We start from the raw sequence: 72,089 nt of genomic DNA, 5'->3' as shown, positions 1-72,089 counted from the left end.
ACACACAAGGCCTGTGGCCACTGGAACACTCGTGATTGCTAGTGGCACTCATAAATTGGTGCAACGATCCGGACCATCCAATGTTTGCTGTAATATTTTAATGTGACATTTCTAACAGCGCGGGCGACACAAACGGACACTAACAATCCTAATAATTATGACTGTCAGGCCACACGCTTTCGATAAGCACTAAACATGTTGATGCGACAGCTCGCAATAATTCGTAGGTAAAAGCACCTTTAGTTATACATTTGTATCGATAGACTCAAACTGTAAAGTGTCTGGGTATCGGGAATGTACCGAAAAGTGCCAGAGTCCACGGTAGAAGCGACAAGATGCGTTAAGTAGTAGACGAAGTAAATGGGAAAGTCGGTGGCATCAGCTAGATTTTGTTAACTTCGACCCCTAAAATCAATGATAAATTAGTATCGATATTTTTACGAAATGGCCCCCCTAAACCATTTTTCTGCGTGCGCCTAATTAAATGTTATTAAATGTACATTCGTCAGTAAGTATAACAAAGCACGTTCGGAGAGTTAAGAACGAAAGAAGGTCCAAACGACCATAAAAATAAATATGTATCTAAGTCCCTTCTTGGTCGTACACTCATGGCTGAGAATCGTGACCACATTTGAATTTCGTCATCTTTTTGAGCGACCAAGACTTTACATCCTTCTCAATCTTCCGCTTCTCTCAGGGCAGAATGGATGGTGCCCCCAGTCAGCTCTTTCACTTGGTCGCTCCAATACGCAAATGCTCTTCCTCTGCTTCGCCTTCCCTGGAGCCCACCCAAAACCACCAGTCTCTCCAGGTCGTCCGGTCCGCGCCTGACAATATGTCCAAAAACTGCAGAATTCGTCTCAGACATATTGTCGAGAGCCGTTCCTTTATTTGCAGTCTCTGGATGATCGTCTGGTTCTATGCCCCGTCCAAGAAATACGAAGCATTCGGCGCCAACACCACATCTTAAAGGCATCAATTGCCTTCCGTTCCCTTGCCTTCAGGGTCCACATTAATGTTTTCACAACCATCATTTTTGTGGCAATCAAAATTCCTTGATCCTTCCATATAGTGGTAAGACGTGTCATCGCATTTTTTGCAATCTGTGTGCGCCTTCTTATTTCCGCTTCACATCCGCCCTTTCCACTGATGGTCGATATAGTTATAAATAGGCTTACCATACGTGCCGGTTTAACACACTGGTGCCGGCGTCCCGGCCAGTTTGTCATTTTGTCCCGGCTGTTGTTCCACGTATGAATGATTGACAATTATAAATAGTCAATGTTGTGAAAATATATAAATATTTTCATATCCCAAATCGTCTATGTTGACAAGTGTGTCCAATTTTATTCAAACATTTTCAAGAGCAACACATCGATGTACCCAATCTAGTAAAAAATATTCAATATTATTATGCTGTGTCTATCAGGAAGTCCGCAGCTTTGGAGCGTGTTTTCTCGATCATTAAACACATTTTGGTCGGATGACCGAGGCCATATGCAGGACTCTACGGTACGGGCGCTACTATACTGCAAATTGAACTTATTTTAGCATTACATGCATAGATTAAAAATATAACTACATATCACATGCAAATTTTTTATGAGAAAATTTAAATAAAAAAATGATATGGTGCTGAACAAAGTTCATTCCAGCGATAAATACGACTGGTACAATAAATAAATTTGCAAAAATGCATTCATCTTTTGTACATACTTTTAATAATAAACAATGTTTGTTGTTTAAATTTGTTTCTTTGCCCTATCTCCCGTTCCTGTCCCGGCTTAGAGTTTCATAATAATTATGGTAAGCCTAGTTATAAATTATATCACCGAACGATTAATCGTAATGAAATCTAAGTAAAAAATATTTTTTTGAATAGGAAATCAATATCAATGTTTAGTATGTAATTGAATTGTAATTAAATATTAAACATTTATAGGTATCTAATATTTTTATTAAAAAATAACACCATCCGTCAAATTCATTATTTTTTATAATATATATAATAAGGGTCCGACTCCTAATATTGTTTATGGAGGAGACAGAATTCAAGGTTCCTCAACTGAAATAAGCCTGTGTAGGCAGTGGAGCACCCAGGGGGGGCAAGGTGCCCTGGCACCCCCCAAAATATGAAAATCATCAGAATGATTTTACACGTTGAAATTGAAAGCCAATAAACTATACCTTGGGCTTAGACAAATACGGCAAAAAAAATATTTGTAATTCTCCAGCACCCTTTTTAAAAAAAAATCTTAGATTTTAATTTCTAACACAAAAATTTCGAAACACTAATGTCGGGTTTTTTTAGAAACCCGTTCCCTAATGAACTGTCAAAAAATTCTCGGTGTCCACCCGAATTCCACAGTGATGTAGACCATGGCTAGGGAAGGCTGACAGGACTCTAGCCTGCGGGCCCGGGCTGTGGGGGGCCCGGCGTGTCGGGTTGACCAGATAAGTGAGATAAACACACATAATAAATTAACTTTAATAGTAAAAAAGTCGCCTGCTGCGCTATTATACTTCGTGACCATGAAAATTTTAAATTATATAATTGTCCAATATATTTTCTGATTATTATGTGTCGATACTCGACAGCTCCAATATTAAAGTAGACGTATTGAAAATTGCCAATAATTCACAGTATAAGTACCCTCAATTTGAACTTAAACACAATTTGAAAAACGTTAATATAGTATTTCACACTGCCTTTAATCTAAGCGGTGGATAGGGGGCCCATTAAATACCCTAGCCTGAGGGCCCGTTTCAGGATGTGGGGGCCATGGTGTAGGTACACCGAGTGCAATAGACAAAATACCGATAAACGAGATATTAGGCTGTGTTGTGTTGAGTAGGTTGTGTATAAGTTAAATGCAATAATACTTTTTTTGTCCATTTTCAATTAATATTTTGGAACCTCAATATTAAAAAACCAAAAATCTACGATAAACATTCGGCTAAAAGAACGACTACACCCACTCCAGTCGGTGGTGGTGTAAATCAAAAGAACATTTTTTTTCGGTGGAATTCGGCATAAATATTGTAGCTCTCTAGACCAACAATTTTCGTAACACTGAGTACCCCTCGTCAAAGAAAAATGCATATACCTAAGTACTTTAATAACAATCAAAATATATTTATATTTTACTTTTGTAGTACATAAACAAAATAATAATAAACGAAAAATAAAATTCTTTCATAATAAAATATAAATAAAAGTTATATTATAAAAAATAACATTCATTTTAATCAATGAAAAGGATGAAATTGTTTATGTTGAAACGACAGATGATCGTAATTTGGTTCCCTGGTTATTAATTTTAATCTGAGATGCGGTTCCACACCCAAAAGGCTGTTCCTTTTTTTGATTTAATGTCTACAAATGCTGAAAAAGCAACTTCACATAGATAATATGAAGTTGGAAAAGGCAAGATGTATTTCAGGAATTTCTCTGTGCAAACTGGATACACATGTTGCATTTGCAACCTAAATGATGTTTAAGTACACTACTTATATTTATTTTGCAAGAATCCGTCTGAAGCTAATAATTCCAACAATTGCTCTTCTTGTTGTATTAATGCTTGTTGCACCAGGCGCAGCCATATCCCGGTGCAGCGCGTACCCCCACCAAACTCTTCCCGTACCCCAGGGGGTACGCGTACCTCACTTTGGGAAACACTGCTCTAGACCAAGCGGGTAGCACAGCCAATATTATTTGAGTAATATTTTAGCATACTCGGTGCACATGTCCAGCATGGTCGCTGTTGGTCACTTCCAATCCGCCAGTCTCTGATGACATGCTCAACGGTTACCGCCACTAAAACTTGGAGAAACTGTACAAATATATCTCTGTGTATTGTGAAAATATGTAAAAATAATTATATGAAGAAGAAAAAGACCCTATGGGAATAATTAACATTCTCCTCCTTGAATTCTCTCCCAATATGAAATCCTGGGTGCGCCACTGTGGGTAGGTACCTACGTATTGAAAAAAATGTTCACACATTGTCACAAGGTCTCATAATTGTATATTGGGCGTAACACCAGATATCAATCTTGGCCGTCTTGTTGATAACTTGTTACAAACTACGTCATTACAAAAACAATATAATATTGCTTTCCATCGTTATATCCCAATGTAGGACTAAAATGGCGTTGACTTTAAGTTGCAAGGTCAAATTCAAAGGGCATGAAACTTTCGCTGGTAGCCTTGCCGTAACAGCCATTAATTTCCCTCAAACACTGCCGCAACAAAGGCCTTATTCTACATTGTTACATTATAATCGTAAGTGCTTTTAAGTCCCTATGACGGCATTAATAATTACACCCTTTTTCCATTTATCATCAGATTTCAAATTATTGTAAAATGTAATTGCAAAAATCTGGATACAGTAAAAGGGTAAACTATTAGATACCTATCTACCATTTTCATTCAAAGACGTAGCATAATATGGGCTTTCTTCAAGTACGGTGATGCCTCCATTCTGGGCCCCTGCAATAAAAATGTGGACCTCCCACTTTATATTATAAAAAAACTAAAGTAATTTTCTTCTTTTGGTACCGTCTTCTGTTGAAGGTTGGCTACCAATTAGCAGTACACCTCACTACCGTAGACCAGTCGTATGAGCAACTTATGTTTTATTATTGCAAACAGTTACATACTGTATTACTTTGAAAATTATATCGAGAATTAGTGAATTACATTATATCAAGGGGCTACCTACTGTCCGGATATGTGTTTATATATTAATATGTATGCTAGAAAACGTATTCAAGGTCATCCTACGTACAGAACATGCACATAAAGCACAAAGAAATTAGCATTATCCTGACTTTGAGGGCATTTCAAACTTTCAAATTGCAAATATATTCGAACAACATCTTCTTGGCTACGTATTAAAACTGTGAACTAACAAGCTCCTCCCATTTAGTCGACAACAGCGCCTTCCGGCTTTTGTCTTAATCTTCTTGTTGGAGAGTAGGTACTCCACAACATGATTTCGAGATTTACCAACTTTTAGCAGTCACCCCACGATATATATACAAACAATAATAATAACAATAAAAGAGTAAAACAAAATAAGTGACTGGGTGTATAATTAAACTTACTTACTTGCTGACGATACACTTGAAGCAGGAGAAAAAGTATTGGAAGCAATATCTGAGGCACGAAAGGAAAAATGGTGCAATCTGGTAGAGAACCTCGACATGAAACAAAACAGTAGGAAAGCGTGGAAAGTAATAAAAAACGTCAGTAACGACCCGACAAGTCCACCTCAAATCACTACGGTAGTCACGCCAAATCAAATCGCCCACCAACTATTGATCAATGGAAAAACGGCTAGGAAAAAAGACAAAAACGTTGCGAAGGAAAAAGTTAGAATACGAAACGAAATAAGTGAAAACAACTTTCTTCAAAACCCCCTCACATTGTTAGAGCTAGAAAGCGTCATAAAAGATATGAAGAATCACAAAGCAGCCGGATTGGATGAAGTGAGAGGAGAACAGAATTAAACATTTCGGACCCAAAGCTCTGCAATGGCTACTACAAATGTTCAATACATGCGTAAAAACTTTTCAGGTTCCCAAAATCTGGAGGAAAGCACGGGTAGTTGCTCTTCTTACACCAGGTAAAGAAGCAAATGATCCAAAGCACTTCCGACCGGTTTCGCTACTATGCCATCTTTTTAAACTGTTTGAAAGACTGGTCCTTAATCGCATCTCAAATTTCTTGGTTGAAAAAATAATCAAAGAGCAGGCTGGTTTCAGGCCTGGAAAATCGTGCTGTGGACAAATTCTAAATCTAACACAGCATATCGAAGACGGATATAAACGAAAAAAATAACTGGCGTAGTATTCATTGACCTTACCGCTGCATATGATAAGGTAAATAATAAAAAGTTATTGAGAAAACTTTATGAACTTACCGGCGATCTCAACTTAACGACGCTCATAGGGACATTTCTGCAAAATAGACGTTTTTTCGTAACATTACATGGTAAAAATAGCCGATGGCGATCCCAAAAAAACGGCCTGCCTCAAGGAAGTGTGCTGGCTCCAGCCCTATATAATATTTATACAAACGACCAGCCAACACCATCGAGTACAAGGCAGTTTATTTACGCGGATGACACGGCCGTAGCAGCTCAAGGCAAGACTTTCGAAGATGTTGAAAATGAACTATCCGTCACGCTGGAGAAACTCTCAGTGTACTACGAGAGCAACCACCTCAAACCGAACCCACAAAAAACACAAGTATGTGCATTTCATCTTCGGAACAAAGAGGCCAAAAGAGAACTACGCGTTACGTGGAGAGGCGATAAACTCGACCACTGCCCAACGCCGAGATACCTGGGTGTACTCCTCGACCGCACACTGACGTTCAAGCAACACTGCATTACTACAAAACTCAAAGTGTGCGCGAGGAACAATATTATAAAGAAACTAACCCGGTCATCTTGGGGAGCGCAACCACATACCCTGCGCACGTCTGCCTTAAGCCTATGCTTCTCAGCCGCAGAATATGCGGCACCAGTATGGAGCGTATCTGTGCATGCCAAACATGTGGATGTCAAACAATCAATCGTCGATCAATCAACGAGACAGGTCGCATCATATCGGGATGCCTGCGACCGACCCTCGTTGATAAAATATACCCCATCATAGGCATAGCTCCTCCCGATATACGAAGAGAAGTAGCGGCGAATGTCGAAAGAAGGAAGCAGACGCATGATCCCAGACACCCTCTCCATGGACATCAAGCAGATACCTCAAGGCTCAAGTCCAGAAAAAGCTTCCTTAAAAGGACAACGGAAGTGGATTGCCTCCCAGAAGAGAGTCGTATCCAGAAATGAAAAGAAAGACTCTGGAAAATCCTTGGATAGAGCCAACAGAGGAACCCTCGCCGGAACACGAACTTACCTTCGATGTCTGGAAGGCACTGAACAGACTAAGAGTCGGTGTCACAAGGTGCAAGACAAACCTCAAGAAGTGGGGTGTCTTAACCGGCGAGGATATCTCATGCGAGTGTGGGGAGGTGCAGGATGCGAAGCATATGTTGGTTTGCCCTCGAATTGGGATTGAGTGTGTTGAGGAGGACCTGTTGAAGGCTAATGACAGGGCGGTCTCCGCTGCAACGTTTTGGAAAGGAGCGGTGTGATCCCAGACACGATAAGTAAGGAAGTAAGTATATAAACTGATAAAATAATACTTATAAAACTATTAATATACTAGGTTTACCTTATAAAATACCTCTTCCAGTTCCCTGAATACATCAAGAGTACCTAAAACAGCCACTCCATTACCTCTTTGCATTTATTTACTTATTCGCTGTCTCATGTACTCAGTTGAACGGCACTCACCTGTTTTATTTTAGAATAGTTTTATTTTCTGAAACACTAGAGACCGCTTAAAAACTTAAATACTTATATGTTTTCAAATCTCTAATTTTTATCGTAGGCGCGTAAGTACAAGTACATGGAATAAATTTATACGAAAAGTATAAGAAATTATGACTTTGTGAAGAAGGTCCGTTTTTCCAAAATTAGTTAGGCAGGCGCTCATGTGCAGAGGCATAGTTCGAAATATCTAACGAATTGTGCATTTTTTTAAAAACAACTACCTATAAACTTTCGCATGATAAATAGACAGATACCTACCCTTAGAGTAATTTTTTTATATTGAACCACTTCAAAAATAACCCAAGATCCCCTAAATTCCAAGATGTCAGATAATACTATTCCATATTATTTTGCATACCAGAAGCTTTCAAACATACATCCTACCTATGTTTCTAAGGTTCCACAAAAAAAGCATTTTTTGTGTTTAAGGGGGGACATGCTCGTCGAAGGTCAAAATTGAGTTTTTATTGTATTTTCAAACCATGATCCTGGACACTCCTTAAACGTTGTAGATAATCTATTTATATAATTTTGAAGCCTTATTATTCTTTATAGTTATTTTAAACATTTGATGACTGCATGAAGTATTTTTGTTACATAAAATAGTATTCTTTTAAACCTCTCGCTCTAATGTTTTAGAATATAGTCATATTTCGGTACAGAACTGTGCAGCGGTGTTAAGATTTTTTACATTTATTAATTTTTAAACGCATTTATAAAATTATTAGTATAATTTATTACGAGATAATTTTTGTAAAATATTCACGATAAAAAATTATATTGATAATCTCTGTGATCCCAAATTTGACAAGAATTAGGCATTTTATTATTCAAAAAATCGGCAAGATTAACACATTTGAAGATGATTCTAAAGATATTTATTATAAGCTATGTCCTTGACCATTCAAGTGTGATAAAAATCTTATGAATAATGATTGCTTTATAATAATTATTGACCTAAGAAGAAGGTGGTGTTTTTTTGAAATACGCCATTTCTTTTGTCATTCCCTAGTGGTTAAACTACAACATACGGCCGTAGCCATAGAATGACAAACTATAATTAAAGTAGGGAGTAAAATTATGTTAACGCGCGTGTTTGAACATGTACCTAACCGAATTTTTTTTTATTTTTTTTTAAACGGTACATGTTCAAACACGCGCGTCAATATCATTTTACTCCCTACTTCAATTAAAGTTTGTCAATTTATGGCTACGGCCGTATGTTGTAGCTTAATCACTAGGGAATGACAAAAGAAATGGCGTATTTCAAAAAAACACTACCTTATTCTTAGGTCAATAATTATTATAAAGCAATCATTATTCATAAGATGTTTATCACACTTAAATGGTCAAAGACATAGCTTATAATAAATATCTTTAGAATCATCTTGATATGTGTTAATCTTGCCGATTTTTTGAATAATAAAATGCCTAATTCTTGTCAAATTTGGGATCACAGAGATTATCAATATAATTTTTTATCGTGAATATTTTACAAAAATTATCTCGTAATAAATTATGCTAATGGTTTTATAAATGCGTTTAAAAATTAATAAATGTAAAAAATCTTAACACCGCTGCACAGTTATGTACCGAAATATGACTATATTCTAAAACATTAGAGCGAGAGGTTTAAAAGAATACTATTTTATGTAACAAAAATACTTCATGCAGTTATCAAATGTTTAAAATAAGTATAAAGAATAATAAGGCTTCAAAATTATATAAATAGATCATCTACAACGTTTAAGGAGTGTCCAGGATCATGGTTTGAATATACAATAAAAACTCAATTTTGACCTTCGACGAGCATGTCCCCCCTTAAGTATATATTTCTACAATAAAATAGATTTTACGATAGTCTCGATTTGTGCTTCATGATATGTGATTTTGGTTAAATTATTTATATCCAATCAAATTAGGTAGCTACTGCCTACATTTTGATAGCTACGTACGGACCTTTGGCGCGAAACATTGTATAGGTATCTGGTTCATTAATTCATAAAAGTGGCCTTGTTTATACGCAAGGTCAAAACCAACAAAATACCCCATTATTATCAGTTTAGTAAAGTTAGTAAAATTGAAAATGTTTAAAATTATCTCTAATGTCTAATTATTGATACTATTTTCAAATACCAATAATATATAAAAGAACAGCGTAGGTACATCAACATGAAGTAATTTGGTAGGTACCGAATCATAGTTATATTCCTTTTAGGTTTTAGCTAATCTTTCTGGAAAACATACATATTATATACTCACCTATATATATTTACATAAAAACATAATTAGACATGTATATTATTTACAAAATTGTGCTTTTATAACATTGCACTTTTTTGCACTTTTTACTACACTGATTCGCCTCTTTGTCTAATTACTTCGCATACAATTAAATAAAATAATGATATTCACTTGTATTAATAAAAAAATGTAATATTAAGAAAGTAAATTATATGTAAAAAAAATTTTTTAGAATATAAATTACCTATATCATTTTCATCCAGAGCCGGGAGTGCAAAGTTATGAAGAACCAACTGTACATACCTCTATTATTCTTCGGCCATGTTCGCCCCTTAGCTAGATCATATGAACACCACAAGACGCCTCCAAAGATTCGTCACTCGCCTATCTTCTTGCGTCATTCCAAGTTATAGGTACTAGCTCTATAGATAGTATTAAGCAGTCTTCCAGGATACCGGAATCCGGTTGGCTTGAAGAACAGGCAATACCGCTTAAAGTGGCATTCGCAGCATGTGGCCGAGCCAGGTCTAACGTCGTATTTTCAGCGCGATGATAGACTGCTTGGTTCGCTCTCCTATCTCCTCGTTACTCCTAAAGTCTTACCATCCGCACACCCAGTATCCGTCGCAGACATCTGTTCTCGAAGCTTAAGTAGTATAATACTGTTGCTCTGAACCTTACTTGAAGCTGTTGACACTCTCGATGTTTTTCCCATCCCTAACCAGAAGGAAATCTGGTTCAGGACAGGTGCTATCGAGCAAAACGTTGGTTTTCTTTGCATTGATTAACAAACCAACGCGAGACGAATAATAACAATTACCAACAGAGCCAGCTGGCAGTCGCCAGTCTATCTCGCTAGGTCTTGCAGACGGCTTGGCGGTGTTGGATAGTAATATAATTGTGAAGTATGCATAAACGGCGCCATAGTTTTCCCTTCAGGATGAATTTTCATTTACCTCAGACAGTTTGTCATTTTGCTGATTTGTTAGTTTTACGATTTGCAAGTCGTCACTGCCAATATAAATTTGGAGTCATATGCGTAGTCTATTCTGGAGTTTGGCCTTCACAATATCATCTAACACCACCTCAGGCTGCTTGACCTAGCAGAACAGTTAGCAATCGCCGATTGCTACCATTGACATTTTAATTTTAATACAATATAGGTATGTGTAGGTGCATTTAAATATGAAAAATAATTAAACATCTCAATCATTCGAATATACAGCAATATATGTGAACAATGTAAATAGCGATCCAATATAACGTAAATATTAATCTCTTTCGGGTCCCATTTAGATAATAGAAAAAGGTTAGCAGCGTAAAAAATAAATTTAAACATTTTGTTTCATTGTCTATTAAAAATAAATGCTTTTGCAGCCACAGAATAATATTTAAAAATCAAATTTTGAATTAAAAATTAATCTTATGCCAGCGCTCCATTGGCGAGCCAAAAGTCCGACGACAATAAGTCTTCAGATTTTTCTACGTTCTGCTACTGGCCAACAGACGTTCAACGAAACGAGTAGGTATATAATTAATTTGACGAGTAAAACAGTCGACTTTGACAGCATAGATAATATACGTATATCTGACAGTTAAATCGTGATGGCGTTAAATGATACCGACGTTTTATGTTTTTTGGGTTATTGGGTGGCAGATAATGTAATAACGAAGCAAAGGGTACACAAATACTGGGTGAAACATTGGATAAGGAAACGAACGACATTATCCCACACAAATTTAATACGAGAATTGCGTTTGCAACCGAGCGATTTCCGCAATTATTTGCGAATGTCGGAGGATGTATACACAGAACTGTATAATTTGGTCTCCCCATTTATTAAAAAAAAAAATACTATGATGAGGGAAGCTATTTCTCCTCATGATAGATTATGTGCAACCCTGCGATTTTTGGCTGCCGGCGGAACATTCACTGACTTGCATTATAGAACTGCGATTGGAAGACAAACTCTGGGCAAGATAATTCCCGAAACTTGCCAAGTCATCATTGACGTTTTGAAAGGAGAATATTTCAAGGTGTGTATTATATTATACGTCATCTAATAAAGTTGGGCAAATTTACAAATATATCATTAACAAGTAGACATTGGTTGGTCTTATAAAGTGAACGTTTAGTGGATTGTTTTACCTATATAAATCATAGACGGCAACATCATAAGAATGGCAGACAAGATGCATTTGAGATAGGTATATATATAGTCACAAATAAGGCCATCGTTGACATGCTAAATACTCAATAGACCATTAGAATGCTGTACCTAGCCAGGACTCTCCATATAGGCTGTAAGCAAGCTGCTTAATTATTCCTGTTGAATGTATTGTAATACTAGTCATATTCTTCGAAAAGCAAGCATGGAATTTGATTTCTAAATGAGGCCACATAATAATATAGGTTTGCTAACATAGCTCAAATACTTACCATTTGTTGTATCGCTTAAGCTAAGGTTTATAGGCATAAAAACAAACAAAAAAACAAATATTTTTACAAGATATTTATTCATACAAAAAACATTAATTTATTATACCGGCTTTTGTACATTTTTGCTTAATATACGATAAACTGGTTGAGTATGAACAGTAGTTGCTGGCATTATTTTGTCACTTTGTCCCATAAAGGCAACTTCATGCATCAGCTTCTCGGCCAGCAATCTTTGTCCCTGTGACATCGATCGTAGTTTCATGGCCATCATTTTGCCAAAAACATCAAATTCATCTTCAGTCTTGCTTAGTTTGTCGGTGATTAATTCTAACACTTTGTTGGCGCTATCATTCGATTTTTTTCGTTTGAACGATGGGGGTCTGGTGCTCTATTGAGATTCGACCTTGGAGTAGTCGACAACGTGGATGTTGAAGGCGAATATTCTATCTGTAAATAAAATGTTGATTATTTTTTGTTGCAGTTCCCTGATACGCACGAAGAAATGGAGACGATTGCAGAAGAATTTAATAGTAAATGGCAATTTCCAAATTGCCTGGGCGCAGTTGATGGGAAACACATTGCAATCGTGCCACCTGCAGGCGCCGGCTCCCACTTTTATAATTACAAACATTTCCACAGCATTGTTTTGATGGCGATTGCAAATGCTAATTATGAATTTATTTATGTTGATGTTGGAACAAATGGACGTATTTCTGATGGAGGCGTACTGAGAAAATCTGATTTTTTCAAACGTTTAGACGAAGGCAGATTAAAAATACCTGCACCAAAAAAACCTACTGCTAATTCTGATGCACTGCCATTTGTTTATATTGGCGATGAAGCCTTTGCATTACGTAACGATTTCATAAAGCCGTATTCACAAAGGCAATTAAATCACAGTAAAAGAATATATAATTATCGGACATGCAGAGCCAGGCGAATTATAGAAAATGTTTTTGGCATTTTAGCTGCTAGATTCCGCATTTTTCAAGCTCCAATAAACATGAAAATTGAAAATATCAATACAGTTGTATTAACTTGCTGTGTGCTGCACAACTTTCTTCGTCGCAAATCAACACATACTTATACTCCTTCTCATGACCTTGATAGGGAAAATCCTGAGACAGGTTTAATAGAGCTCGGACTGAGGTCACAGGACACCTTAGCGCCTTTGGAAGCAACGACTAATCGGAACTCGACTGCCAATGCTAAGAAAGCGCGAGGAGATTTCGAAAAATATTTTAATACTACTGGGGCTGTCACATGGCAAGAAAGTATGATAAGCAATAGATAAATTAAACCAATGTAACAATTTAGTTAAAATGTTTTACCTCAATACAATCTTCGTTGTTTAACGAGTTGGAGTAACTCTCATCAGGAGACATGTTTTCCAAATCGTCCACCATGCTGGATATTGAGCTCGATTCTATAAAACAAAATGTAAATTGTTAAAATACAACATAATACTCAAACTTGTTTTTTATTATCTCTCCCCTAAGTACCCATTCCTTCATACGGTTAATATTGATATTGGTATAATTGGTGTAATCCAGTATATCGGGTATTTTCAAAATGTGTTTTCCGCTGTATTCCTCATAACCAAACTGTACCATTAATTTTGATTGATGATTGACGATTTATTGATTGTCTCTGAAGGAACCTAACTCGAGCGATTTTTGATTTTATGATCATTTCTTTTCTTCTTCTTTCGACCATGTCCGATCATAATATGGACCTCCACGGAATGGAGGTTTGTATTGACAGATTTTGTTTTTACGAGAAATGGATGTCAGCCACTTGCTCAACATATTAGGTCCATACTCTGACTCATACACAAATTGAAATTCAATGTGTACTTGTCAGACCCAGGATTTGAACCTGGGACCCGACCACGACTCAATAAGCCGCGCTTCCACCGCCATGATCGTACCTATATATTATTATTTCTTACCTACCTCAGCAAAGAATAAATAATTTTATTGTGACTAGAAATGATTCATAGCTGTATGTTTTAATTGCTTAATAGTAGCTAATCTAATGCGATGTCACTTTCAGAGATACGACAATGTCATAGTCTGCACGTGTATAATAAATAGCTTTAAAGCATTCCCTCGTACCTATATATTATTATTATTTATTACCTACCTCGGCAAAGAATAAGAAATTTTATTGTGACTAGAAATGATTCATAGCTGTATGTTTTAATTGCTTAATAGTAGCTAATCTAATGTGATGTCACTTTCAGAGCTAGGTACGACAATTTCATAATCTGCACGTGTATAATAAATAGCTTTAAAGCATTCCTACGTACCTTCCATTTGGTCGTTCAAGAACTCCAAATTTTTATAGTACCACAGTTTGGGTAGATAAACTGCGTCTGTGCCGGCTCCGCTTCGATATGATGTCCTTACTTTATTTCTCTCCTTTCTGTAACCCGACCTCAATGTCTGTATTTTCTTTTTAACATCGTCGACCCTTGCCTGCGGCTCCACCTTGATTAAAATCTCCAAAAGTTCCGCATACGCCAAGGACTTGGCATCACGATTCTTGTATAGTGGGCTGGTCGTCTTCCACAACGATGGGTTGTCTTTAAAACAACTAATAAAATCTTCCAAGAAACTTTTCGAATGCACTCGTAGATCTACCATTGTTGTTATCGATGTGAGATGTCCGAACACTTTGAATGACAGTAAAATAATGATGGCGCTGTCGTCCGTCGGCATAGATATAAATAATGTGACGGTAAAGCGTGGTGAACGTACGAATTTCAGCGGCTCGGCGAGTAAAATATCAAACATGTTTGAAATCCAACGAGCCTGGTCTGCGGATTAAAAAGTCCGCAGACCTGGGGTGCTCCACGCGAAAAAAAAGTCCGAAGACTGTAAATCGTCTGACTTGCGTGCCAATGGAGCGCCGGCATTAAACAATATAGTTTCCCGGTGCGGCACATTCATATCGAAACAAATGTTGATAAATAATAAAGCAAAACATAATATTATATCTGAGAGGAATAGATCAATTCTGATAAGAATAGGAATTTATAAGGCCTAAAGATGTGGAATCAGCTTAAAGAGGCCTTCGTCCAGCAGTGGATTGATACAGGTTGATGACGATAGTGACGATATAAATGGGTAGGTATATAAAATCACAAATTTAAAAAAACAGCAGTTTATATGACCAAGAAGAGTAGAATTAGATTGAGATAATCTTCATCCACCAGTAGATTGGATCTTGGTTGATGATGATAATGACGATATTATGAATGGTTAAATATAATATCAGCATTTTTTATAAATATAGCAATTCATATGACCGACAGAAATACATACAACTTAGAGAGGCCTTTATCCACAAGTGGATTGATTCAGGCTCATGATGATAATGGAATTATAAATAAATATAATATAATATCACCAATTTTGACAAATACAGCAATTCAAATGACAGAAAGGAGTATAATCAGGCTATGGGAGGCCTTTATCCAGCAGTGGATTGGTTCTGGTCGATGATAAGGATGATAGAAATAGGTATAATATCACAAATTCGTTAAGCCGATAGTAGTAGAATCACGTTACGGAACCCTTCATCCAGCAGTGGATTGATCCTTGTTGTTGATGATGATGATGATGATGACGACGATATGAATATGTAGATAAATAACATTAGTATTTTTAATAAATATAGAAATTCATTTAAGACTGTCAAGAATACAATCAACGTAGAGAGGCCTTCATCCAGCAGTGGATTAATTGAGGCTCGTGATAATAATGGCATTATATATAGATAGGTAAATAATATTATAATATCACCAATTTTGATAAATATAACAATTCATGTGTAAGTAAGTAAGGAGTAGAATAAGGTTGAGGAGGCCTTCATCCAGCAGTGGATAGATCCAGATTGATGATGATAAGGATGATGAAAATAGTAGATAATAATATTATACAAAATCACAAATTTTGATAAATTACTATAACAATATTCGTATACCTAACAGGAGTAGCATCAGGTTGCGGAGCCCGTAGTGGATTGGTATAAATATGTAGATATTATAATAATTATATCACCTGTAATTATGCTGTCTTTCACGTAGTAATATCAGATTGATTAATAAAATTTAAAAAATATAATTTCTTTCATTCCTTCGGTAGATTCAAAGAGATGGAGTCCAATCTCTTTCCAAGAGCCACAAAGAAGTATTTAAAAATCAAATTTCGAATACAATTAGGTACGTTATCTATGGAATTAAACCAGTGACAGCGCTGGCAGACAAAATTATAGTTTTTTCACCAAAAAAAAGGGCGCCAATGTGTATATAGTAACATTTGAATAAAATAATTAGTTCTATCTGACAATAAAGGATTAGAAGATATTAAGCGACGAAGATGTAATTTTGTTAGGCGTGAACAGTAAATATGGCGATCGTGTACGGTACCTATGTAAGAAAATATCGGATATAAACGTCACGTACCTGTAAAATCATGGAAAATTTCTGAAATGTGTTCAATTCAAACAGTAGATAATTCGGTAGCGCACATATCGAAGTGAAGATGTAAAAATAACAATAAAATGTCGCTTAAATGAGCAGTTGGTGCGTTTTACAAAATCTCTTAGTGCTCGGCCGTAGTGATTTGGCGGGCGCTGCGCAGCCCACGTCTTGCGAAACTCAAACGTATAACCGTGTGTATTATGCCCCAAAAAAGACACTGTCTACGAACATTTTACAAACGGTTATACGTTTGAGTTTCGCAAAACGCCGCCGCGCCGCCCCTGCGCGACCACTACGTTCTTGCACTTAGGATAATAATATACTTATAGGAGATAGGAGATTATCATGCAGGCTTGCAACGATTATCTCTTGAATGCCCTCGATTGAATTGTCGAATATGATAGCGTCTTCGGTGTATTCCAGGTAGCACAGTTTTACTCTGGGGGTGACAGGTGCCTATACCTTGGTCAAGACCAGTGACGTCCCGTGGGGGTAGGCAGATTGAGCGTCGCTTGGGGGCGGCACTTACTTGAAGGGCGGCAAATCGAGGAGAATCATTCAGTATAATATATAGAAATAGGTACCTACCTAAACTTAGTAATAACAGAAATATCTTTCCATTAAAAATTGAGCTCACTTGTTGGAAACAAAATGTATTAATTAACATAAAAGGTTTAACAGGTCTGATTTTTTTTGTCGGGTTCGCGATGTCTAGTCTCGTACACGATGACCAGCAATGACACGTGCATATTTGCGAATTAATGGCATTTAAATTAGATTTAGTGGTATATATTTTGTTAGTAGTGTATCCATACAATACATTTCTTAGATATTATTGTCATGAAAGGATGATAAAAAATACTATATTATAAAAATGGGGCGGCATTTAGGCGCTGCTTAGGGGCGGCATTTTGTCTAGGGACGTCACTGGTCAAGACGTGGTATTAACTTTCGTAGCATTAAGTCAAAGAGGATGATGAGAGAAACGGAGCAAGGACACAACCCTGTCTGACTCCGGTCGTGACCCCGAACCAATTCTGAGACAGCATTTCGTTATTCTCATGCAGGCATTGATTATGACAATGATCTTAAGAGGGATCCCGTCCGCTCTCAATATTCTCCAGAGGGGCGGACGGTGCAGACTGTTGAAAGCCTTCTCATAATCCACAAAGCAGCAGGCCAACGGACTGTTCAACTCGTGGTTCTGCTGAAGAAGTGATATCGAAATATGTGGATTTGGTCAGTGCGCCCTCGTCCAAGTAGAATCCCGCCTTAGTTTTTCCTGAGGACATGCATTATCGGGTCCCTTATTCTCATCAAGAGGATGGTTGCCTCTAATATAAATATACTATAAATATAAAATATTACTAAAATATAGGTACTTTATCCTGCTCCGATCATTTTTATTAGCACATGATTAGCACTCTGGCAATATAATAATTAGATTTTGTTTTTGAATTCTGAATTCTGATGTTTGTGTCTTTGGTCTTGTTAAAAGTATATTAGTCTATGGTCTTGTTTACGTTTACAAATTAAATAATAGAGCTGTCAGTCGAATGATGTGATATTGTTTTTAAGATGGATATAAAACACGAAACTGAAGAAATAGATGATTTTATGAATTTACAAGGCATGAATAATATTGCAAATAAGCGACCGTACAGTCCTGGAATACTTACACCATCAGCCGAACAGGATTTGAGTTCTCATTTTGAGGTTATATTTCCTTATTATCTTTATATTCAAAATTAAAATTTCTGTTTACGACTGCTTTAAATTCATTAACAATTTTTAAACATGCACTTAAGTTTTTCCCGCGTTACATCTACATAGTGTTCCCATATTATTAATTTTGACGATGTTAAGAGAGGACACATTTTTCATAATCGCAGCTGCCCCTCATCTCACACCCATACAGGACGGAGTACAAATAGAATGCATGGTTTTGGTCCTCACAGTGTTGGCCTCCATTGGCTAATTACGGCCCTGCCATGCCCATGAGAATTGTTTAGAAAGACTGCTATCATCAGCAAATGTGGTTATTATATTTAGACTCGATCACTAGCTCAAGAGGCAGACCAAAAAGCTACAATGGAGTGCAAGTTTCAATGCATACAGCACTCACTGGACATGGCATTGGTCTTTGCTGCGAAGCAGGGCATCGATGACTGTTTAATATTATTAATCTCTATTAGAAATAAGACACTTCAGAATGTTTATTTATTAATTAGGTACTTATTAGTAGTTATTCCACAATACACATACATGGTTTTACTGGGGGCAATAGTGTGCATTTTAAACTATCGTGACCATAACTGTTTACACGTAAAAGTGCTGACTGTCTCTCCAATCTAATTCTTTAAGAGTAAGCGAGACGCGATGTTGTCATTTTTTGGTACTATTTGACAAGTCGTTAAAAATCAGTTAACCTCAAAATGAGTCTCTCCGCGGTGTAGTTCGTTTTTTTGCCACTATCGTTCTTCTGCGCAGGCGCATATCGAAAAAATCTCAACTGTCTTGCAACTGCCGGAGAATGCATGTTTACACATACATTTTCTTGTTATGGCCGCGATGATATGTAAATATCAGCAGTAAATCCATGCACGTGTAAACGGCAGTGGCGAAGGGTGGAGGTAAGCTGTTAAGATCCGCCATAAATAGTGCACCTTAAACATGGTCAGTCAAACGTGTATGTTTTTATTGAAATAAGACTACAATTTACAGATGGTATTGGTTAGTTTTTAAAAATAAATTAAACCCTGCCTAAAACAAACCATAATAGTATTTGTATATTTTAGGCGATACGATAAAATTGTGCACACTTTTTCATACATACTTATTTGTTTTCGTTGGATTAAGAATACATATTACACATATTATTGGTTCATTTTTTTAAATTCCATAAGCCCTGCCTACGCCAAACTATAATAGATAAGAATTATTATTCTATCTATAAAATATCCAAAGTTATGTTTGATTTAATTGCATAATTTTAGATATTTTATAGATAGATGAGTATTTTTTTACTATTATCTATTATTGCTTGGTTTTCGCAGGGTTTAATTGAATTTTGAAAACTAACCAATACCATCTGTAAATTGTAGTCTTATTTCAATAAAAACATATACATTTGACTGACAAAGTTTAGTGTGCACTATTTATGGCGGATTTTAACAGCCTACCTCCACCCTTCGCCACTGGTAAACGGGGTACTTATATCAGATTATTTTCTATTGGTCTAATTAATAATTGTGGAATATGCTCTAATAAAATATTATAACCAAACATTTCGTGTTTCATTATTTCCAATAACATGTCATTTTATCAAAAATAAATTAACAATGGAAAAAATAATAATAACAATTATTAATTTATACATTTTAGGTTGAAGCTAAACTGAAAATAAAAACTGAAGCTGAACTTTTGGGATACAGTCAAAATGGCGAGAATTCGCCTGAAAATGGACCCAGATCGACCATAAAGCGTGAAGTAGACTCTAGTAGTGGAAAATTTCCTGTTGATAATCAGGTAATATTATCTTTCCGTATGACGTATTTCTGTTCAGGCGATGCTTTCGAGTAATTATTGATGTTTTGTAAAATTAAACTATTTTTATATTCGTTATTGAACATACACAATCCGGAACATCTCAGAAACATACCTCTTCCAGGGTTCTACACCACGAGCACCAGCCAGACCACTAATTATATACACAAAATAACTCTGTATAATTCGCCCAATAAAATACGAGTATACTGTGTCAGATATCCGTGGCTCTTCTTGGCTCTTGTCAATGTCATGGCCCGCATAATTCTGTCACAGCGAAAGGCTGGTGACAACATAAAATCTCTGTTTACGGCTGCTTTAAATTCATTAACAGTTTTAAAACATGCATTCTAGTTTTTCCCGCGGAATGTTCTTGGTTCTGGTTGAAGTCCAGTTACATCTACATAGGGTTCCCATATTATTTGACGATGTTAAGAGAGGACACATTTTTAGTAATCGCAGCTACCCCATAGCGCAATGCCGTACGGGCGATTCGGAATACGGATTCCCGGTGATACCCACAATACATACATGTGATTTTCTCAATTCTGAGTGTTTCTTTGATGTATTTTGCCACTGTACTTAATTGAAGCCATGGTATTCCGATGATTGCTAGATCTCTTTAATTTACCCCGAAATGTAATAATTTTACAATCATATTGTATTCTCATATTGAAATTGAAAAAGCAAATGATTTATTCATTTATGACGTCAAATAAGATATTTTAAAATTCAAATAATTATCGAGTAACATCTCACCTCAAAAAAGAGGACTTGTCCGGGTAAAAGAGGACATCGGGAACCCTATCTACTACCATGTACGATCTTAAGCAAAGCATATGGACCTCCACGAAATGGAGTTTGTATTTACATATTGTTGTTTTTATGGGAAATGGATGTTAGCCACTAATTGTTCAATCTAGTTGATTCCCTTTGGACACCATACGGCAGTAATAACCAACCTTATTTGCTTGAAGGAACAATAATTATTCACATTCAATTCATAAAATTTTCGTTATTTTTAATAACATGTCATTTTATCAAAAATAAATTAACAATGCAAAAAATAATAATAACAATTATTAATTTATACATTTTAGGTTGAAGTTAAACTGAAAATAAAAACCGAAGCTGAACTTTTGGGATACAGTCAAAATGGTGAGAATTTGCCTGAAAATGGACCCCGATCGACCATAAAGCGTGAAGTAGACTCTTGTAGTGGAAAATTTCCTGTTGATGATTGGGTAATTATTATCTTTCTATATGACGTATTTCTATTCAGGCGATGCTTTCGAGTAATTATTGATGTTTTGTAAAATTAAACTATTTTTATATTCGTTATTGAACATACACAATCCGGAACATCTCAGAAACATACCTATTCCTGGGTTCTACACCCCGCGCGCCAGCCAGACCACTAATTGTATACACAAAATCATCATCATCAGCCTGGGTCAATCCACTGCTGGATGAAGGCCTCCCCAAGCTTTCTCCAACTCTCTCGGTCCTGTGTCGTTCGCTGCCACGTATTTCCGCCGAACTTTACCAGTTCGTCAATCCAGCGGCTTTTAGGGCGACCCTGTGGCCGTTTCGTACCCCTTGGGTACCACTGGATGACGGCATTTGTCCAGCGGCCGTCCTTTCGGCGAGCAATGTGCCCCGCCCATCTCCATTTCAGCTGTTTGGCAACGTCTATTACATTGCGTACTCTTGTCTGCTTAACTCTGTATAATTCGCCTAATAAAATACGAGTATACTGTGTCAGACATCCGTGTTTCTGTACCACCCTTCACTTTTTGGTTCTTGTCAATGTCATGGCCCGCATAATTCTGTCACAGCGAAATGCTGGTGACAACATACATAATCCGGAACATCTCAGAAACATACCTATTAGAAAAAATATTGATGCGGAACGGGACTGGAAGCAGCATCCATCGAATTCTGGTGAATATACTTTACCAATATAGCCACATGCTGTCACTAATCATGATAATATTCATGTACGTTCAATAACTTCTTGTTCTTCTGAGCCCCTTCGAGTCCTCTCAGTCCCCAGTTCTTCGCTACTACGGACGTCCGCTGAACACAATGAATCTTTCGATAGCAGTGTGGTTATTTAGTGCCCATTGACTACCTCAGTATGACTGCATTTGTCCAGTTGTCCACTTACTGAGTGGTTAGCCGATTGGGATGTCATCAGCTCAGTGACCTCTATTTGTGTATTTGGTATCCATCCATTTTGTGGTCTTTCCTCATTATGCCTGAAATGCTTTTTACCATACTATGTTATGTTGTGCTACTCATTGCGTTTTGGATTTCCCTCATATCAGTCATGTCCAACTTCAAGCGGGCTGTGATCTACAATCCATTATCAAAACTGGCAGTGGTCTTCAGTTTCTTAACCGGTGGTCCGCGGACCACTGGTAGTCCGCGAAGATTTTTTGCAGTTCAAAAATAGTTAGTATCCATTTTTAAAAGGTTATATTTAATTTAAATTTCGATAAACAATCGAATTTTTAAATTATATTTTTTTGTAACTCTGTTTTAATATACTTAAATGTTGTTATATCAGCATACTGTGTTGCAAAATTAATTGTTTTGAATAAAAAATCAATTATATAAATATTATTTATTATTTTATTCCAATGTTGCTGGTCCGTAAAACATTTTTTGATTTTTTTGTGGTCCGCGGATGTAAAAAGGGTAATTATTGTGCCGCAGAGGTGGCCATGAGCATTTATAATTTTTTTTTGGCGAAAACAGTTTATTTCATGTAAATATTCCATGAAAATTTGAAATTTTCATACATTTTGATGCAACATTATCACAAACTAAAATTATATGAGGTAATATTAGGTTGGGGTAGTTTAGATTAGGTTAGGTTAGGTTTGGTTTGTTCTAAAAAGAAAGTTGTAAAATCTCATGGCCACCTTTGCAGCACATTTACCGTTAAGGTTAAGAAACATTGGTCTACGACACTCTTTCATTATCATTCTTCAACTTAATTCAATTACATGTGGCTGAGGACAATAAGGCGTCACAAATTGAACAACACACTCATGTCTTTCAACGATACAAAGAATTACACAATTTCCCATTCATTGTAAAATGATATTTAGTCTTCTTTTGGGCACTCATTGCATTCATCGTCAAATTATACTTCTACTATGCAAAGAGTCTACTGCATGGCTGTAAGGGAAACTGGATCTCTATCTCTCACTCCTGCAGTAGGCCATGAGTGATGTAATTAATAGGAATCAAGTGATACGACGAGGTCAAGCAGGTTTCTTCTTGGTTAATTTACATGCCTGCCATATATTAATGGACCATGTTTCCCATGGTCACGTGAGGACTGGTATCACACATTTTTTGCACACTTTATTAATGTCGTTATTATTATATTGTTTAAGCAGGAACGAATGGACGGTGAAGCGGCAGCGAAAAGAATCAAGATAGCAGAATGCATAATTGACACAGAAGAAACATCAACTGGAGACGAAAATGACAATTTCAATATAACGGTGTGTGATCTAAAAATTGTGTATCCGCCAATAACGCTAATTGACAATCCTATAACCAGTATAACCGAAGAGACTCTCGAAAGCATTGAATCAGAAGACGAAACACCTGAGAACCATCCTATAAAGTTCTTCGATAGGCTTGCCGACTCCGCTTTTTACAGTCTGATCACTGGCCATACCAACGACTACTCTGTGGAGTTGCTATCCCAGTCCAGCAGCGAGAAATGTAGGATTGCCCAGTGGAAAGACGTCACGGAACGCGAGTTCAGAATATGGTTGGGAATTGTGTTTCACATGGGTGTAATAAAAATTCACAAATTATCTGAATATTGGAGGAAGCATAATTTGTTTAACTTGCGTATATTTTCACGCTACATGAGCTACAGTAGATTTACATTGATTTTGAAAGCGCTGCGTTTCGACGGCAGTGTTGACAAACGGTTAAGCATATCTAAAATCGCGCCGTTGGTGGAATATTTTAATTTAAAAATGGATGAAGTTTTTAATAGAGACACTGAATTGACTGGTCAAGAATCCATTGTTTTATGGCGAAGCAGTGTCGATTATACGAATGCCGGATTTAAATTATATATGTTAGGCGATTCAAATGGAATAGCTTTGAAAATTATGAGGCATCAAGAAACAAACGGTAAATATCATAAAAATAAAACAATAACTAATGAAAAATCGATTAATGAAGCAAAGAAACAATTATCAGATGTTATAAAGACGCGAACCGGTATAAAGAATGTAGAAACAGACAGTAAATATAATGTACGTGTGTTAAAACAACAAATCATAAATGAAAAATTGATTGAAAAGGGCAGTTCTGTCGTTAGTGATGGAGTAGATGCTTTGGATATAAATGAGGCAAGAGAACAATCAGAGAAATGTATTGTCACATCGCAGGAAATAGTTGATTTACCGCTCGGTATCAACGAATCAAAAAGAATGGTGTCAAGTCCACGATTGATAATTGAATACAACAAGTGCAATGGCACAATAGTTGATTATCACAGTATAATGATGAAATACTATCCATGCCAAACCAGATCGATGTGCTGGTATATAAAACTAGGCATTCATTTGTTTGAAACAATTCTTTTAAATTCATTCTATTTGTATAAGAGACAGTGCGATGCCGGCATGGATTTGTATGATTTTAGGTTATGTGTTATCGAGAAACTGTTAGGACCCGTCTCCAAGGATACCAGAGAAGTGAATGAAGGCGATCGACACTATCTGGACTACCGTCCGGAAGGCTCCAACGGTCACAAGAAAAGGAAGCGATGCAAATACTGCTGGACTATGAACAAGAAGAGAAAGGACAGCATCTTCTACTGTCCCGATTGCGAGGGTAGTCCAGGGTTTTGTATTAGTCCGTGCTTTAAATTGTACCACGAAGGCCGAAAATGATTTACTTCCGTTCTGCACACCTTGGTGACAGAGTAATTCTCTCTCATACTGGCTGTTACAGAAAACCTTCTGTAGAAGGCAGGGCACACACATAAAAGTGGGTAAAATGACAACTATGGCTAACATTTAAATTATCTGCAAATCATTTCACATTGCAGATTCATTTGTTTAAAAAACTTCATAGTATTATCACCCGCATCTGTCAAAAATCACAAGCATATATACACAATAATTTTAAATTCACTCAGTCGAGTCCACAATTTATTAAACGTAGAGATATTGCCAAGAAAAACTATGACATTTTATTATGATATTGTTTTCTTATTTGGTCCGACATAAATAGTGCACACTAAACTTTGTCCATAGTAGATAATCGACAAAAAATATTTGTTTTATCAATGAAATATGTAGGTACTCCTCTTCGGCAGTGGATAGGTGTTGCAGATGAATGACGGTAGTAGTTGTTCGTGATGATGGAGGAGGCGAGAATTTATTTATCGTTTCAATAATTATACAATTTAATAAATATAATGACAATTCGGTGCAATGTGTTTTTAACGGGAACATATAATCGAATGACATGTGCAATCGATTATGACCTGCTAATTATTAACAGGCGCCTATTGAATAATATGTTGAAAAGATTATGCAATAAATTGCGAATCCGCTATGTCAGTGGCGGCTCGACGAATTTCTAGGTGGTGGGGTTTAGCCATTAATTATTAAATATACATACCTACCTACTTTCTCATAATATACATTATGTACCAAGCTACTTATAAAAATATGATTTTGAAATGAGTAAATTTTCATAATAAATAATATGATTATCTGAGTTGTTACTTAATCACATCTAAAAAGCGTGCTTAAAAATATTAACTTAATTAATAATTATTATAGACTTACCATTATCAGTTTTGAACAACGACGTACAGCAAGTGTTTTTACTCACCTAGGGGTTATTTGATACGCTCCCCAGTGTGCGTATACTAACGCTAATGCATTCGCATACTTTGTAGATGAGATTTTTTACCACGACGACGGGATGGGACTGAGTGACCCCACCCCGGTCATCGAAAAATAGACGCCATAGTTTTCTTAATTTGTACATAGGTGTAACGTGAAATTGGGCGTATTTAATTAAATTAATTACTTTAATACCGTGTAATCATCATTCTGTCATTACATAATTTACAATCATTGCTTTATTTATTTGTATAATAATAATAAATATCTCTATACAATTGTGACGTTTCGATGGATAAAATAAATTTAATAGTTCATTTAATCATGTAATTAAGTAGGTATATTATGACAACGATATAAATATCGGACGTGTATTTTTGACATGATGACTATGTGGGGATGGTCCCTACGAATCCTTAAGGTAGAGCCACCCCTGCGCTATCTCATAATATTACGAAAACATATATTATATACTGACAGATTCTACGTGAAAATGAATATTTAATAAATAATATTATAATTGAGATCTGGGTCACAGGAATCCGATGTCAGCCACAAATATCTAAAATTATGTCATTAAACCATACATAATTAATTTAGATATTTTATGGATAGAAGAATATTTATTATCCATTATGGTTTGGTTAGTTTAGTTGCTGTTAGTAGTTAGTGCTGGTTAGTTTAATACTTTGGACGCGAAAGACGAACACGGCGCGTAATGACCAGGCGGCCGATCGATGTAATTAACGTGCATTTTAAAGAGGGCAATTAAAATCTCATTATCTATTCAGCAGCGAATGCGTTAACTAACCAGCACCATCTGTAAATTGTATTTTTAGTTCAATGAAAACAAATATGTAAGACTGACAAAGTTTAATGTGCACTACTTATATCGAATCTTAACAGCCTACTTCCACCCCTAGCCAGTGGCATACGCCGACCGTTTCAAATATGAAGCATGTTTGATTTCTACCAGAACTAAAACTTCATATTTTAATGTAGCTTCTATCTGTGAAAGGACTGACCCTGACAATAATATTATTGTATACGCACCGAAATACACTGAACCATCGTTATTTAGTGTTTATATTACATATTACGGCCCACGATGGCCAAGCGGGGACCATATCAGCCTATAATGTCGTGGGTCTCAGGTTCTAATCCTGGGTCTGGCAAAAAAAACACATGTTATTTTTAAATGTGTGTTTGAAACCAATGACATTAATATGGACGAAGCATCTGAAAAAAAAAATGACACTTTTTTGTCAGGTCTGCCGAATGGCATAATCTGTTCTAACGCCATTACAATAAAGGTGATATTACTATAAATTCCGGATGCTTTTTGTCGGGTCTGCCAAATGATTTGGTTCAAACAGATTCGCTCAATTGAACATTGACACTAGAAACACTATTCTAGCGCCATTACAATAAAGGTGATATTGCTATAAATTCTCAATGCGTGATATCGCATAATGGAAATTGCGTGGTGTCTACCTATACATGTGCGAATGTCGCTATGCGCGAATTCACTTGCTAGCTACTGTATTGAGTGCGTTGTCCATTAATAATGTCATTGGTTTGGACATAATAGGTTGTGTAAGTGGTAAATCCATTTCTCATAAATAAAAATCTGTTAATACAACCTCCACTCTATGTAGGCCCATTCGTCCATATGATCTTAGGATCGGACATGGTATTAAAGGATTTCTTTATTTTATTGTTAAATCTCAATATAAGGCTTCTATTTTGAAAACTTGTTTAAGACTTTAGTATATAAATAAATCTAATGAAAAAAAAAGATTTTTATTGTCTCCCTATGTCCTTACATCATCACAAACATATGACTGGATCCACCCATTGCTATATTAACCCCTTTGCATAGTTATTTGTATTTCACTTAGTTCTAAGCTTTTTGCTGCCTGTTTATTAAAGCCTATCTCTCTGGAAACTAAAGAATTTTGACTATGAACAGAAGGATCCTTATACATTATTTCTATTATGACATTTAAAAGTATTTAGCAAGTGTGTCAATCATGGTTATGTTGGTAAACTCTAGAAATATTGACATCGCTCAGTTGCCATTCTGATTTCCTTATTCACACAATATGGCAGCCATTTTGTAAGTTCATTTTGGTCACTTGAGTCCAGTTATAATTAGTTTTACACAAATTCAATAGTTTTTTTCAACTAAGTAATAATACCAAAGTGTAAGAGTACTGACTCCTTATCTACTCATCATGACGGATTGTCTTTTTATTCACACTGCAAATTGGAGAATAAATGTCAATAGTAGTGAGAAGTTATCTGCAAATTAATATCTAATGGTAAGTGTTAGAGCCGAGCCACACAGGGCGACTCTGGTCTCGGGACCAGTCGCGCGACTGGCCTCTTCGGGCGACTTGCCGGCGACCAGAGAGGCAGCCAATAATAATAATGAATGTACACGCAAGTATGCAAAAATACGTTCTATCCGCGGCGTGGCTGCCGGCGGCGACCAAGTGTGGCAGCGCTCAATACATAGTTATATGTTTTCATACATCGCTACCGATCGCCCGACCAGAGAGACTGGGAGACCAGACCGAGCGCACGAACGAGATTTTACTGGTCTCCCGACTTTATTGCATGCGCGACTACTGGGCGACCAGGTGTGGCATGCATCGGTCTGGTCTCGAGACCAGAGTCGCCCGGTGTGGCTCGGCTCTTAACCAGTTCAGAAGTGGTCCTTTTTTTGCTTAAAATTCATATATTTAGGCTCTATAAAAGGAGGTTTTCAACATTATCTAATTTAATTTAAGATTAAGATTTAAGATAATAATTTAAGATAAAAACCTTATCTATTTACATTAAAACTTACATATTATCTTTTCCTTGTTTTGATATTTATTATAGCTCAATATCAGTGGCGCACCCAGGATTTAATATTGGGGGGGGCCCAAGGAGGATAATGTAAATTAGTCCCATAGGATCTTTTTCTTCTTCACACCCTAATTTCTCGTTTATCGCCCTTTTGTCTATTGCACTCGGTGTACCTATACCATGGTCCCCACATCCTGAAACGGGCCCTCAGGATAGGATATTTGGCGGGCCCCCTACCTACCGCGAACATTAAAGGCAGTGTGAAACACTACATTAACGTTTTTCAAATTGTGTTTTAGTTCAAATTAAGGGTACTCATACAGTGAAATATTGGCGATTTTTAATACATTTACTTTAATAATGGAGCAATCGAGTATCGACACATAATAATCAAAAAATATATTGCACAATTACATAATTGAACATGTTCATGGTTATGAAGTATAATAGCGCCGCAGGCGACTTTTTTATTATTAAAGCTAATGCATGATGTGTGTTTATCTCACTTATCTGGTCAACCCGACACGCCGGGCCCCCAGGCTAGAGCCCTGTCAGCCATTACCTACACCACTCCGGAATTCGGATGGACACCGAGAATTTTTTCACAGTTCCATTAGGGATTGGGTGTCTAAAATCATTCTGATAATTTTGGGGGGTGTCAGGGCCCCTTGGCCCCCCCTGGGTGCGCCACTGACAACGAGAGGGGCGGAAAAAGTAGGACCAGTCGTTGTGAATGTATCGGCTTTCTACTTTAGTCGCAAATGTCCACACTCAGAGTTCCCTGATAGAGTATATGCTTCATAACTTTGCACTCCAGCTCTAGGATGAAAATGATTTAACATATTCTAAAAACTTTTTTTTACATGTATTGTTTGTGTATTTATTTATTAGTAAATAATATATTAAGTATATTAATACAAGTAAATATCATTTGATCTAATTTTATGCGAGGTAATTACGCAAAGAGGCTTATCAGTATAGTAAAGAGTGCAAAAAAGTGCAAAGTTATAAAACGTTTACTCTGGCAACCCTTCGATATGCAGTATTAACTAAATTAGCCGTACAATTTTAGAATATTAATGGAAGGGGTTGCATTATTTTATTCTGCTTTAGGGCGGCACTTTACCTAAAGACGTCACTGTGTCTATGTGCTTGGTCAAACGGAATCTTTGATGGAATCTACTATTGTTATTGAATATATATACAATTATAGTTACAGTGATTACAGTGAATTACAGTTGATTACAGATTACCCAGGATTTATTATTGGGGGGGGGGGGGGCGAAGGAGGAGAATGGAAATTAGTCCCATAGGCTCCTTTTCTTCTTCATATAATTATTTTTAAATAATTTCACAATACACGGCGATATATTTGTACAGTTTCTCCTAGTTTTTATTAAATTGGAGGCATAGTGGCGGTAACCGTTGAGCGTGTCATCAGCGACTGGTGGATTGGAAGTGAACAGCGACCATGCTGGACATGTGTACCTAGTATGCTGAAACATTGCTTAAATAATATCGGCTGTGCTACCCGCTTGGTCTAGAGCAGTGTTTCCCAAAGTGTGGTACGCATACCCCCTGGGGTACGGGAAGAGTTTGGTGGGGGTACGTGCTGCACCGGGTTATGGCTACGCCTGGTGCAACAAGCATTAATACAACATCCATGCTAGGTTTATCGCATGCGGAAGAAGAGCAATTGTTGGAATTACTAGCTTCAGACGGATTCTTGCAAAATAAATATAAGGAGTGTACTTAAACATCATTTAGGTTGCAAATGCAACATGTGTATCCAGTTTTAACAGAGAAATTCCTGAAATACATTGCCTTTTTAAACTTCATATCTATGTGAAGTTGCTTTTTCAGCATTTGTAGACATTAAGTTAAAAAAAGGAACAGCCTTTGGGTGTGGAACCGCATCTCAGATTAAAATTAATAACCAGGGAACCAAATTATGATGATCTGTCGTTTCAACATAAATAATTTCATCCTTCTCATGGTTTATAATGAATGTTATTTTTTTATAATATAACTTTGATTTATATTTTATTATGAATGAATTTAATTTTTCGTTTATTATTATTTTGTTTATGTACTACAAAAGGAATATATTTTGATTGTTATTAAAGTACTTATATGCATTTTTCTTTGACGAGGAGTACTCAGTGTTACGAAAATTATAGAAGGGGTACACAGATGTCGAAAGTTTGGGGAACACTGGTCTAGAGAGCTACAATATTTATGCCGAATTCCACCGAAAAAAATGTTCTTTTGATTTACACCACCACCGTAGTGGGTGTAGTCGTTCTTTTCGCCGAATGTTTATCGCAGATTTTTGGTTTTTTAATATTGAGGTTTCAACATATTAATTGAAAATGGACAAAAAAGTATTATTGCTTTTAAATTATACACAACCTACTCAATACAACACAGCCTAATATCTCGTTTATCGGTCTTTTGTCTATTGCACTCGGTGTACCTACACCATGGCCCCCACATCCTGAAACGGGCCCTCAGGCTAGGGCAGTGGTCGGCAAACTGCGGCTCTTTGGCCCCTTGAGCGCGGCTCTGCCGCAGATGCTCTCTGCCATATTTGATATGGCTACAAAGAAGAAGCAAAGAAAATGGAAGAGGATAACCGTAAATGTAATGTTGAATAGACCGAGACTTTGCGTTTATTCAAAACTTAAATGGCTTACCAACCTTTATTTATGTGTCGGGAAAAATTAGCGCATTCAAATTTAGAGAGATACTACAACTAAAAACTCGTAATTTTGCGCTAAATATTCTGTCGATTATGCAAGGAAGAAAGCAGCTGAGGAGAAGAGTCAAGAAAAATAAAGTTCTGTATTTAATTAGGTACTGAATAACATCTTTCAACAATGTTAATATTGCAAGTTTTGTGATTAGTAAAAAGATTTCCAAGAGAGGAAATCAAGAGTAAATTGAGAAATCGATTTATTGATGAGAACCTGGAATCGTGCTTAAAATTAAATCAACAACATACGAACCTGACTTACCCAAACTTTACAAGGAGATGCAAGGCCATTATTTACATTGAGTTTGTCAGTCATTGTCATGATTCAATTTTATGGATACCTGACTTACAATTTAATTTGTATTAATAAATAAGATCATTATTACGTATGATATTCAGTTTTATTCAGTGTACCTACCTATAATTTAATTATGACTTAAAACTTTAACTAAAGTTTATTAAGTAAATTAGCAGTGTACCTACTTACTACCTACGCATATAATTTCAGTTTAAGAAATTTGGCTCTCAAAAGAAATCTCAATCGTTGTACTGTTGATATTTGGCTCTATTGACTAATGAGTTTGCCGACCACTGGGCTAGGATATTTGACGGGCCCCCTATCCACCGCTTAGATTAAAGACAGTGTAAAACACTACATTAACGTTTTTTAAATTGTGTTTTACTTCAAATTGAGGGTACTTATACAATGAATTATTGGCGATTTTCAATACATCTACTTTAATAATGGAGCTGTCGAGTATCGACACATAATAATCTGAAAATATATTGGACAATTATATAATTTAAAATGTTGTGATGATGTGTGTTTATCTCACTTATCTGGTCAACCCGACACGCCGGCCCCCCACAGCCCGGGCCCCCAGGCTAGAGCCCTGTCAACCCTCCCCAGCCATCACCTATACCACTCCAGAATTCGGGTGGACACCGAGAATTTCATTAGGGAACGGGTTTCTAAAAAAACCTGACATCAGTGTTTCGAAATTTTTGTGTTAGAAATTAAAATCTAAGAAATTTTACTAAAAAGGGTTCTGGAGAATTACAAATCATTTTTTGCCATGTTGTTTGTCTAAGCCCAAGGTATAGTTTATTGGCTTTCGATTTCAATGTGTAAAATCATTCTGATGATTTTCATATTTTGGGGGGGGCCAAGGCCCCCTGGCCCCCCCCCTGGGTGCGCTACTGCTCAATATAGAGAATTCTCAAAATATTGAATTTAAAAAAGTGCAACTTCAAATCTTTTTGTTAATACAACAAGTGTTATAGCTACAGCATATCTGTGCTACATGCTGGAGCCACTTTATGGAAGACCGGCCCCCGTAAAATTGGCATGGGGCAGAGCCCCATTAATTATAGTATGCATCCCTTGCATACACTGTAAAAATGGCAATCCTAAATTCACACTGTCATATCCTTGTTATATGAGCCTCACTGTCTCCTGCATCAAGCCATTGAATCATATCCCTGAAGATGAACAAATGTCATCAACCAATCTACTGACTCATCAATTTCAGAGCAATTTTCTTTTCTGTGGTTGATTTGTCACCTAGACTACTTTCCATGTGTATGATTATAAGGAAAATGTACAATAAAAAAATGAATTTTTCCAAAAAAAATCCTAAAAATATATTATATTCTGGATGTTTTATTGCTTTTCCAATTATCCGGACTATCTTCATTTCCAATCAGTTCAGATAATCGAGGTTTTACCGTGCTTTATTAGTATAACCGTACTGGAAGCACTAGGTATAGGTATAGAACAGGGGGGGGCAAACTTTTTGGATGGAGGGCCAGATTCAACAATTCAAAATGAGCGGCGGGCCGCAAGTAAAATACCATTTTTAGATATACACTATTTATTATCACGAAAAATAAACATTACAAAAAAATTAATGAGAAGAATGAAACTGTTGTACATTTTTTTTAAATTCAGGTCTTAATTTTGTAGTTGATATTCTCAAAACTGCTTCTAAATGGGCATCGGAGATATTTGATCGTAAAGAATTTTTATTGAGGTTCATGATCGAAAATGTTTGTTCACATATATTATAGGTTGATCCAAAAATAACGAACATTTTTCTTGCATAATCTTTAAGTTGGTCGAATTTGTCTGAATTAAGGGCATTGTAAAATTTGGAGATTTCTTCACGACGCGTCGCGATGATGCAATTTTCTTAAATCAGTGTCACACTGCAGATCAATAATCTCAAGTTGTAGCTCTGTCGGTATACTATCAATATGTATTGATCTACACACAATATCTACATCCAGAGCGAGATTACAATCCGAAATTTCTTTCCATTCATTCCCAATCGATGTTCAACGCAGAAAATAATGGTTACATAATGTGAGACGAGACGCAAGGAAGACGTACTGAGATAATACATTTACGAAACAACAAATTCTTCAAATTTTAATCTATTGTCAATATTTTTTAAAAAATTATAAAAAAATTATTCGTAATCAGAAGTACAATTAATGATGGCGGGCCGCAAAAAAATACTCGGCGGGCCGCAGTTTGCCCCCCCCTGGTATAGAATGAAATTCAGTTTTTTTTCAATAAAATGGTTTATTTTTTTTGATTTGTGAAAAAATATAGATAAGTAGTAAATACATAAAACACAAATAGCATACATGAAAATGAAAAAAAATAGCAAATGAAAAGTTCACATGAGAATCAGAGGCCATCCATAGAATCCATCTGTTCATGAAAATATATTTTCACCAAGTTTGTAATTGTGTGGTATAAACGGACACAATCAGATGCTTATAATAATACTTTGTGAAAATATATTTCCATGAACAGAAATCATAAGTTTAGTATGGCACCCGGTTCTAAACCGCATACGGTTTCAGTCTACGGATGGCCTCTTACTTGATTACATTAATTTAGTGTAAAATATAGTTTTGTAGCTTGAGATGTTGATTTATATGGTTTCAAAAATATTCAACTTTTTCTATATTCATGATATTAAGAAATTTATGACTCTATTTTTTAAATACTCTCTGGTAACAATTTGGTGAGACAAGATTTAAAAAAAGAATATGTAGTATATAGATTGATAAGACAGTTTTTTGTTTTTCCTGTAAAAGCGCGTTGACACGGTCCAAGTACGATCCAAGTACACTTGGACCGAGAGCCATCCAAGTGCACTCGTATGAGACATCTTACTCATCCAAGTTAGCTTGGATAGGAATAATTAGTATGAAGCTGTCACTTGGATGGCACTCGGTCCAAGTGTACTTGGACCGTGTCAACACGTCTTAAAAAAAGATGGTAAATGTGCCGCAGAAGTGGACATGAGATTTTACAACTTTATTTTTAGACCAATTTAGACAATTACCAAAAAGATATTTATTCCATATCTATGACAGAACGTGTCAATTTGCGTTCACTTGTGTGTAACGTTCGCCCCTTTTTGTAAATGTTTTTATATTCCCCGCACTGATTCAATAGAAATATGACATACGTGTCCGTAGAAATCAAATCATGTTCCTGGAGCAAAAACCTTAATCCCTCTATCAAACAATTTAAAGTGATAACTGTCTAACTTGGTCCACTGATTTGATTCAACTGCGCAATCACTGTAAGTACTCGGCCTTGTGATTTTCATGGAGCCGGAAACATCTTTACTCCTTCCAGTTTTCAGCCCGGACATTTCACAGATAACATCGGCCATGTGCGATATGAGACCCGCCATCATAAAGCTAGGATCGTCTTCCGTGATCACATGAACTCCACAGACGAGACTGCACTCTTTATTATCAATAATTAAACTCCTACAATGCTGTATAAACATATTCAAATCGTTGATCGATACTCCAATATTGAAAAAATGTGTCAAGTCATCGATAAGTATACAAACAGACTTATATTTTTCAAGCAAATTTAAAACGGTCTCTTTCACCAATTCAAACAGCCTAAATATTGCATTTTTATCTGATATTAAATCAATTACCGATGTTTCGTTTGTGTTGTCAAAAGACTCTACTATAAGATTCAAACAATCTACGTTTTTAACAGAACCTGTTTCTTTTAAATGGTTTAAATTATATCCCATTTTTAGGCCGACGTTGTGATAGTGTATGAAAGGATTGTGAAGAGTTATAAGGCAAACGGCTCCGTTGTCTTTTATCTGCTTCGCTATTAGACAACTGTGTACAAAGTTAGATTCGCATCCTGATAACTCTTTGACTAGAAGTAATTTCCCATTCATATTCTCCTTGTCCAACTCCAGGGCTGATAATACTTCAGTCGCCATTATTCTGAAAAATAAAGGAGAATCATATGAATACGTGTATTAATTAAGGCGCTAAGTGCCTCAAGCAAGTCAAAAAAATAGAGCAAAATATTTAAACCTGTCGACGTTGTAAGTCCGTTGGCCTGTTTTATTTATAATGGTGTAAATAGCACTACAGTGTTCAACCTCATTCAATATAAAATGGCTGACGATGGTGTGTTGACACTTGCGAGTTCTTAATACCTAAAATTATAGAAGCTGCCGTGATTGCTTCACACTGTAAAACCACATTTTTCAAAAGGTCTGCTTCATGAAATTTTACTGCAATGACTCGGTATTTTGTAACTACAGGCAATACTACTTTTTGGTACTTAGAGCCTTAATTAATACACGTATTCATATGTTAATGATAAATAATATACCAAATCGTGTATTCCGCTTAGTAAAAAATTTCTGTTTGTTCAATTACTATATTCTTAAACCTTATAGCCCATTTACACAGACGTGGATTTACTGCTGACAGTACGTAATATCGTGGCCATAACAAGAAAATGCACGTGTAAACACGTATTATCGTGCAAGTTGCAAGCATGAATTAAAAAAGTTCAGCAGTTTTTGAATTTTCATGTGATAGTTGGATCTTTTAGGATACCTGCACCTGCGCAGTAAAACGATAGTGGCAAACCTGCCGGAAAAAATATGAACTAAGCCGCGCAGAACATTTTGACATTAACCAATTTTCACAACCTATCAAATAGCACCATACAATGACAACACCGCGTCTCGCTTACGCTTGAAGAATGAGATTGGTGAGACAGTCAGCACTTTTGCATGTAAACAGTTATAATCGTGATAGTGTGATTTACATACTATTGGTGCCAGTAAATCCATGCACGTGTACAGGCGCTATTATGTATTAATTATTCATTGAATAAAAAATAGTTTGACTAAAAACAATTAGAATATGTTCAGAGTAAAATTTGGACAGACCCATCACTAAACTTTGTCAAACATATTATGTATTTATTTTCATTGAATTAAGAATACAAAATTGCAGATGGTGCTGGTTAGTTTTTAAAATACAATTAAACCCTGCCTAAACCATAAGACACAAAAAAAATACATATTGCAAAATCAAATAATTTAATTATGCCGCTACACACAGCCTAAGAATGCAACAAAAAAAAAACAACTTGAATAAACACAATGGTACAAGCCTCGGTATGAAATAAGTAAGTAACCTATGATCAGAAAACATGTGAGCATTATTTAGATGGCATGTTATTACCGATCTAAAAATATTCAACATGTGTATTCTTTCACTTAGCAATAGCAGCCGAACAGGCATTAAACATTGTTGTCTACAGTGTGCTCTGAAAATGCATTTTAAATATTATATCCATTACGATTCTTATAAAGAAAAGATCTCTAAAATGTTTGTAACAACATTACTTAAAAACATACGAGGATTGCAGGTGCGCCCAGTAAAAACACTATATACCAACAAGTAAAATGTTCAGGAAATGCAAATGTGATTTCTATATCTATTTTTATAAACAAAACTAGGTTTATAGTTGACATAGAAGTTAAAATTTACAAGTCATTCGTCAATAACGGTTGATTCTGTTAATCAAAATTAAAATATGACAGTAATTAACTTGAATGCTCGTATTGGAATCTATTATTATCAATAATTATAATTTAATAAGTAGAAACGTCTCAAGACATATTTCACAGATAATGCTCATACAACTATTAAAAGGTAAAAAACAGCACAAGTGACTGTTTACGGCGTTTCACATAATTTTATTTACTCTTCCTGTCCGTCAAGTCTACACATTGACTCTACTGGAAAGCTAACAATAGTCACTTGAGTGGTTGGTTATGCCTTTAACAACCTGAATTATAATCACAATTTGATCAATTTGTATGATTGTCTTATTACTTTATGTTCACATTGATTGTAAGGTATAATAGTGAGATAATTTTCAGAGTAAGAGAAATTAAACGCAGTGTAAAACAAACTGCATTATTGCGTAAACAAAATCTTGGCAATGAAAATGACATTTTTATCAGCACCAATTTATTTATTCTGGGCTTATAATGTGACGTTAGAGACTAACATTTAAAACATGAGCCATTATACAAAAAACTATGGAACTGCTACAAGTATTCGCGTAAAAATTATTTTAGTTGCTAAACTTCAATTCTCGAGACATCTTCAGTCTCATATTGAAGCAGTGAGAGTTCCACAACTATGAGGTGAGTGTGATGTACATATTATATCGATGGATTAGTGCACAGATATCATAATATGTCTAATTTTAACCAATGTTTAATTATATACAAAATGCTTGTTTGCCGTAAAAACATTATAGGTATATCTAAATACAGTAATTATGAAGATAGTATTCTCTTATTGAAATACACTATAACTGTAACTAATTCTCCTTTAAATTCGATTTTCTCAAAACATACATACAGCAAAAACTACTAAACATTATAGCGCCTGTACACATGCATGGATTTACTGGCACCAATAGTGTGTATTTTAAACTATCGCGATAGGTGTTTACACGTAAAAGAGCCGACTGTCTCGCTAATCTCTTAATCCTCAAGCGTAAGCAAGACGTGATGTTGTCATTGCATGGTGCTATTTGATCGGTAAACATCGAAAATATTTTGTGCGGTGTAGTTCATTTTTTTTGGCAGGTTTGCCACTGTCGTTCTACTGCACAGGCGCAGATATCTCACAAATTTCAACTGTCGCATAAAAATTCATAAGCTTCTGAACTTTTTCGATCCATGCAATCTTACAACTCGCACCAATCCATGCACGTGTAAACAGGGTCGTCAAACCAATATATTGTCTGGAACCGACATTAAACATGCACAGGTAAAGCCATATATTTTTGAAACTACCCCGTGCGTTGGACAAGTGATTAAGTGTCCGCTTATGAAGTTGTGGGTCTCGGTTTCGTATCCTGCGAATAGCAAATTCACATATTGTTTTCAATGTTCGTTCTGACCCTATAGGTTGAGCTAGTGACTAAATCCACTTCTCAAAAAAATAACAATTGTTAAGAAACCTCTTTGTGAGACGATCAAAATATGATACTGACAATGATTGCGATTTTCTTAAATTAGTACGTATCGATGCATTGTCCGGAGTCGACATTAGAAGTGGAGAGGAAAACAATTTGAGGCAAATTACCAAGGGCCTCAACAAAACAGAGGTCTTTTTCAAGAATGGTTGACTATTCACTCAACCCATTGGGTCCTTTGCTCTGGATCAATGAACATGCAAGTTTTGCCAGACGCTGGATTCAAACCTGCACCCATGGCTTTATAAGCGAGTGGTCTACCACTACTGTACTGTGGGATATATACAATATAATAGCAGTTAATTAATCAACTCTAGCAATATAGTTAATGCTCTAGTAGCGTTTGAGAAGCATAATGGAATGTAATTATGAATACGTTGCGTGAAGTTTATTTTATGTCAATACTTGTAACATTGGATTGAATCTAATAATTAATTTAAACTAATTCAATGTTTACAACTATATACCTCGTTAAAATGCTAAATACTAATGACTACAGTACAAAACACAATCACTGAGTGAGTTAGTTATAATGTTTTTTCCATTTTCCATAATTATTCGTAATTTAAATGTTTTAATAATTATAAATAACATTAAAGTGTTTGTTTTTATATATTATGTGTCTTTCCATTACATATCGACAATAAAAAAATATATAACAACTAGTTAAATCTACACCTCTGACACCCACTCTGGCCCTACAGTAATTTGTCGGCTTATGATATTGTGGGTCCCGAATTTGAATCTTGTTTCAAATTCAATGTTCTTTTTCAATGTGTATTTTTGAACCCAATAGGTTAAGCAAGTGGCTAACATCTATTTCTTGTAAACATAAAATCTGTTAATACAACCTTCACACTAATAGACTGATACTTACATCATTTGCGAACATACTGATAATGGCACGAACGCATTACCATTTAGATATAGAGAGTGAATCACTATCTCTATATCAACGTTTCTATTTCTATCTCAGTGTGACAGCATGTGACGTGATGGTAATGTGTTCAGGTCATAAGGGGTACCAGGACATAGTCCAGGTGTGCTTTACATTACAAATACCACAAGCAAAAAGAAGATTTTCTTTAACATCTTTGTTCCGAAGTATTCAACTGTCCTGCGCTTGGTGATAACAATATTTACGATGTATAGATAATAAATGATGAAAATAATGCATGACTACCTAATATCCATTTATCAAACATCTGTCAATATTTAAATGTTTATTAAGCAGTTTGTGGTAACCTTGTAGGCCACTGTGTTAATAGTTAAACATCGTTTCATTGCAAAGATTTTTATACATTTCTTACGCTACCTGGGACAAATTTAATGTGTATATTGCACGCTCCGTCTTACGTTTCGAGTTAAAAAGCTAAATAAAGTAAGGTCGTTTAAAATAACGAATGTCGCCCGCCACACGATCGGATCAATTGCGAAAATATCTAAATTCTAACTCACAACACATTGATTCCACCGCATAGATAAGAGACGTCTAATAAACCTACGTAAAATTTGATATCAATTACAATTTTTGCCGAGTGATAACCCGGAATAACGATTTGAAGGTTAAACAATCAACGATCATCAGGCGACATTGATAAGTTCAATATCGTGCGGATATTATTTCACATTTTAGTTACCTCGTATCGCATGCTGTCTCCAGGGATAAATTCCGTAAGTATTTTCACAGTCCAAACGTATTATTTTGTTTATAATTTATTAATCGAAGGGACATCTGTCATTTTCCGGTTTGACACAAGTCATATCCACGTGACCTTCGTTCGGCGCTCTTGTTCTTATGTCAGAATTTGACATTTTAAAAAAGAACCAAAAGTCATCGACCGTGCACCGCCTACTATACCTTGTTCAATTTTTGTAGTTTTTAGAAATATTCGAAAGATTTGAATGACACAGTTTATAAAATTAAAATCGTTTTCGTATTAAAGTGTGGTTCTTAAATGATGACTGCGGTTTATGCTAATAATCATTCGATAACTTCTAAATAAGTCGATAATTTACTACTCAACATCGTCCTGTAAGTTGAATCCCAGTGTTTTGTGAGTGTTGTACAAAATTAACTTCGAAGGTCTTTGCTTATTTTTAAGAATTGAGTCGCTTCTGCATTTTTATTGTGTGTCGATAATTGCATGTGGTCGTTAAAAAGTATTTGTATTAGCTATTAGAACCTGTAAAAAGGGTAGTCATCTTACATAGAGTTAATAAAAATTGTTTATCACTTCTCTCACGATTCTGTGGTAAAAGAAAACACCACGGAAAGTCTCATTTATGGCTATTAAATTGACATAATATTTATTATACTGACATTAAATAACATTCGGTAGGTATTTATTATTCTGTATACCTGTTTAAGTATACCTAATCTTAGTACTTATGTACCTACCTAATTATTTCATAGGTATTTATGGCACAATTTTAATGTGATATGAAATCAAAAGAATCATTTTTCGAACTCTTCACAAGTAGGTATATTTAAACAATATGGTACCCAACAGCTATGCATCTATCTACTCTTTTATTTATTTTGTCACTAGGTACTTATTATCTGGTATAAAGCTGCGCTGTCACGATACAAGTACATTTGGACCGAGCGCCATCCAAGCGTACTCGTACGGGGACATCTTCATACAAATTACTCCTATCCAAGCTACTTGGACCGCGTCCTACTCATCCAAGCTAGCTTGGATAGGAATAATTAGTATGAAGTCCAAGTCAACTTGGATCGTGTCAACGCGGCTTAATTTACCTGAAAACCATTTCATGCTATTCGGGAGTATCATCATTACAGACTGCTGAAGGTCTCGGTTGCCTTCAGAAAATATTCTCGTTGAGTAATATTTATTTAATATTATGGAAAACAATCTAGAATTTACCTGTGTAATCTTGTGATATTATAAAATAGTATTTTTCATACTTACAATCAAAACATTGTAAAACCATAACGCTCAAACAAAAAGTATTGCATGTCTGATTTATTCTTTTCAGAATTTCAGCTCAACCACTTTCACAAGTTAATCAAAGATGACGGTAGACGCAACCCGGATATCTCGATGGTACTTTGGTGGGGTGGCGTCAGCCGGAGCCGCTTGCTGCACCCATCCTCTGGATCTACTCAAGGTCCAACTGCAAACGCAGCAAGGAACCAAAGTCCCCCTCGCTACCTTAACAATGAACATTGTCAGGACACAAGGTTGGCAAACCTTCTCTCTTTTCTACATTCATTCTATTTTCAAAAATATCTAGTTAAATCTCACACTTTTTATTCCTATATGTTATTTGCATTGCTCCAATGTGTTTTGGGATCCAGATCATGTACATGAGTCGAGCAAATAGCTATCAACCGTTGTCCATGACTTGAGAGCTTGGAATGAAAATAGTAATTTACCAACCTTCTACATATTTCCAAGCCGCATATTATTATTACCTACATGAGTAAAATAATAGTATTCTACGTGATTCTGTTATGAATTGACATGTTCATCGCTTTAAACAAAGCATAGTATTTTTGTTTCTCAAACAATCATTACTGTGACATGAACATTGTATTGTTGGTACAATAAATACCAAGGTTAAAAGGAGAAAGGCTGAATATTATAATGTAATGCGCATCTTAAAATCAGCCAACTCCAATAAAATTATGTTTATTGAATTTTTTAAATCTCATTTTTTAACATTTCTTTAATTATCTTTAAAATTATTATAAGAATCAAAAGCCAGCAGTGGAATAGTGGCTAGGCATTTGTCTCTAAACCTGCGGGCCGCAGATTCAAATCGCACGTATGGAAAAATCACATACTACAATCTACAGCAAGGGCGCAATAAGTTGGGCTAATAGATAACATAAAATTGTTATAAAAAATGTCTGTTATGATAACTTCCACAGCCTAGAGGGCGGGGTACAAACACATTGAAGTGAAAATTATTGTAGTTTTCATTTTTTTACTTTCATCACAGAAACTTTAATGCTCTCATTACATGAATCACCATTTGACCCATTTGAGAAATGACACATTAATGGTGTGGAAAGATTGGGAACACGCCGTGCATGTGGAATTTCATCATTTACCATTTTCTATTGTGTATTATGAAACAGAAACATACTAGTAACACCGTGATTAAACAGCGATGAGTTTGAAATAAATATGTGAAAGTCTAGAATTGTATTCTTCCGAGGGGATGGCCTGGGCTTCCATGGCCACCCTCTTTGATTTACCTATACAACAAGCTGACATTTTTTGATTTATGTATAAACTTTAACACTAGCAACACAAAGTGTGTTATAAACCGATCACAACAAGCGTCAAGACGATCCAATTGGTGCCTGAATTGTTGGTTGTAATAGCGCTATACGTTTGATAATTGCTCAACGTGAGTAGCATGAGTCGGCAAGTCATTTTGTGTAATTTAACCATTTAAAATAAACAGTTTATTTACTCTGTAATTTTATATTCTTCTAGGAGTCCTTGCGTTGTACAATGGAATATCAGCATCGCTTTTACGACAGTTGACATATTCAATGGTGCGGTTTGGAATCTACGATGTCACGAAACAGAAACTTTCAGCTAAAAATGTAAATACAATTTCAATTATTTCTATCGTAATGGTTTTTTTCAAAAACATTATTCAATCCAAATTAAAACTGACCGTAATACAATAAAGCATTCCATCAATATCATTATCAAGAATGTAATGAGTAGGTCTCCAACAACTATTTTAATCTATCTAAAGTGGCTGCTTTCTAATTCTGGACATCAAATCATCGATAGCTCCATCTAGACAGCAAATTTTTCCCCGTCTCTTCCTTTGTGCTGTTTTGGATGATCGATATTACTTCTCTCTTTGCTGGATCATTGATATTCATACCAGTAGGTAGAGGCTTAAAATACATTAATAGACCGAATTTTGTATTAGTTTGGTCATTGACCAAATAATAAATTATTATAGTACCATTATGTAATTTTTACATAAAAAAACACGCTTTTAATCTGTTTTATCTCTAGATAAATGGATAATGTTTCATGTAACCAATTAACCACTAATGAGTGAGTATGGCCGCATACAGAGTAATAGACACAATAATTAGTAGTAATCGTAAATAATTTGACAGACAGTGACAGACCATCACGTTATATTAATTGAAACCTGAATGATTTATATTCAATACATATTATCATTTTGTAAGGTTACCAAAAGAAAAACATTATCAGAACATAAAAATACTTCCACGGTATGGGGCCATTTATAGAAATAAGATGGTGAATATAATCAATTTTAAAAACTTACCAACAAAGCTCAAAGATGGGGAATAATATCGTCATGTCAAAGATGTTATGCAACAGTAAATACTTATAAATATAATTAACTATTTCTTTTATTCAACGAATAATTCACAAGATTTAAGAATGTACCATTCTGATTATTGAACATACATAATTTTGAAAAACACTTTCTGAGAAAATATATTATAACCAATAGAAAAAATCTTTTTGAAAAAAGCAAGCCACCCCGGCAGGGAATCGAACCCTGCATCTCCTGGGCTTACGCCCTGTCCGTCGCATTTACCTCTACGCTACGCAGTGACATACTAATTGCGGCAAATTTTAACTATTGGCCTTTTTAATACCTACTCATCAGCGTTCTTCTAAATCAAGCTAATTTGGTAATCGGTTTTTGTTTTATTAAATCAAAGTAGATACCTATTACTTCAATTACTAACCAACGTCATGGATTTCTCCAATATTTTTTATGATGTAACTTACTTGAACTTGCTAATAATTTATAATTAACTATTTCTTTTATTCAACGAATAATTTTTGCGATTTTTGCGAATAACGATTGACAAAGTAGCTTGATTTAGAAGAACCCTGATGAGTAGGTATTAAAAAGGCCAATAGTTAAAATTTGTCGCAATTAGTATGTCACTGCGTAGCATAGATGTAAATGCGACGGACGGGGCGTAAACCCAGGAGATGCAGGGTTCGATTCCCTGCCGGGGTGGCTTACTTTTTTCAAAAAGATTTTTTCTATTGGTTATAATATAATTTCTCAGAAAGTGTTTTTCAAAATTATGTATGTACTTATAAATATACCTGACACTGCGGGAGAATTGGTAGTTCCCTAGTTTGCCGTGTAGCCATGATATAATAATTAAATTTGCCACAAACCATTTGTCATTGCAGGTTCACTTGCGGCAAGTGTCACACTTATGCTCTAAAATTATTTTTTCAGGGCTACAGTACACTAAGATAAAAATGCCTCACGTTGGTGTAATGTTCCAAATCTGACCCTCGCCCGATTTTGGCCACATGAATGTTTTTAATTAACATCATCATCAGCCGGGATCGATCCGTTGCTGGATGAAGGCCTCCCCTAGCTCTCTCCACTCTTCTCAGTCCCTAGTTCTTTACTGCCACATATATCCACCGAACTTTTTGACCTCGACTATCTAGCGGGTTTTAGTGGGCATCCCTGTGGGTGTTTAGTGCCCCTTAGGTACCATTGTATGATGGCATTTGTCCAGCGGTTGTCCACTCGCCAAGCAACATGTCCAGCCCCATAACATTTCATTTGCTTAACGACCTCTATCACATTGCATAAATTTAATTTTAACTAACATAGAATTATAGAAACTTATTACACTCACCTTGCCTCATTCTTATAGCCCACAGTGATTTTACGATAGGTACTAATTCTGACCCATGCACTAAAAAAGGTTGCCCCTACAATAGTTTTCAAGAAATTCACAAATTTAAGTTAATTTCATGTTTTCTTTTTATTATAGGGTGGAGCTCCACTGTCTGTCCAGACATCTGTGATGTTGGCAGCCATGGGCGGGGCGGCGGGAGGTTTTGTCGGCACGCCTGCAGACTTGGTCAACGTCAGAATGCAAAACGATTCAAAATTGCCTGCAGCGCAGAGAAGAAAGTAATTTATTATCTGTACTATGTTTATTTTGATCAATCTAGAAAAGATTCGGAATTTGGTATTTCTAGGTACTGTGCATCAGAGTTAGATAATTTTTTTCAGACCACCACGCCCTGATAGGGCATATTATAGTATTTCATCCTCTCCCCTTTAAAATTGACCAAATATGGTACATTTAATTTGAATATAAGTTCTATTTAAATATCATACAAATTGTCATTGGACCTGGCTCGGCCACAAGCTGCAGATGCCAAAAGAGAACCTCAACCTGGCTTGCCTGTCCTTTAAGTCAACCGGATTCCGGCGTCCTGGAAGGCCGCTAAATACTATATATAGGGTGTATACGGCGGAGCTACAGGATGCTGGTAAGACCTGGAATGATGCAAGAAGACTGGCTAGCAACATGGATTCTTGGAGGCGCCTCGTGTTGTCCATGGTTACATGTAAATTGTACGTAAAACATTTCACCATAGCACAGTTTGCCGTGAGCTTTCTATCGGAAAGAGATGACCATATACTATACAGTCTCCAATTTTATTAGATTCAATATGAACATTAATTCAATTTTCATAGCTGACTGGCAAAATTCATGAATGAAAACCTAACCTAACCTAACAAATAATCCAGTATATCGGCTATTTTCAAACATTTTTTTGCTGCTGCCTTCCTGCAAACCGACAAGAACCATGTTTTATTTAGACATGAATTATATGTTAGTACTGTACGACCCAAAGAGGTTGGACGGTCTTTAGTATATTAAAGACCGTCCAAAAACCATATATTTCCGATACAACATTTCACGGTGAAGCGTGATACAGCGAACTGCATAAGTACAAATTTCCGGACACGGGTGTCCATATGCTCCAACTAAGGGGCAGATACGGCCGAAGAAAAAGAAAATTAAATATTAAATTACTTACAATATAAATCGTGCATTTTTTATCAAATTTATTATCAAATTATCTATAATGTGTTTTCCATTTATTCAGAGTGCAGCTTACCAGATAATTACTAATTAATTACCACATTTAAATATCATGTTAATTATATCTAATGGCCAACTAATGCAAACGCGCCAGTCGCGTTGTCAGCACTAAATGAGTAGCCAATCAAGAATTTAATGTTTTTTACAATTAACTTTAAACATTCTTTATTAAGGCACGATATAATAATACATAATCTTTACACGATATAAGAATATATTCCTCCGACGCCATCACAAAACAAATTGACGTGCTCACACCTCAACTATCGCTCTCCGATTGGCGACGAGTATGAAATATTTACTTTTTCTAACATTAGAAACAGAAAATATTTTTTTCGCAGTCCTAAATAATATTTTTTTGCGATTATCTTAAAGTGGTGGAATATGGAGGTTACCGACTTTGAAACTAACAGACTCGTATATTATTTATGTTTCATTTAATAAGTGCATACTTAGTTTGAGTAACAATGAAATTTACTGAATGTATTATATTTCCCTCGTTACAGTTATCGCCATGCAATAGACGGTTTATACAGGGTGTTCCGGGAGGAAGGTATAACAAGACTGTGGTCAGGTGCTTCCATGGCGGTCGGTCGAGCTGTTTTGATGACGGTCGGCCAACTGTCCTGCTATGATCAAATCAAAAGTTTCCTTATCAGTACACCATACTTCGATGACAATGTCGCTCTCCATGTTTGCTCCAGCCTTATGGCTGTAAGTATAATGTTAAATTGTTACTACACTAAATTATTCAATATTCGGGTGAAATTATTCATACATGAAATGAACAGGGTTTCAATAGTTTTTACAATCAACCAAAAGAGGATGATGATGGAGGGGAAGCAGAAGAAATTATCAATTAGATTAGTAACCAGTGGCGAAAGGTGGAGATAACTGTTATAATCCAATTGTTGTTTTTATTTAATAAAACGCAATTTTTTTTTTTGTAGTACTTATTCCACTTTTAATTAATATATTAGGACCGGTTTCGTCCGCCTCAGTAGGACATTTTGGGACAAGAAAATAAAAGTTATAATCCAACATAAATAGGTAGTACACACTAAATATTGGTCAGTCATACGTATTTGTTCTCATTGGACTAAGACTACAAATTGCAGATATTATTAATTTGTTTTTAAAATTTAATTAAACCCTGTGTAAACGAGCCAAAATTTTTCATTGCCAAATGTTTATGCCCTAAAACAGGGGTTCCCAACCTTTTTGAACTCTAGAGCACATTCTAAAATATCGCTAGGGTGGCGGGCACCACATATTTTTAATCGACAAACTCCTTCCGTAACTTCTCATTTTCCCATAATTTTGTTTTAAACTTTAGGGCCTAAAGTTTAAAACAACACCCAAAAAACTGAATGTACACACTTTTTACAATTCCTATGGGGGGATATGGTGCGAATCACCAAAATCTATGCCGCGATCAATGCCATGCATTGGGCATAAGTGGAATATAACATATTATCATTATGTAACTCTTTAAATCATAATTTATTATTCAGGGCGCAATCGCAACTACTCTCACTCAGCCGTTGGACGTATTGAAGACCCGAGCGATGAACGCAGGGACAAGCGAAGCAGTCAGCATTCGAACCCTTATTCTCAACACAGCCAGGGAGGGGCCTCTAAGTTTCTTCAAAGGTTACATTCCGGCATTCGTGAGGCTGGCACCGCACACCATACTCACCTTTGTCTTCCTGGAACAACTACGTCTTAACTTTGGCTATTTTAAACCGGCCAAAAACGAAGATTAGTACGCTTACCTTAGTAAAACATTGAAGTGTGTTTTAACACTACTGCTAAAACTTAAATATCCATAATCAGGATGTAACTAAAAAATGGAATCATATACAGAAATTTTTGGGGTAGTGGGGAATAAAAAAGGGGTTTAAGGCACAAACCCCACAGAAGACTACGGGACTATAGTGCGATTAAAGTGACCGCTCAACCAAACACAATGTGATCTAAATACTACAGAACCCACTATGTGGGACGGACAAAATGGGCACTTTTTAGGTCTAGAATTTCCGCATGATCTGTTTTCACATAGAAATGTAAAAAAAATATGCCGACAATCTACTTTATTAGATACTGAAAGGCAAACATTTCACTACTTTGCTTCTAAGATGAGTGACCAGTTGCAAATTCCATACGTCATCCCGCCCGCCGCCTTCTGTTGGATTTCTGCCTTAGAAATTTATGATATCATGACTTATATATTATTATGGAAACTTTTGATGAAACGGCAGTTGGCTAATATTATGTTTTATTATGATAACTCATTTTGCTAACTATCAATCCTGGATATAATTTAGTCAATAGTTTAAAAAGCTTATTTGACAAGCAAATCCAGTTCAGTAGCCATATTTTGGCAGTTGTCTTTGTTGTTATCGTAGAATTTATCACGTGTACAATATTGCCATACAAATAAAGAGAGATCTTTACATAGGTATATTGCGCAGGTGATCATTTTAACAATAAACATTACTGCTAGAATACAGCCACATAAAAATTAAAACATGTGAAAGTGAACTCATAAAAGTTGCGTATTTTTTATTATTTTACTATCTCTATCAGTTGTCTAGTACAATCTGGATAATCGTGTTTATAATCTTATTTCATGCAACGAGTAACAGTCTGCGAATTGAAAGATATTTTAAAATCATTCACAAATAATTCTGAATCAAATGTGACTTGCTTTTATAGGTTATGAATAATGTTTACTATTTATTTGAGATATTATGTAAACGTGTGGTTTTAAACCGTTTGGTTGGTGAATTATTAATAAGCTCATACAACTATTTCCATAGATAATTTATTATAACTGTAATCATGATAGTGAATGGGGACAGCGATTTGTCAGGCTTTGTTATTAAAATACTCTGCCTATATTAGATTGTAATTTTGATAGGCAAATAAAGATACAATCCTAACAATTCTTGCAATGACTAAAATAATTTTGCATCAAATCTTCCACTGGACATCCACGAATTTTTAAAAGGCGGCAAGACGATGGCCAATGCCACAACCGCTCAACTAAAATGCAATGTGGTCTAATACTGTAGAGCCCACTCAGTGTGGCAGGGCGGAAAGAGCACGCAGGTCAGGCATGTTTAAACGTCAACACCCCTTTTACCACTCACATGTCATCTGACTCTGTGAATCGAATCTTTATGCTAATATATTAACATGGGCACACATACCACACCTTGCCACGCTGCCTCCTTTGAACTTTCTCACTTATAGACAAGAGTGTTATGGAATTCCTGTTGAGAAACGAATTTTGTTAATATTAGTTTTAAATCGAACATTCTTCCAACTGTTTCTGTCTTCGGAATTAATACTCCATTTTGGGTATACATCTTATAACTCCTGTCAAAATCCTTCATTCGAAAATTCAGAATTATAAATTGCAATCATTGTGGTTAGTCATTTAATATGCGTTGGCAATTCCCATCTTTATCATGATTACAGTGTTTATTCAATGATTCTTATTGACAAATTTTTATACAGATATAATATTTTTTTATAATAATATATTATATTACTAACTGAAGTATGCGTCTTTACACACGATCGCTTCGTTGATAATCATGTTTTCGAATATTTATTAAAATCATTGCTTAACCTAGACAACATACAATATGTCAAAATGAAAATAATTGTGACAGCCTATAGTAAAAGTCAAATAAAAGAACACCAAATTAAAATCAAAACTAAAATATTCAAAATTAGAAGTAAAAAACAAACAAACATACTTTATATTAATTTTTTTATATATTATATTTAACCTTTTATCCAATTATTATGCCCATAAAACATTTCGAAAGTTTAATCGGCATTATTTCTGTAAAACAGGTTATAGAAATTTACATGATTATTTGTAATATATTCAAACTAATGTGATTCTTTCGATTCTTGTGATGTTTGGTATCAACCAGATTCATTAAAACTGTTTTTTATTTATTCTTGAACAGCGAAGCTGATATATTAATAATTAATTGCTTTATTAATGTTTAATACCATATATTACGTGGCAGTATATTTGCCAAAATGGTTATAAAAATGTTATCCAACTACTAGGGACGAAGACTACCTCTTGAAGAAAGGTAAACAATTCTTATTGGCTATCCAAAATGAATAGTGAATAATTCGACAGTAAAATTCTACTTCCTTCCTACTAATGATGACTATTTTTTTTGTTAATTGCCTCTACAATTCTGTATGAATATTGGCCGCCTCCCGAGAAGGTATTTAACAACTTTCTTTTACAAGTAATGGTTGTTAGCCTTTTTCACTAGGTATCACAAAGCAGTCGATTAAGATCGTAGAAAGGTAATCATACAGATGTCGCTACAAATAAATCAATTTGTGACAGATGTTCACAGTGGTCAAATGTAAAAGAAGGTGAACGTTAAATAATTGTTTACTGTCGAGTCTTCGTTACTGCTTACTACTTAAAAGGATATTTTAAATGTCCTTTTTGGAATACATAATATACTCTCGTGATATTTAAAGTTGATGAATACAATATATCAAAAAAACTCACATTATTATAATGAATTGTTATATTTGCTGAACAAATTGTTATGATGCATAGATAATTTTCGTATAATTAAGGTTCTACATATTATGTACTTTATATGATACCTATGTATAATCAATTGTATACTACATCATGGCTAGTAAACAAATACACGTATATATTCATATTACATATTGATAATGTATAATCATGAAATGAAGAATATCTATATAATATTATGTATACAGAAATACTATATTTTTTAAATCGGTGTAACTCATATATTTAGCACTAATTCTTTTAATGACATCTATAGGTAACTTTTACTTAGTAATTCTTTCCAAATTGAAGTATTATAACCGTAACAGCTATGTAGGCATAAATTTAATTATTTTTGATAGATTATTTATTCCAACCACCAAACAATTCCACCAAATTAAAGTTACCTAAATAATTAATTCAGCCAAAAGTTCAACAAACCTCATTATTTTTTTAAATAGTACATAATTCTCCAGTGGGTTTATTAAATACACAAGGCGGTGATCGACGGTAATTTATCATATTTATGTATTGAAGCAGTTAATTGTTACAATAAGTTAACTGTCAAAAAGTGCTATGTTTTGACAGTTTAGACGGCTAACTTATTGTAACAATTATAATACCTCAACACATAAATATGTTGAAGTACCGTCGATAGCCGCCTTGTGTATAGAATCGACCCACTGGTATAGTTTAACTTATTAAATTTAAATAAAACTAAACATAATATCATTAAAACACTACTACATTGTGCACTTGCGCCCACCGTATATCAAAGGCAAGAACTCTCGCCTCTTGTACGAGTCACAGGTTCAAATTTCACCCATGGGTTAAATTTGTATGTCGTTTTTTTTCAATCAATTTCTTTGGATCCAATATAATATAAATCCAATGGGTTGAGCGAATGACTAAAAACAAAAGAATCTATTAAAATACTTTCATGCTATGAAGGTCGATATTCTCCTTCTTGGAGTTTAAATCTGTTGTACTTAAGATGGCAAAACATGATAGGTATGTCTGTTTTATTGACAAATTGAGTTATGCATACTTTCAGACTCGTCTCAGTGAGATCTAAAAGATATCAAAATATGGTATGTCTAGATCTTATAGTTTGGGAGAAATAAGCTGTGTCAATATATTGTGATATTTCTATTGTTTGAATTCCTTTCAAAGTTTAAAATTGCTCTCCTGAACAATTTAAAAAAACAGACATATCGTGTTTTGTCATCTTACTACAGAAATAATCATTTACCTACATTTCAGTAAATAGTAATTAACCTATGAAACTGTTTTATACCATAAAATGGATGGATTTACATAATTTTTATAAAAAAAAAACATTTATTTACACATTTGAATAATGTTTCCTAATTCATAATTATTATTTTTTTAATATTTATAGAGAATATGCGTTTGCCTAGATGTTGAAGGAAACCTTCTATAAAGATGGAGCCTTGACATTATGAAAGTGAAGCAAATAAAAAGACCCTTAGTCTACTAATTTCCATACAAACCGTGCAGGGTTAGAAAAGCATTCATTGTCTATTAGATAGACAATACAAACTGATAGTTGCTTCGGCGATTTTAGATAGAATAGTACAGAAGACTCCATCCGGCCGAAGAAGGATTTCTTTAACATCTTTGGTGTTGGTTGTATTTTAAACTAAGTATAATATAATATGCCTTCCAATAATCTAATAACTGTACGATTTCAGTTCAATCTGTAACGCCTAATATTTATGAATTAATACTGTATTGGTTTTTTAGGTTAATGGTATATTATAGCATAAACAAATTCCAAGTTATATTATTTTCATCTTTTAAGTTGATAGTTTTTTTATATGAAATACCATGTATAATGTAAACGTATACTCGTATTCAAAAAGAAAATTTGTAGAAAATCTAGGTGTGTTTATATTTATGTTGCATTTTGATATAAATAAGTATGACATTATGTTGTGGAGAAATATGGTAACGAAGAAACATTTATTTATTAATATTGCTGTTGACTTATTCTTATGTTTTCACTGTAAATTGAATCACGTTATGCATTAAAAGATTTTGCAATATATCTATACTACTTCGTTATAATCAGTGTTCTATCAAAGATGTCCGCATATGCGTGCGCACGCAGGTTTTTAAGGGCGCATTAGATAATCATTATTTTTCTTTAACCATATCTGCTCCTCAATACTCATGAACACCACACGGCGCCACTAAAAATCCCTGTCACTTGTCACCAGTGACGTACCTAGGTAAAGTGCCGCGTCAAAGCAGACTTAAAAATTCTTCATACAATAATAGTTATGTTGTCATGATTTTTTATGTTCGATTATTTTTTAAACTAAAATCTCGATACTTTTTAATGAAGCGACCGATACTGTCCCAAATTGTCGTAATATTTGTATTCATTCCATTATTCGCCGCCCTTTATAATGCCTGCCCCTATGCATCGCATCACATTGCTAAGTCAAGCTCATGTCAGTATCCTGTAGTTCCGCCGTATACGCTCTGTGCATGGTATTTAGCAGTCTTCCACGCCGCCAAAATCTGGTTGGCTTGAAGAACACGCAAGCCAGGTTGAAATTATATTGAACCATCCATAGCACGAGGTAGTGTGATGAGAGGCTATGTGATCCACTCTCTTATCTCCTCGTACCTTTTAAAGTTATGCCACCACACACCCAGAACATCTGTTCACAAAATTCTCAAAACTAAGTATACAGTTGCTCTGAATTATCTGACACTCATTTACAATTGTTATTTCTCCAATAATAATGAAATTTGATAATACTCATAGTCTTTCGATTGATTTTGCTGTAATTACGTATGGATACAGCTGGCTAGATAGAATAAAGCATATAGGCCAGAATCCAATGGATATTTTTTAGTAACTAGTTATATTTCTGAGGTATTCCGAATTATGTGTATCCATTTTTCTTTTAGAGTGTTGAAATTAAGCAACAGTGCGTCGATTGCATGCTGATTTAAGAGAAGACAAAACATAGAAGATCTCTATATTATCTCAGTTTCTCGATATCGTCGCTTAATCTATAAATGCATAACGCCATTACAATTTGTTTACATTTTATCATTACAGTCATGTCTTTAAAATATTTTAGTCAGTAATATTTATTATTTACTACCATGGTTGTTATTTTATCCCTATTTGTGGGAGAGGGTCAATGATACTATGTCATTTTTTTATTATTATTTTATGACTAATTAACTATCTATTTTATGATAAGCAAATCCATGATTTCAATAATAATAATGCCATGGCTTCATTTGCTCAATGTTAAATGGATTATTCATTGCAGTGCTGTATATGTTTTTTTCCGGCTTGATAAAGCCGTTGAAGACTAATTCTTTATATAGACGGAGTCTAAATATTATGTGAAAGTGAAGACAAAAAACAGAACTACTAACGTTTAAATTAAATTGCGGATTCATTTGTAGCAAACTTCACAACTATTATCACCCGCATGTGTCACAAACCGCTAGCATTTCAACACAATTTAAATTTACTCAAACAGTCAATTCTATAAATAATTTTATCTACAGATACTGCCAAGATAAACCCTGAATCTGAGACATTTATTACGAATGTGTGCTATTATTTATTTAATTATTACTACATACAGGAACATTTTAAATACGAAACATGGTTGACTTGTCCCGAATCAAAACATTTACATTGTGATATAAGTGTTTTTATAACCATAGACTAATGGGCTGTAATAGAGAAAGAAAGATATTCAAAGAAAAGTATATATACTTTTTTGATGGCCTTACATATAATATACTACAATAAATCCTGTGAAAGGACATATTTTTCAATTATTGTAGTAGGTACATAGATTTCCAGCTACATACACAATATTTAAATGAACATTGACAAAAATCACATGTCATCTATGAAATGTCAAAATAGCTAGACTCCCGCTTCTATATCGAGTACACATTTTCGCGGGTGTTTCTCGAACTAAAACTGTTACTATTGCAAAGCATGCAAAAAGCGCATGGCGTAATACTTAAATTACAAACAGCTCCATGATGTAGATGTCAATATATAGAAGGCGGATACTAGGTACTGAAGATGGCATGTTGCAATATGCCAACTTAAAAAATGTTAATTTTTCTGTCCCTTCCAAATTCAATCACACTTAAAAGTTTCCAGAAATACCATCAAGTGCTGTAAATACTATAAGTTCATTAGGCTCCGTCTTGTTGTAGTTCAAATTTCTCGGTTATTACAATATCAATTTAAATAATCATCGACTTGGTAGTGAATAGAGCTATTCCACACATTTTAAAAATAGTTTTATATGACCAAATGACTCTTGAAATACCAAATTTTATAATGGTGAAAATAACGAAAGTCATGAACATAAAGTCGTGGGTCTCGGCTTAAAATCCTAATAGGTTGAGAAAATGAGTAAAATTTATTTCTCGCAAAAATAAAATGTTAAAAATCCTCTTCGTGAGCCGCCAGGATCTAAATTAGATTGTAGAGCCGATGAAAAAAAAAATCTCACGCAAAAATATACCTGTGTAAGACTTAAAATTTTGAAAGTGTGGTATAGTTCTATTCGCCATCAATGCGACACAATATAGTGTCGTTCGTCACAATCCAAGTTATTATTACTCTCTTGTTTTATTTATTCAAAAATTGCCTTGCCACATTTGAACTATACAATTTTATCTACACTAACATGTTCGTAAATGGGTCAATGTATTTAAAAATAATCTATTTTATATCATTTGCTTTTTGTTTAGTCGCATATATTATTTTATCAATTCGATGATACTCATTTTATTAATCTTCAAAGCAGATATATGTTGCGTAAATATCATTCCTGTACCGTTTATTAAATGTATTCTTCACGTGATTCCATAACTATGTACACTGTTTGCTATTAATTTATTTGATGTGAATTTATTCTAAAATATTAACTAATAAGTATTTATTTTTATTGTACGTTGTTTTAATGTTGGTCCGTAAAGACTTTTTTTGCAATTAGCAGGAATTATTGTTGGGCAATTTAGAACAATAAATTATTGTTGATAAAAAAACATTTGTTCTAGAATCTGATGATAATTAATATATATTTATGTAGATTTGTCTAGACATTGAATATATTTAGTATGAATTGCATGTTTTATTATATTTTTTTCCTGGAAAGTCAGCGAAGCTTGAAAATGGAGACTTCATATATTTTGAATAATTTTAGTATTAACACCATTAACAGAATATTACTCTCACATACCTACCAACAAAATTAAGAATGTTTTAGTATTTGAGAAAATTTAATAATAAAATAAAAACATAATGTAAACTTATTAATACAATTAATTCTTAATTGAGAAGCTCAGTAAATTGTTGAAATATAATTTTGATAGAAACGCTTTTAATAAATTTAATCAACGTAAACAAGGCATATTAGTAGATAATATAATATGTACTTATTGGCCACTAGAGACAGTCATCAGATTGAAATAATTTTTGGCAACATGTCGATTTGACCATGGTAAACAAGGAATCGAGAATTCTATAAACACTGTTGTTCTTCTAACTATGTACCTCCTCAATTACTGTTGTCAAATAAAATCTTATATTTGAATAATTCATATTATAAAAGATAAATTCATCCAATAGTCTTTCGCTAGGGTTAGTCAGTCGCATACGTAAAATGCAGACATTTCTTCATATCACTCCATATGAATGTACAACATTGAATATGGCTGTGTGAATGCGTATCTCATGTGTCGATCTTAAAACAGAAATCCTAGCGTAATTGCAACAATTCATATGAATGTAAAAATTAATTACTTAATAAACTAATTGTTTTTTTTAGTATCAATATGAAATTAAACATAATTATAAATAGTAACTATATATACATAATATATCCTTCCGTTATCATTTAGGCATTTCTGTCCACTTTTTAAAATTGACACAAATAATATTTATTAATGTAAATTGTTACATAAATTTATGCATGTTAACTTTTTGAAACGATTGTATATGGCTGGGGATTTTTGTCCACATTTTGTGGGAAATGATATTAAAAAAAATAATTATTTTAAATACCCAGTTGATAATTATATCGAAAAGTTATGTAAGCATTATGGGTTTGTATGATGCACTGTAAAATGTAGGGATTTACTATTTTTGTAACGAGGCAACCTTCTTGGTCCTCCACGTTTAAAGTGAATTATATTTATTTATTTTAAGGAAAGGGAAATAAAGTGAATTATCAATAAGTTTGCATGACACTTTTTAATGCTTGTTAAAAGAATGTGCCTTTATTCGTGAGAGTTTTTATGATAATGTTATATCAAAAATTGATGTTGCCATTTTGCTAAATTCAAATAATTAATTTTTGTAAAAAAAATAATTATATGCCCATATTGTGCACGGTAAAAGTTTATTTGCATATGAAATATTATTATGACCAATTTTGCTAGATATTTGAATGCGTGTCAGAGGACATTTTTTCTTAATACTAAAAGAATTCTTTGAGAATGTTTGAACAAAATTGCGATAGATACTGTTGAACACAGATCAAAACTTTAAAACGTAAGGTTTAATTATGAACTATTTTATTTTTATTTAAATCAGCACGTCGATGTATCTACGACACGAATATGTTATAATACTATGTAATATACAAATGAAATTTAGGACTAAGTAATATATTATTAATTATACCTGTAATGTTTCTGAACAAAAAAAACCAATGGTTATTACAGATAATTTTATATATCCTGTTATTTTCTGATATTGTACACAAAATTATTACTGCCAGGGCCAGATTAAAAGAATTTAGGGCCCTTTTCACAAACTTAAATAAGTACCCCTTGAAAAATAAGATTATGTTTACCATTTGTCTCCATATTCAGTTATAATTTTTTTTATAATCTTCCAGCAGCCAATTGAAAATTTTCTTTTTGAATTTGATACCTTTTATTGTGTACTGTTTGGATATAAGAGATTTTTCTCATCTCAATCTATAGGTATCCATAATCATTTTTACATAGAATACATTTATTGGCATGACTAAAACCTGCCTCAAAAATCATAATGTAGAGTTGTCACATGAAAATGTCGCATTTTTCATCAACGTCTACAAACATATAGAAAAAAATCATCAAGTTTTTAAACCGTGCCGAAATCGCGCACTCTACTTCTAAACCACTGGCATAGCTACCGGATACTGTACTGATAAGTATTTATACTAGCCGAGACGCAAACTAAGATATTTGTAATAAAACTAAAAACACTTAAAATTATTTTATTTTTGACAAAAAATATATTAGGTATCAAATTCATGGTCTTTTTTTTTGAAAATTTAAAAAAAAAATAGCATTTATATTATGTGTTCCTCGCACAGTTTGCCCAAATCATAATCTGGCCCTGATTACTGTTATACCTCCTCTTCCATTGTCTCTTAAGCTAAAAATTATTTTCTTTTTTTAACTTGTTATGAAAAATATATTATATTTGGTTGAAGTATGTATATAGTATTGCTTTATTTTTGTTCCTACACCATGAAGTTGTCTTGAGTCGATTGGTTTTTCCAAGTAGGTACCATTTCAACAGTGAATAGAGATGAGTAATCAACTAGAATTCCTCGCACTGTTTTATAATGTCCCAGCCTTTCTTAAACTGTTTCATATTCCATCATCTTCAAGAACGGCGATTGTCACAATTATTCACTTTTTAATAATGATAATAATTGGTTCACTCTTATTATAATGATTAGACGGGCATTGTAGTCTCATTGAGAAATATATTGTATTATAATATTATATTGCATAATATACAAAACCTGCGCTATTCCATAAAGATCGGTTCTAATGGGTCATGTTTTATCTTTCGATGTGTTTGAATTTAAATTCAGCTTTCATCAAGTACCCTCAGCTGATTTTCCAAATATTCTTTGCCAAGATTTTCACAAACTAGATTAGAATTCTCATTTTTACATTGGCTCTAACCCAATGTGGATGTTGCTCATCTACCGATTTGTTATGTGTGAAATGGTTGTTAGCCACTCAATAACGGGATACCTCTGCATTGTTTTCCCAATAAAACCCAGATGAATAACACCAATTGTGTCGCTGAGTTTCAAAACCCGCTATAACACTTTTTCATTATGTTGAGAAAATCAACAAAAACTTTTTGAACTAAAAAGGTTTTTGAATGTTTCAGTAGTGTTATAGCGGGATTTGATAGACACATTGATTTTGTTTCATAAATGACAGTTAATCGTAGCGGCTTTTGGAAGAAGCGATAAAATTTTCATGTAGAGATTTTAATAACGAATCCAACGATATATATATATATCTTAATTATTTCAAAAAAGTGTTATAGCGGGTTTTGAAACTCAGCGACACAATTAGAAAAGGAATAATGTCATACAGTCTGATTGACAACCGGCGTTAATTCGGATGCAGGTCAGACATGGACATGGAAAATGACCAGAGTTGGGAAGTGGAATACGTAAGGATTGCAACAGCATTACAAATTTAGTTATTTAAATGGCTTCAAAGAAGATTGATATCAGCTTGAGTAGGACTCATCGGTGCCGAGAGGGATGGAACTAAGGAGAATGCTATCAGACAGTCAAATCATCTGAGTCATGTGGTCCCGATGAAGGAGAGAATTATAATTTAGGAACCATGCCAATGTATGGTAACTTTTTGGTAGTGCTTTAATAGCTGTAATTTTAGTTCAAAATTTTTATCATATAGTCGAACCCCGATTTTACGCTATTGAAGTGTAGTTTCTGCAGTTGAGTACATTTGATTCCCGGTTTTATATTTGTATTTCCCGGAATTTACATCTGAAATATTCTAAATTCAAAAGTCCGTATTAAAATTATAATTTATTTGAACAAATTCAATACAGTGAATGTGTACATTTATAGACATGTATACAGTGCCCAAGACCAAGGACGCGATTGTACATTCTCAAAAAGGTAGGTGAAAGGACAAGTTGACAATAAATGCTCCATACCAATTTCTGTGATTTTTTTCACATTCAATACCTCTAATTTACGTCCCCCAAAAAATGTAAAATCGGGATTACACTGTTAATAATTAGTTTTTAAAAAATTAAACCGAATTCATTATCGAATGTATTGTTAATGAAAAAAACTAGCGCAATGAAAGGTACCTACAATAGTTTAATAAAATTTTATGAATAGATAAATTTATTATCACTTTGTTTAACCAATATTCTCCTATATTATATATTAACAATCACAAATATTTAATATTGTGTCATCCCATAAAGAATAGTGTAAGTATACATACAACCAAATTACCAACATATTATATCATTATAATTAATTAAAATATATACCGTAATAAGACGGAACATATTGAGAGTCAACTCAAGGCCATCATCTTTTAATGTTGTTTGACCCTCAGACAAGACCTCTTGATGTCGAATCAGCAATTGAAAAAAAACATGTTCTGTCATTTATTTATAATTTTGTGAAGCTATCAAAGATTAGTTGGTGAGCTGCATCACTAAAAACAATCCGTGTGTTGAGTCTTCGAAAATTGGTTATCAAATATTTTGATTTGCTTAATTAAATGTTACTTATTTTTAAGCAGTCAAAAATGAATTACGTTTGGTTGAGTTTGTTTATTTTATCGAGTGTCATATCCGGTGTGTTCGGTGAATTGACATGTTTGAAGGACGGTTACTCGATGAGATGTCTTTCCCTGGATGAAAACAACATTCTGGAAACGGGAGCAGTCTCCGATGACTCCGAATTGCAACTGGTATCAGTGGCAGGCTGCAAATTATCCGAAATACTCGTTGGAGCGTTTTCTAACTTGCCCGCTTTGGAGATATTAGATTTATCCGAAAACATTCTACCTACTATTTCACTCGGCGTACTGGACGATCTGAACGGAGTTCAAGTCTTTAATATATCGTTCAACTATATATCGTCGCTTCCGTTGGGAATTTTTGATCAAATGACCGGATTAAAAACACTCGATTTGTCCAACAATCACCTGACGAGTTTAGATTTGGGAATTTTAGACCCAATGGGCAGTTTGAACTTTTTGTCGCTGGCACGAAACCAACTCAACGGACTGCCTTTGGGTATACTCGACAAGTCTTTACAGCTGGTGAGTCTAGATTTGTCTTACAACGACATGTCTGCACTGGATCTAGGAATATTTGATGCTCCGAAACAGTTGACACAGATAAACTTGGCGAACAGTAGATTTTCAGCGATGCCTTCGGGGATTTTCGACCAGTCTGTTGAACTCTTTGAATTGAATTTATCAAATAACGGCATTACTGAAATCCCCGATAAACATTTTAACGATAATGCCAAAATGAAAAAACTAGATCTCTCCTACAATGGATTGACAGTATTGCAAGATAACTTGTTCGTCGGTATGAGAATGCTGAAGAGTTTGAATCTTTCGTCCAACAGTCTCACGGAAATAAGCGCGGCGACTTCTTTACCACTTCTTGAAAAACTCGACGTATCAAAGAACAAAATTCAGCTGGTTCCTCTGTTTAATCTTCCCATGCTGCGTACGTTGGATTTGTCGGGCAATCTGATAACGAATTATGGAGCTAACGTAGGAATGAACGTGCCCAAGAAGGTGACCAAGTTTATTCTACATAATAATCCGTGGCAGTGCGCCTGTCTGGAGCAACTGCTGGAGATTCTGCGGAAAAGAAAAGTAGAATATAAAACCAGCACATCGTTCGATGGAAAGCGGCCGGTTTGTGTTGTTATGAATCGGTGTTTCAGAGACTCCTCTAAGGATCAACAAGTTTACCAAATATACAAAACCGCTCTCTCTAAATATCCTAAAAAAGCTTAATAGATTTATCCATTAATACGGATTTACATTAAGTTTGTACTGGTTAGTAGATTGGTCATCATTAATTTCATTCTAAACATCTTCCGAGTGATTCGGCAAATGTGAATGTTATTTTCATTTTCGTGATAATTGACAGATGACATTCAATTCAATCCAGTGCAGTTCAATATATGATAATAATCCACTATCAACACAAATCATTCAATATGTTTCTACTTCAAAAACATGACGGTGAACTTTTTCCTACATGTGTGTCAAAGTAATAGGTGGACCAAAAAGAAATATAAACTTATATAATTAATCTAAAATATAATTTATATGCATGAAACGTTTTCAAATTATGTACGTTAAACATATTGCAGTTTATCAACTCATTATGCCATGTCCAGACGCCTGTAATGTAACGCAAATTTGTATGGATGGCACATGATCTCCACGCGAATCCTGTTGTTGTTCGAGTACTCAAACACTACAAGTGCCTTTGTGTTTGTGTTAAAAACCGACAGCCGATGTATCAGAATCATAACTACGTCCATACGACAAATTCGCGTTACATTGGACGCGGCGTTAGGTTCCTAACTTATAAACCTTCAAGCCTCTTTTTCACATTTAATATCTCTTATATGTACAATAATATATGTAATGTTTTAATTTAATATCTTTGGCTGTTTATTCATCCATAAATATTATCAATATACAAGAAACAGAATAATATTTACTGTCTGTTGGTTAATTGGAAAATCAACCGCCGTCTTGATTTGTTTTTACCTCTTTATGTGGACCTGTAATTAGAAATCAATAATAATTGTATTATATTTGAGGCGTCTAATTACAAAAAGCGTCAAGTCCACAATTCAATATTTTCGGGAAACAACGTTTTTATGTTTCTAGCTTCAATTATTTGTTTTAACGTGAGATTTTTTTTCCGTTGTATTCTATGTCGAAATTAGAACCAAATGGCAATTTGTTTCAGCCGATAAACTCTTAAATGCAATAAATATAGGCAAAATAAAATTGGACGTAGCGCTACTTGTACCTCACTTTTTAATTTATTCCGCATGAGGCACATATTTCCGTGGCACTGTCATGAGTTTACCAGATGCTACAGCATGGGAGACGCCATTTCCAATATTGAACGTTCCCTTATTGGTTGACTTAAACACGCGTGAAATCAACCAAGCTTTAAATAATATGAAACACGGACTTGTGCGCTTTTTGTAATAAATCGCGACTTAAAATATTTTTTTTCGTAGGGTTATGTCGTATTTTGGAATTTATAGATCAATACATATTGTGTAAAATTATACAAAGTATACGTGCGTATTTTTTTCTCGATTTTGAGCAAATGTGGACTTATTGCTTTTTGGAATTAGACGCCTCATTTAAAAATAATTAATTAATTAATAAAGCGTTATATTTACTACCGAAAAAATAATGTTTTTAATGAAATTTTCTGCTTATTTTTCCTCATGGGAAAATGAGAATTTTGTTAAAGTATACGTTTTATAACTTTGCACCTCTTTCTGCACTTTTTACTAAACTGATACGCCTATTCACCTGATTACCTCGCATAAAATTGGATCAAATGATATTCACTAGTATTAATAAATCTAGTAATAAATAAATAAGCAGATAATAATATATTATGTAAAACAAATATTTTTAGAATATATTACATCATTTTCATCTTAGAACCAGAGTGCAAAGTTATGAAGCATATACTTTACTCTATGGAGGTTGTGTCTTTATGTATCGAATAGAAACAATATATATATATATAGGGACTTTGAGACTACTTATGAGAAATTAAGCCAATTGACTTTTTCAGTAGGTATTATTAAAAGCTTCAGATTCTGAAAAGCATGCATCCGTTTAATAGTTCGGAACTTTCCGACAATGTGAGACTCTTCTGCTTCAAGAAAAATTGAAAAATTATATATAAGTTAAATTTTGTTATTTTAAAGTCTTTGACGCATATTATTGTATCAATATGACATTTTGTAGCTATGTAATGGGTTTTTTCCAATAGCCAGCCGGTTATAAAATATGTTTTAATAATGTGAGAAAATTGTGTTTATATTTAAAATCTGAAATAAATGTTAATGAGTAAGGATAACCCCTTGCTTGCTTAACCCGTTATATATATTGCTGATTCCATTTATAAAATGATTTAACAGTATAGTATATTCCACTACGTAAATGTTAACTCAATTACATAATAATATAAAATTAATGTTTGACATTTTCATAGTTAGCTAAAATATTTAATAAAGATCACAATAAAACCTGACAATTTGTTATTGTTAGATAACTGAATATTTTTAATAATAGTAAATGATGGTATTAAATCATTGATATACTACTAGATGAGGAGTTCCCATACAAGTGTCATTTTAAAAATGTACCACAAAAGATATTACGAATATCGTCTTATAATATTTCCTTGTAGGTATAATGCGTTAAGACCGTTAACATGGATTCCCGAATTTCACCCGTATTGCCCTGGCTGTAAAAATAAATTTGCGTTCTTGGAATAGTGAACCTAAGGGTGGCTGCAACTCAAAGCAGACAGAGCAAGTCGTCATGCGCTGACTATTAGTTAGAGTAAGATGCAAGCTAGATCGGGCTTACTCAGTAAGTTTTAACATTGGCCGAGTCGCTGAAAATCGGGCGTCATTTTAAGAAGCATATGATTCATCCAGTAGTATATCAATGTATTAAATCGCTATTATCATGTTGGTCAGTGATGGCAAACCTATGGCATCCGAATGTTTCAAGTTGAAGAGAAAAATAATTAGATATACCTAATAATTAAAAAAAAAATTAAGTAGGTATAAATAAGTATATAACTTACATAATATTTAAAAATAATGACAACATAGCCATAAGTATTTCATTCGTTTTTTAATTTAACATTTTTAGCAATAATATTTAGCAATCATGGTAATCAATTCATGCATAAATGACAGATAAAAAATAGCAGGCAGATTCTCTTCAAGAATAAACATTATGTTTAATTTAAATTGCATAGGTCAGTCATTAGGTTTTATGCGTCACAGATAAACTTATCGGAATGACTTCATCAGACGGTGGGTGAAGCCACGCCGTGAACCTCTGATTTTGGTCGAAAAACAAGAGAGACCACTGTAGCGAGAGAATGCCTCATCTGATCGGAGCAATTCTGGCGTCAATTTGTGCGTAAAGAACCAAACTAAGTAATACCTATAGTAGATAATACTCAAGAACTCAATTATAATTATTTTTGTACATTTTTAATAGAATTCTTATAACTATTTTTTAATTTTTTCCCTATAAAAAATTGCTCGGCACATCAGGCAGTCAAAAAATTTGGGAAATTTTGGCACCCGTACGTAAAAAGCTTTGCCAACCCTGATCTAGGTAGTGTTCTTTACGCCAGAATCTCATAACTGAGGATCATGACCCAGATGATTTGTCCTTCTGACAGTCTTCTTCTTATGGTTAGATGCTATGTCTTTTCAGTGCTATTATATAGATTGAAGACATGGACACTCACAGAAACGACGCTCAAAAAACTGAAGCTTTTGAAATGTGAGTGTACAAACGCATGCTTCTTATCACATGGAAAGACAGATACAAATGTCAAGGTGATGTCAAAGATGATAAAACAAGAAAGTTGGCTTACTTTGGCTACATTATGCGGCATCCTGAGAGATATCAACTTCTTCATCATATAATTGAAGAGAAGATCTTTGATTATCGAGGCCCTGGTAGAAGAAGAACGTACTGGCTCAAGAATCCCGGAGACTGGTTTGAGCTCACCACTCCATCTCTATTTAGTGCAGCGGTGGACAGGAAGAAAATGGCCGAACTCATCTCCGACGTCCTATAACGGATATGGTACGAAAAGAAGAAGACAGTCTTCTCCATGGCTTGGCTCCACCCGTCCTGGCTTCAGTGCAAGGCAAGCTCTGTGTTGGTGGAAAACCCATAGCATTCATAGTTTGTCATCCATTCAAGCAAGTAAGGTATCATGATTCGACATAACTGATGATTAATACAACTTATAGCCCGTTTACACATGCATGGATTTCCCGGCGGCAGTACGTATTGTCGCAATACAAATGTAAGTAAATGTTAAGCACATATTATCATGCAAGTTGCATGACTGTATGCATGATACAAAAATATTTAGTGACATCTGAATTTTCACGTGATATATGATGATATATGACTTCCATGATGTATGCGTATCCGCAGTAGAACAATAGTGGCAAGCCTGCTAGAAAAAATACAAACTACACCACGCAGAGCACTTGACATTAACCAATTTTGCTTACGCTAGAAGAATCAGATTGGTGAGACAGTCAGAACCTTAAGTTTAATTATTTACACACCATTAAATCCATGTTCTATGTTTCTGAGGATTTTCAAAATGAAGAATAATATTGATATGTTCATATGTATGCTATATCTCTCCGCTTATATCAGTCACGCATTTTTGACCATTCTTCAATATTGACACAAACAATATTCATAAATTAACAATATACGTATTTTCATTTAAAATTGATTTTGACTAGCTGATAAGAAAAAAATTATCTCCAAATAAGCGACCCGAAGTATTTTTAAAATACCATCACTTCAATCATTTTAACCTATTAAGAACTATTATTTCACAATAAACAATATAAATATTACTATAACATAAATATTATATAGTCATTTTCTATTATGACATTTGAAAGTATATATCAAGCGCATGAACCACGGTTAAGTTAGTAAACTTCACAAATCTTACCATCACTCAGTTGCTATTCAGACTTTCTTACTTACACCATTGTGGCCATTTTTTATGTTCATTGTGATTACTTATTAGAGTACAGTCTGCTACAGATGAATCTTTATTAGGTAATTAATTCATTAGTCTTATTAATCATTTTTACCTTCACTTTCCTATATTTTGGCACCTAATGATATTGTTATTGATTTAGTAATACAATACTGTATCAGAGGTAAAACTCACAAAACACCATGATAAACTATTGCACTTCGTGAGTTTTACCTCTCGATAAGATAATGTATTTAAGTATATTGTACATTTTTTTTAATTAGCTCCACAATCCAATGAGGATCTTGGCCACTTCATAAAGAGGTTTCTTAAAAGATTTTTTTACGAGAAATATATGTTAGCTGCATGCTTAACCCATTATGCTTTAGGTTCAAACACATACTTATTGAAAAACAGCATTCAATTTGTCAAACTGACACTCAAATCGACCCTTAACACATTGACTGCTGAGTAGATAATTACTTTTTGATTATCACATTTAAAATGCATGCTAACATCGATCAGCCGCCTGATCGTTACGCGCCAGGTGTGTCTTCAGCGTACAATGACTTAACTTCATAAACTGACATGGTCAGCCATTGTTGACGTACCTACTTTACATCGGAAGCATTGTCTTCATTAATTTATTGGGTATTATAAATTTAGTATTGTACGAAATCACTGTTGACAACAGGACTGATCTATAAACTGTTTGAGAATCTACTGATAAATGGAAACCATAAATCTCACCCCAGAAAGGCAGAAGTATTGAAAACCAACTTTATTCCTGTAGATGTGATGAATTATCTATTATGCATGAGGTTAATTACTCTTTCATGGAATCTACTTTACACAAAAATAATACAAGAAACCCAAAAAGACAATATTGTTATGTTCTTTGTTCAAACTAAATGGTATTTTATTTCAAATTTATACTTGGCGTCTTGATGGGTTAAAAACCAAATTAAGTCAGTTCATGGCCAACATCTTTTAATGTTATTTGACCCTCAGACAAGAGCTCTTAATGACGAATGTTTAACCAAACAAACATGTTTAAAATTTTACGAAACTATCATAGATTAGCTTCCAAGTAGCATGTCCAAAATCATTTTGTGTGTTAAACTTCCAAAAATTGGTTGTCAAATAACTTTTGATTTGTAATTTGTATGATGCTCGACTATTTTTAAGCTGTGGAAAATGAATTACTTTTGTTTGAGTTTGTTTATTTTGTTGAGTGTCATATCCAGTGTGTTCAGTGAATTGACATGTTTAAGGAATGGTTACTCGATGGGGTGTATCTCCCTGGATAAAAATAACATTCTGGAAAGGGGAACAGTATCTGATGACTCAGAAGTGCAGCTGATATCAGTGTCATGCTGCAAAGTATCTGAGATAAAGGCTCAAGCATTCGCCAACGTGCCTTCTTTAGAGGTATTAGATCTATCTGAAAATTCTCTCACCTCTATTTCGCTGGGCGTACTGGATGATCTTAATGGAGTCCAGTTGTTTAATCTGTCATTCAACTCTATATCGTCACTTCCATTGGGAATTTTTGATCAAATGACTGGGTTAAAAACACTGGATTTGTCAAAAAATCAACTGTTGAGCCTAGATTTGGGAATTTTAGACCCAATGACAAATTTAATCTTTTTGTCGGTGGCACAAAACCATATCAACGGACTACCATTGGGTTTATTCGACAAGTCTTTGGAGTTGACGAGTCTAGATTTGTCTCACAATGACATAAGTGAATTGAATTTAGGCAAATTAGACGCTCTCGGAGGAGTTGAATTCTTAAATCTGTCATTTAATTCGATATCATCTCTTCCGTTGGGACTTTTCGACAAGATGACTGGATTAAAAACGCTCGATTTGTCAAACAATCAGCTGCGGAGCATCGCTTTAGGACTTTTAGACCGAATGGACATGTTGAATGTTTTATCGCTGGCACGGAACCAACTCAACGGACTGCCTCTGGGCTTATTCGACAAGTCTCTGCAGCTGGTAAATCTAGATTTATCTCACAACGATATGTCCGCTTTGGTTCTAGGAATATTTAACGCCCCAAAAAAACTGATACATCTAAACTTGGCGAGCAGCCAATTTTCAGAGATGCCTTCGGGAATATTCGATCAGTCCGTTAAACTCTACGATTTGAATTTATCAAATAATGGCATTAACGAAATCCCCAATGGACAATTCAACAATAATTCCAAAATGAGAAAAATAGATCTGTCTAATAATAGTTTGACAGAACTGCAAGATAACATATTTGTCAGTTTGAGAACGGTGAAGAGTGTGAATTTATCATCTAACAGGCTCACCGATATTAGCGCTGCCATTTCTTTACCACTTCTGGAAACATTGGATGTGTCAAAAAATAAAATTGAGCTGGTTCCTCTCTTCAATCTACCGGTGCTACGTACGTTGGACATATCAGGTAATTCGATAACAAATTACGGAGTCAACGTTGGCAGAAACGTACCTAAAAAGTTGACTAAGTTTATTCTGCACAATAATCCGTGGCAATGCCCCTGTCTAGAGCAACTGTTGGATGTTCTGCGGCGAAGAAATGTGGCATATAAAACCGAAAAGTCATTCGACGGAACGCGACCGGTCTGCGTTGTGACGAATCGGTGTTTCAGAGACTCCTCAAAGGACCAAGAAGTTTGCCAAATATACAATAATGCTCTTGCTAAATATTCTATAATTGAGAAATAACAATAGACACATCCTAGTTAGTATGTGGTCAGCTCAATTCAGTTTGCTAATTATTCTAGCATTCTAGCTAATCTGTGAATGCGGTTTTCATTTCTGTGAAATTTGTAAAGATAGGTAATAATTATATACACACTGACAGGTGATAAATTATTTATATATTTATAATTTTTTGTGGTAATTTTTCATGTACAAAATACGCTAGACCTAGACAAATATTGTTTTTATTTAAAAAAAAAAAAAAACTACTGTTTGTTTTACAAAAACATAACATGATGTCATTCGGGTAACCATACCAAAGCATGATTTGATATAAATAAAAATAATTTCACATTATACATATTTATATTTCGATGTATTTTAAATTAAATATGAAATTCATTAAAACCTTCTTCTATAGAGATGTATGATAATTAAGCATAATAAGCACCTCTGATCCACTGACTAAGTTAGCTACAAGTCAATCTTGCAATTTTTCTAAATTGGGTCGCACACAGGCATAAAAATGACTTTCCAACATCCTAATAGTGCCTGTACACGTGCATGGATTTACTTGCACCAGTGTGTATTTTAAAATATCGCGATAATAACTGTTTAGATGTAGAAGTGCTGCCAACGCCTACAACGTGTCAAAAACATCAAAGTGATGTCATCATTTTTCACAAAACACACGTTGCCAAATGGAGCTCTGCAGATGGTCAAATGCAACTGTTTCGTTTGAAAAAAACATCTGCTGTTGCAATCGACAAGTTGCATCCTTCTCGGGCTCCGAGTCGAAGATGCCAGGTTGCGTACAAACACCTACGAATTGGTCATTCCTATACCGGCTCGCCGATCGCCGCATTCAAATATCTATACGTTTCGAAGGCTACACGCGACTGTCGCTAGGTAGATGTGCGCGGATCGCCGTTTTCGGAAGGTTTGATTTATGGCTGTGTGGCACACGATGCGAGTTTAGATATGAGAGCCGACGTACACGCTCAGAGCACGGGAACCCATCCAATAGGAACGTTCGCAGAACGCTACTGGTTCGCAAACGTAGTGGATACGCAGCTTGACAGCAATTATAAAACACTAGAAAATTATAACTGACGAATATACCATTTTTAACAGATCAATAGTAAGATAGTGAGACTCGGAAAGAAATGTCAATTTTGAATGTGGTATATCTCTGAAATTGTCAATTTATATTAACCGGTTATATGCCTTCAGCGAGTTATCTTGCTCTATGAGGCCGTGATCGACAGGCCGCACATACAAATTTCGCAAGTTATCTCATCTGATTTTAAACTCAAATTACTAGCCACTGTCGATTGATTTGCATAATCTAAAAAATTAAACACACAGTGACATCTGTTTATGAAATAATAGATAATAGATAAATAGAATAACTATGACCTACTACGCCACAAATTATCGAGCGATTGTAGTAAGAGCTTCGCTCTACATTCAACGTGCGTCGTTAAAAATCTGCAGCCTGTCAGACACTGCCACAGTAATATTGTAAGGCATAGAAAAGGTTGAAACAAAAGACATTTACTGAAGATAAAATCCAATTCAGTCTCGTCAATATGACTACTACATTCTTTGCCACCAATGTTTACTAGATAGGTATATATGTCATTTTTAGTGAAGTTTCTCATTGAAAAAATGAAAGGTTAGCGTTTGAGTGTCCAGAAATTTGTACGTATACAATTGACCGTAGGACAGTGTTTGCAAACTAGCGCCACATTTTGTAACATACGTACAATATACTCCACGGTGAAATGTTCAACGAACAACTCGTCATTTGATTAAATGTTGTACACGGACACATGTTTCAAGACCAACGGCCCACGAAGAAGTGTCCTACGGCCAACTGCATACGTACGACTTACATGTAACCTAGAGTTTGGGGGTGTAGTTTTTATAGTATGTATAAAGTAAAAACAACATATACAGGTTAAATTTTATTATTTTAAAATTTTTGACACACATGAACACATCAAATACATAAAAAACAATTCATCAGTGTATAACAACGAGATGTAACAATATAAAGGACGTAACAAGCATTACATAAAACATTTATTTTTGGTCTGAAATCACAATTTATTTATACTAAACTAATTATATTCTTTTGTTAGAACTGGCGTCTAGTTCGTGGAACTCCGTTACAAATCTAAGAGATTAATTGGCGTTATACAGTGGCAGCTC

At 34.7% G+C, this 72,089-nt stretch overlaps 3 protein-coding genes across 3 annotated transcripts; 2 read left to right on the top strand and 1 right to left on the bottom strand.

The window, feature by feature from the left end:
• Positions 1 to 33,499: 33,499 nt before the first annotated feature.
• Positions 33,500 to 40,775, bottom strand: Elp6 (Elongator complex protein 6). Its single transcript, XM_085950039.1, has 2 exons — positions 40,637 to 40,775; positions 33,500 to 35,917 (listed from the first exon to the last, which is right to left on the bottom strand). The coding sequence occupies exon 2, from the start codon at positions 35,911 to 35,913 to the stop codon at positions 35,140 to 35,142; it is 774 nt and encodes a 257-aa protein (XP_085806165.1). The 5' UTR covers positions 35,914 to 35,917; positions 40,637 to 40,775; the 3' UTR covers positions 33,500 to 35,139.
• A 121-nt stretch (positions 40,776 to 40,896) lies between these two features.
• Positions 40,897 to 50,152, top strand: Dic1 (Dicarboxylate carrier 1). The gene is made up of 6 exons (XM_085950038.1): positions 40,897 to 41,031; positions 42,000 to 42,204; positions 43,472 to 43,584; positions 45,796 to 45,938; positions 47,430 to 47,637; positions 48,438 to 50,152. Exons 2-6 carry the CDS (start codon positions 42,036 to 42,038, stop codon positions 48,687 to 48,689), a joined length of 885 nt encoding a protein of 294 aa, XP_085806164.1. The 5' UTR covers positions 40,897 to 41,031; positions 42,000 to 42,035; the 3' UTR covers positions 48,690 to 50,152.
• A 10,821-nt stretch (positions 50,153 to 60,973) lies between these two features.
• LOC147070086 (uncharacterized) lies at positions 60,974 to 70,173 on the top strand. The gene is made up of 2 exons (XM_085949908.1): positions 60,974 to 62,359; positions 68,352 to 70,173. The coding sequence occupies exons 1-2, from the start codon at positions 61,106 to 61,108 to the stop codon at positions 69,894 to 69,896; spliced, it is 2,799 nt and encodes a 932-aa protein (XP_085806034.1). The 5' UTR covers positions 60,974 to 61,105; the 3' UTR covers positions 69,897 to 70,173.
• The last annotated feature ends 1,916 nt before the right edge of the window (positions 70,174 to 72,089 follow it).

This window comes from Rhyacophila brunnea, unplaced genomic scaffold (assembly GCF_057557595.1).
Source record: "Rhyacophila brunnea isolate RB1 unplaced genomic scaffold, BYU_Rbru_1.0 scaffold_22, whole genome shotgun sequence".
Lineage (NCBI taxonomy): Eukaryota > Metazoa > Arthropoda > Insecta > Trichoptera > Rhyacophilidae > Rhyacophila > Rhyacophila brunnea.
Note: the sequence above shows the minus strand (reverse complement) of the source record. Positions and strands in the feature narration are given on the sequence as shown.

Excerpts from the sequence above, each read along its gene's own strand:
- Dic1 (XM_085950038.1), top strand. The coding sequence starts at position 42,036 with ATGACGGTAGACGCAACCCGGATATCTCGATGGTACTTTGGTGGGGTG. Across the intron at positions 43,585-45,795 it reads AGAAACTTTCAGCTAAAAAT|GGTGGAGCTCCACTGTCTGT; the intron begins GTAAATACAATT and ends TTTTTATTATAG. Across the intron at positions 45,939-47,429 it reads CCTGCAGCGCAGAGAAGAAA|TTATCGCCATGCAATAGACG; the intron begins GTAATTTATTAT and ends CCCTCGTTACAG.
- Elp6 (XM_085950039.1), bottom strand. The coding sequence starts at position 35,913 with ATGGCGACTGAAGTATTATCAGCCCTGGAGTTGGACAAGGAGAATATG.
- LOC147070086 (XM_085949908.1), top strand. The coding sequence starts at position 61,106 with ATGTTACTTATTTTTAAGCAGTCAAAAATGAATTACGTTTGGTTGAGT. Across the intron at positions 62,360-68,351 it reads TCTCTAAATATCCTAAAAAA|ACTATTTTTAAGCTGTGGAA; the intron begins GCTTAATAGATT and ends GTATGATGCTCG.